This window comes from Equus quagga, chromosome 9, assembly GCF_021613505.1.
Source record: "Equus quagga isolate Etosha38 chromosome 9, UCLA_HA_Equagga_1.0, whole genome shotgun sequence".
In the NCBI taxonomy this organism is placed as follows: domain Eukaryota; kingdom Metazoa; phylum Chordata; class Mammalia; order Perissodactyla; family Equidae; genus Equus; species Equus quagga.
The window spans coordinates 64,202,017-64,274,105 of NC_060275.1; the positions used below are offsets into that span (position 1 = coordinate 64,202,017).

General features: G+C 37.0%; 2 protein-coding genes across 2 annotated transcripts; one reads left to right on the top strand and one right to left on the bottom strand.

The window, feature by feature from the left end:
• Positions 1 to 17,189: 17,189 nt before the first annotated feature.
• Positions 17,190 to 18,149, top strand: LOC124244649 (olfactory receptor 6F1-like). The gene has a single exon (XM_046671273.1). The coding sequence runs from the start codon at positions 17,190 to 17,192 to the stop codon at positions 18,147 to 18,149; it is 960 nt and encodes a 319-aa protein (XP_046527229.1).
• A 29,693-nt stretch (positions 18,150 to 47,842) lies between these two features.
• Positions 47,843 to 48,749, bottom strand: LOC124244526 (olfactory receptor 14I1-like). The gene is given in 2 exon segments (XM_046671152.1): positions 47,843 to 48,053; positions 48,055 to 48,749. Coding segments are annotated over 2 exon segments (906 nt in total).
• Between the last annotated feature and the right edge of the window lie 23,340 nt (positions 48,750 to 72,089).

Consider the following 72,089-nt stretch of genomic DNA (forward strand, 5'->3'; position numbering starts at 1 on the left):
ATGCTGTTTTGATTACTGTAGCTTTGTAGTATGCTTTGAAGTCAGGGATTGTGATGCCTCCAGCTTTGTTCTTCTTTCTCAGGATTGCCTTAGCAATTCTGGGTCTTTTGTTGCCCCATATGAATTTTAGGATTCTTTGTTTAATTTCTGTAAGTTAAAGCATTTTTGTAAAGAAGAATAAAGTGAGAAGAATCACTATATCCAAATTCAAGACCTGTACTATAACTACAGTAATCAAGACTGGGTGGTGTTTGTGGAGGGATAAACCCATAAATCAATGGAACAGGATAATAAAAAGAAAGACCCACAGAAATTGCAAAAACACTTCAATTCGGAAAGAATAGTCTTTTCAGCAAACTGATATTGGAGGAGCTGGACATCTAACAGTGGGAAACAAAAGAACCTCCATATAAATCTCATTCCTTAAATACAAAATGTAAAACTATAAATTTTTATAAAATAAAAGATAAGAGAAAATAGTAATACTCAAGGACTAGAAAAAAGTTCTCAAGCTTGACATTAAAAGTACAACCCATAAAATAAACTGTTGGTAAAGTGAACTTTATAAAAATTTTTGCTCTATGAAAGACAACTAACATCATGAAAAGAACAGCTACACAATGTAAAAAATAGGAAACGTGTCAGACAACATACTAATCTAGAACATATAAATAATTCTCAAAACTTAACAATAAAATAACAACGCAATTGGAACATGGGCAAAAGATATAGAGGGATATTTCACTGAAGAGGATACAAACAAGAAAAACAGACAAATGAAAATAAGTTCACTATCATTATCTATTAGATAAATGTAGATTAAAATCCCAATGCATTAACACTAAACACCTGTCAGAAAGGCTAAAATAAAATTTAACAAAACAAAACAGTAGCAAGCAAAAATTTCGGCAAGAGTGCAAAGTGACTGGATCACACACACACTGCTGACATGACGCTAAAATGGTACAGTCACCCTGGGAGGGTTTAGCAGGTGTTTTTTGTTTTGTTTTGTTTTGTGTAATTATTTTTTTAAAAAACAGGACAAAACAGCTAAACGTGCAACCACCAAAATCACAGCAATTCCACTCCTGGGCGTCTATGCCAGATACACAAGGACTTTTCTACACACACACACACACACACACAAACTATACAAAAATGTTTATGTCTGCTTTATTCATAATAACCTCAAACTGGGAATATCCCTCATGTCCTTCTACAAGTCAATGTTAAACAAACTGTCATACATCCGTATGAGGGAATATTTCTTAGCAACTACTGGTATACACAAGAACTTGGATTATGCAGCATGAAAGAAAGCCAATCTCAAAACGTTATATACTCTGTGGTCTCACTTATGTTTTAAAATGACAAAATTATTGAAAAAGAGAAAAGATTAATAGTTGCAGGATTAGGAAGCGTTGGTGTAAGAGTGAAGTGGATGGACCTCTTAAAAGGCAACATGAAGAGTCCTTGTGGTCTAGGAAATGTTCTTCTTGACTCTACCAGTGTCAATATCTGTTGGTAATATTGGGCTAGAATTTTGTAAAATGTTATCGATGGGAAAACTTAGTGTATGGTATATGGGAGATCCCTGTATTCTTTCTTACAATTGCATGTAACTCTATTATTATCACAGAATAAAAAGCTTAATTAAAGACAAAAATTAAACAGGTGAGTTGCATATACCTAGAAATATTATCCTGAAGACATTACATAACTACTCTTTAAAAATTTTGCATCAGTTCAAAGTTCAGTCACTTATTGGCATGGTATCCTAAACACTTGTTAAAATGATTATTATTAATCTGTATAAATTGTTAATCTGAGTGAAAACAACCTACCCAATTCTTTTCCTTTGCAATTACTTGATTAATTGTAAATTAGAGAAAAATTTCCTATATTTATTGCATATGTAAACTTTCTTTTAAAAGACTAAAAACCCCTTGATTAGGTTTCAAGGCTGTGAATAACCCTCCACGTTTAGTGCTCTGAGCTCTCAGCGCTGTCTTCTGAGCTCCTGGTTTCACTCTCTGTGCTCTTAGTTATTCCATCCAGGCTCCTGGTTCCAGCTTCTGAGTCGTCTTATCTTCTCGAAGGCTAGTACACATAGAGGAGTAGCTGTATCATCAGCTTCATGCCAACAAAAGCATTCCTTTATTTTCTGTTCTGTCTGTGTATTTCAGTCCCAACTGGCAGTGTTCTCTTGACCTAACATTCTCAAGAAGCTGGTGGACCTTGCATGGATTCTGTGTGGGAATAACTTCATTAGACAAGAGTCAAATAGTTTTGAGGTGGTCTCTTCTGGAGTTTTGCTTTTGTTGTGATGGCTGAGATACAGGTTCTTCACCTTCCTCCAGGTCTAGTTTGATTGAAAATATCTGTAAAGAAAACCCTTCTTTTGTGACTTAATATGGTGACCTTTTGATCTTGACAATGTTTGGGCAAGAGGTAGCATAGCCACACATTCAGCTGTTTCCCAATGTCATCTTTTCACCAGACATTTAGGCTTTCTCTAAGGTAATTTAGGTCTCCTCTATAATTCTCTTAATTTCCTTGTGAACTCTCTCACCAGCAGCATCTTTACTATCCATATTTCAACTAACAATCTATTCAAGGAAATCTAGGCTCTTCATATCGTACTTCTCAAAATTATTCAGTTTATACCAAGTCATTAAAAATGTGTTATATTTAAACACATGAAATGGACATTTTTGTTGGTGAAAATAATAAAATATTACCAATTGTATGGTTTAACTTATATTAATTTAGTTATGTAATATGACATCTTGTAAGCCCTGATTATAATAAGCCATTTTATTATACTTTGTTTTTTCCTTAAAATATCCTGGTCATCTCATGGATTTTATTCCTTCCACCATTCATAGGAGCTTCACAATATTTTTTTCTGTTTCCAAAACAAAGTGTCCTTTATATTGATTGTGAATGAATTGATTTATTTGGGATGAATTCACATTATTATATTATTTAATCAACCGAAATAAAAATATATGTCTCACCTCTAAGTCAAACATTTTTTCACTTAGGTTTTATCTATCTTTTCTCCTATAATTTTTCCCATATCTTCTGTGAAGCAAGTGTTGGTAATTTGACTACTTTATCATTAGGAGAATAAAGTTAAATGCTGTCAACTTTATGATGTCCTCATTGAGGTTGACAGTCATTGCTTTCTACAGGGCAAGTGAGGCCCCTTAAATGCACAAGACATAAGTGTATTTATACTGGCTAAACCACATCATGGAGAGGTGGAAGACTTTGCCATGATCAAAAACTCCTTAGAATGTAGAAAAGTGCCCTGTTCATCATTTTTATCATTATCCAAGCACATTCAATTTGTCCACCACAGAAAAAAAAATATAAAGTGTTGCCAGAACCCCCTTTTGAGATAAACAAGCTATAACAGGAGTATTTTTTAATAGTTTAAAAATTTAGTGTAACTCTTTTTGTTATCAGGTCATTAGTGTTTGGATAGGCTATGATGAATATGCAAAAATTCTGGCCAGGAGTGATGTCAGCACCATGGTGGAGTGAGATGTCTCAGAAATCTTTCCCTCCCCTCTAGTATACAATGAAAAAAATCCATACTCCAACAGAGGACATCCAAACACAAAACAAAAGATGTCTGAGAGACCCACACAGCCATACAATGGAGGGGGGAAAGCCTGAAGCCCCCCTCAGAGCTAGACCAGAGTAAGAGAAACCTTTGCTCCCTCCCCTAAAGACTGCAATTTGGACCACAGGAGGATCTCAAAGGGAAGGCATGTGGGATGGGACGTTCATTCATGGGAACATAAAGGACTCCCTAGGGCCCTTGCATCCTAGAGGGAAGCCCTCTCCTTGGGCAAAAGCTTTCACGGGGGGGAGGGGGTGACCTGATCAAGCCAACATCCCAGGAGAACAGATAGGGAGAGCAAAAAGCCCAGAGGAGTGCACACAGGAGAAAGCACCTCTCTGCCCACCCTCTCAACACTGGCTCCACTGCTTGGGATCTCCAGTGAAGGCAGAGGGCTCTTGACTCCCACCCAGTGGTTATAGGTGGTAACTGCAACCAAATGAAGCCAGAATGTGAAAAAACAGACTCTAGCAAATATCAAACACTATATTAGATCTCCAGACCAGAGAGAAAATGACCAGTGCCCAGAACACAGTCCTGAGGACACAGAAATATGTAAGCTAAACAACAGTGAATTCAAAATAGCTATCATCAAAAAACTCAATTAGGTAAAAGAGAATGTAGAGAAACAATTCAATGACTTCAGGAGCTACTTCACAAAAGAGATTAAAACTATAAAGAAGGATCAATCAGAAATATTAGAGATGAAAGATGCTGTGTAATAAATAAAACAAAATATGGATTCCCTGAATGATTGTGCTGACCTCGTAGAGGAGTGTATCAGCATAATCAAAAATAGACATGTTGAAATGCTCCAGATAGAGGAGGAGAGAGAGAACTAAGACTAAAAAGAAATGAAGAAAGTCTCTGAGAAATATCCCTCAATGAGGAAATGCAACATAAGAATTATAGGTATTCGAGAAAGAGAATGGAGAGGAAAGCTTGTTCAAAGAAATAATAGCAGAGAACTTCCCAAGTCTAGGGAGGGAAATCCATATGGAAGAGACTGCCAGATCTCCTAAATATGTCAGTGTAAAAAGACCTACTGCAAGGCATCTAGTAGTGAAACTGGCAAAAGTGAATGACAAAGAAAGAACAGTAAGGGCAGCAAGGCAGAAGAAAATAACCTACAAATGTACCCCATACAGGCTTTCAACGGATTTCTCTGCAGAAGCCTTACAGGCTAAAAGAGCCCAGAATGACATATTCAAATCATTGAAGGACAAAAATTTCAGCCAAGAATACTCTATCCAGTGAAAATATCTTTCAGATATGATGGAGAAATAAAAATTTTCCCAGACAAACATAAGCTAAGGGAGTTCATAGCCATGAGACACCCCCTACAAGAAATCCTCAAGAAGGCCCTCATACATGAAAAAAAGGGAGAAAGGGGTTACAAAGCATGGAGTAAGGAGTTAAATAGGTAGATAGAATCAGAGCAGCATAGCAAATACTCAAGTATAACATTAAAGACAAAGGGAAGGAAAACACCAAGAACAAAGATAATCTAGTCATTTTGACTACAAACTCACAACACAATATGGAGTAAGATGTGAGAAAAACAACTTAGGAGGGAAAAAGGAAAGGGATTGAATTGGTTTAGTATAAGGAAAGTAGAGGCCATCAGAAAAGGGACTATCTTATCCATGAGATCTTGATACAAATCTCAGGGTAACCACTAAACAACAAAAGCAGAACAGAGAAACAAATAACAAATAAGGAGAAAACAAAGAAACACAACATAAAAAACTACATAACTGGATTGGTAGACCAAAATACACAGGACTAGAAACAAACAAAATGCAGGAGAACTGGAAAACAAGTGGAAAAATGGCAATATTAAGCCTTCATATATTGATAATCACCCTAAAAGTAAACGGATTGAATTCTCCAATAAAAAGACACAGAGTGGTGAGATGGATTAAAGAACAAGAGCCAAAAATATGCTGCCTCCAGGGAACACATCTTAGCTCCAACAGCAAGCACAGGCTCAGAATGAAGGGATGGAAGATGATGCTCCAAGCTAATGACAAACATAAGAAAGTAGGTGTTGCAATACTTATATCAGACAAAGTACACTTCGAGATAAGTCAGACAAAGAGAGACAATGAGGGGCAGTATATAATGATCAAAGGGACACTCCATCAAGAAGGAATAACACAGGGAAACAATAGAAAGAAAAATGGGACTTCATCAGATTAAACAAATGGGACTTCATCAGATTAAAGAGCTTCTTCAAGGCAAATGAAAGCAGGACTGAAACAAAAAAACAACCCACTAATTGGGAAAAAATATTTGCAAGTCATTATCTGACAAAGGCTTAATATCCATAATATATAAAGAACTTTCGCAACTCAACAACAAAACATCAAACAACCCAATCAAAAAATGGGCTGGAGACATGAACAGACATTTCTCCAAAGAAGATATACTGATGGCCAATAGGCACATGAAAAGATGCTCATCATCGCTGATCATCAGGGAAATGCAAATCAAAACTACACTAAGATATCACCTTACACCCGTTAGCATGAGAAAAATATCTAAAACTAATAGCAACAAATGTTGGAGAGGTTGCGGAGAAAAAGGAACCATCATACACTGCTGGTGGGAATGCAAACTGGTGCAGCCACTATAGAAAACAGTATGGAGATTCCTCAAAAAATTAAAAATAGAACTACCATACGATCCAGCCATCCCACTACTGGGTATTTATCCAAAGAGCTTAAAGTCAGCAATCCCAAAAGTCCTATGCACCCCAATGTTTATTGCAGCACTGTTTACAATAGCCAAGACGTGGAAGCAACCTAAGTGTCCAGCAACAGACGAATGGATAAAGAAGATGTGGTACATATATACAATGGAATACTACTCAGCTGCAAAACAGAACAAAATCATTCCATTTGCAATAACATGGATGGACCTTGAAAGAATTATGTTAAGTGAAATAAGCCAGCGAGAGAAAGATAATCTGTGTATGACTCCACTTATATGAGGAATTTAAAATTATGGACTAAGAACACTTTAGTGGATACCAGGGGAAAGGTGGGGTGGGGGGTGGGCACAAAGGGTGAAGTGGTGCACCTACAAAATGACTGACAAACATTAATGTACAATTGAAATTTCACAAGATTGTAACCTATCAATAACTCAATAAAAAAAAGTGAAAGAAGGAATAACACTTGCAAATATTTATGCACCCAACACAGGAGCACCCAAGTTCATAAAGCAACTATCAACAAACCTAAAAGAAGACATTAATAATAAGACAATAATAGTAGGGGACCTCAACACTCCACTCACATCAATGGATAGATCATCCAGACAGAAAGTCAACAAGGAAACAGTGAAATTAATGAAAATCTAGGCGAGACAGACTTAATAGACATACATAGAACACTCCATCCAAAAACAGCAGAATACACATTCTTCTCAAGTGTGCACAGAACATTTTCAGAATAGACCATATGTTGGGAAACAAGGCAAGCCTCAATAAATTTAAGAAGATTGAAATAATAACAAGCCTCTCTTCCAATCACAATGCTATACAGATAGAAATTAATTACAAGAAAAACGCTGAGGAAAGGACCAAGATGTGGAGACTAAACAACATGCTATTGAATAAACAATGGATCATTGAAGAAATTAAAGGAGAAATAAAAAAATCTGGAGACAAATGAAAATGAAAACATACCATACCACCTCATGTGGGATGCAGCAAAAGCCATATTATGAGGGAAAGTCTTCACAATACAGGCTCACTTTAACAAACAAGAAAAAACCCAAATAAGCAATCTCAAACTACACAAAATTGAATTAGAAAAAGAAAAACAAACAAAGCTCAATGTCAGTGGGAGAGAAATAATAAAAATCAAAGCAGAAATGAATGCTAATGAAACAAAAGAGGAAGTAGAAAAGATCAATGAAACAAAGAGTTGGTTCTTTGAGAAGATAAATAAAATTGACAACCCCCTAGCCAGATTTACAAAGAAAAAAGAGAGAAAGCTCAGATAAATAAAATTAGAAATGAAAGAGAAGAAATAACAAAGGATACCACAGAAGTGCGGATTATAAGAGAATATTGCAAAAAGCTATATGCTGACAAAATGGCCAATCTAGAGGAAATGGGTAAATTCTTAGAATCTTACAACCTCTCAAAGCTGAATCAGAAGAAATAGAGGATCTGAATAGACAAATCACAAGTAAAGATATTGAAACTAATCAAAAGCATCCCAAAGAATAAAAGCCCAGGACCAGATGTCTTCCCTGGGGAATTCTACCAAACATTCAGAAAGGATTTACTACCTATCCTTCTCAAGCTATTCCAAAAAATTAGGGAAGATGGGATGCTTCCTAACACATTGTACAAAGCCAAAATCACTGTGATACCAAAGCCTGACAAAGACAATACAAAAAAAGGAAAACTACCACCCAATATCACTAATGAATATAGATGCAAAAATCCTCAACAAAATATTGGCAACCTGAATATAGCAATACATCAAAAAGATCATACATCATGATCAAGTGGGATTTATTCCAGGGACACAGAGATGGTTCAACATCCACAGATCAAACAATGTTATACATCACATCAACAAAATGAGGAATAAAAACCATACGATCATCTCAATAGATGCAGAGAAAGCATTTGACGACATCCAACAGCCATATTTATGACAAAAACTTTGAACAAAATGGGGATAGAAGGAAATTGCCTCAACATAATGACCGTATATGACAAACCCACAGCCAACATCATACTCAATGGGGAAAAAAATGAATGCCATCCCTCTGAGAACAAGAACAAAACAAGGAGGCCCACTATCACCACTCTTATTCAACATAGTACAGGAGGTTTTGGCCAGAGCAATTAGGCAAGAAAAAGGAATAAAAGGAATCCAAATAGGGAGTGAAGAAGTGAAACTCTCACTGTTTGCAGACTACATGACCTTATATATAGAAAACCCTAAAGAATCCATTGGAATACTATTAGAAATAATTAACAACTACAGTAAAGTTGTGGGATACAAAATAAACTTACAAAAATAAGTTGCCTTTCTGTACTCTAATAACGAACTTACAGAAAGACAACTCAAAAATACAATTCCATTTACAATCTCAAAAAAAAAGAATGAAGTACCTAGGAATAAATTTATCTAAGGCGGCAAAGGACTTATACAATTAAAACTATAAGACATTATTGAAAGAAATAAATAATGACATAAAGAGATGGAAAGAAATTCCATGAACATGGATTGGAAGAATAAACATAGTTAAAATGTCCATACTACCCAAAGCAATCTACAGATTCAATGCAATCCCAATCAGAATCCCAATGACATTCTTCACAGAAATAGAGCAAAGAATCCTAAAATTCACCTGGGACAATCAAAGACCCCGAATTGCTGTAGCAATACTGAGAAAAAAAGAACAAAGTTGGAGACATCACAATCTCTGACTTCAAAACATACTACAAAGCCATAGTGATCAAAACAGCATACTACTGGTACAAAAACAGGCACATAGATCAATGGGACAGAACTGAAAGACCAGAAATGAAACCACACGTCTACGGACAGCTAATCTTTGACAAAGGTACCAAGAACATACAATGGAGAAAAGATAGTCTCTTCAATAAATGCTGTTGCGAAAACTGGACAGCCGCATGCAAAAGAATGAAAGTAGACCATTATTTACACTATGCACAAAAGTAATCTTAAAATGGATCAAAGACTTGAAGATAAGTCCTGAACTCATGAAACTCCTGGAAGGTAATATAAGTAGTACACTCTTTGACATCAGTCTCAGAAGCATCTCTTATAATATCATGTCTACTCAGGGAAGAGAAAGAAAAGAAAAAATAAACAAATGTGAGTATATCAGACTAAAAAGTTCCTGCACATCAAAGGAAACCTTCAACAAAATGAAAAGACAAACCACCAACTGAAAGAAAATATTTGAAAATCATGTGTCCAACACAGGGAAAATTTCCAAAATATATAAAGAACTCACACAACTCAACAACAAAAAAAGGAACAACCAAATCAAAAGATGGGCTGAGGATATGAACAGATATTTTTCGACAGAAGATATCCAGATGGCCAATCGGCACATGAAGAGATGCTCAACATCAATAATTATTAGGCAAACGCAAATCAAAACTACAAGGAACTATCACCTTACACCTGTCAGAATGGTTATAATTACCAAGACAAAAAATACCAAGTGTTGGAGAGGAGGTAGAGAAAGGGAACACTCACACACTGCTGGTGGGAACGCAAACTGGGGCAGCCACTATGCGAAACAGTATGGGCATTTATCAAAAAATTAAAAATACAACTACCATGCAATCAAACTATCCCACTACTGGGTACCTACCCAAACAATTTGAAATGAACAACCCAAAGTAACATATGCACCCCTATGTTCATTGTAACACTATCCACAACAGCCAAGACATGGAAGCAACCCAAGTGCCCATTGACTGTTGATTGGATAAAGAAGATGTGGTGTATATATACATATATACAATGGAATACTACTCAGCCAGAAAAAAAATACAAATTCATCCCATTTGCAATAACATGGAAGGACCTAGAGGGAATCACACTAAGCGAAATAAGCCAGTCTGAGAAAGACAAACACCAGATGATTTCACTCATATGTGGAATATAAACAAATACATGGAGAAAGAAAACAGTTCAGTGGTTACCAGGCAAAGGGGGATGGAGGTGGGCACAGGGGGTGATGGGGAGCATTTATGTTGTGCCTGTCAATAAATAATGTACAACTGAAACCTCACATTGATGTAAACTATTATGAATGCAATAAAAAAATAACTACAATGAAATATCACTTTACACCTGTCAGAATAGATATAATTACCAAGACAGAAACCAAAAGATGTTGGAGAGGATGTAGAGAAAAGGGAACGTTCATACACTCTTCTTGGGAATGAAAACTGGTGCAGCCACTATGGAAAAGACTATGCAGATTTCTCAAAAAGCTAAAAATAGGAATACCATACAATCCAGCTATCCCACTTCTGGGTATTTATCCAAGATCTTGAAATCAATTATCCAAAGAGATTATGCACCCCTATGTTCATTGCAGCATTATTCACAATAGCCAAGGTGTGGAAGCAACCAAATACCCTTCTACAGAAGAATGGATAAAAAAGATGTGGTATATATATATATACTATTCAGCCATAAAAAAGAAAAAATCATCCCATTTGCAACAACATAGATATAACTTGAGGGTATGATGTTAAGTGAAGTAAGCCAGACAGAGAAAGATAAACACTGCATGATTTCACTCATATGTGGAAGGTAACAAACACATGGGTAAAGAAAACATATTAGTGGTTACCAGAGGAGAAGCAGGTTTAGGGGGTGGGAGAAAGGGATAAAGGGACACATACATATGATGATGGAGAAAAATTAGACTACTTGGGGTGACCATGATGAAGTATATTCAGGAATTGATAAGCAATAATGTACACCTGAAATTACACAAGTTATAAACCTTTATGATCGAAATAAAATTATATGGGGGAAAAAAAACCTGTTCCTAAGATCATAATTAATGGTAAAAAACTGAATCTCTTCTTTTATGATTAGGTACAAGTCAAAGATATCCAATCTCATTGTTTCATTCAAGGTCCTAGGAAGTGTAAGACGACAAACAAAGGAAATAAAGACACACTTGAAAGAAGGTATATCGATTAGAAAGACAGAATAAATCTTTATTTGTAAATAATATTATTTTGTAAATAGGAAACCACAAAAATATGCAAAGAAAACTACTTTAAGTAGACATTGAATTTAGTTAGATCACAGATGACAAGGTCATTATACAAAAATCAATTTTTATTTTACATCCTAACAAGAACGAACTTTTAGAAAATGCAATTAGTTAAAACACTCTAATAACATCAAAATATAAAATATACAGGAAAATTAACAAAGTATGTGGAAGACATTTGCATGTAAAATTACAAAATACTGCAAGAGAAATTAAAGAAAGCTGAATAAATGGCCAGATATAGCATGTTCATGCATCAGGAGACTCAAATTCCCAGAAGGCTCGTGTGTATGTAAATTGGTTTGCTGCTCCTGAAATGTGTATGGAAATCCAAAGATTTAGATCAGACTAAATAATTTTGAAAAAGAAAACCAAATTGGAGCACTTTAACTACCTTATTTCCCGACTGGTTATTGAGGAATGTTAGCCAAGACTGTATTTGCATAAATAGAAACAAATAGATCATGTAAAGAGTTCAAGAATAGACCCACAAATTTATAGTCAACCTATTTTTTTTAAATGGGCCTAGTAAATTCAATTGGGAAAGATTTTTATTTGTTAAAATAGTATAGAAAATCTGTAAAGGAAGAAAAACTAGAATATCTAATGTTACTTCATACCTTGCAAAAAATTCACTAGACAAGGATCATTGATCTAAATATAAAAGGCAAAACCATATAATTTCCAGAGGAAAATAGAGAAGAACATCTACATGAAACCGGAATAGTCTAAGTCTTATATAAGACCCACATCAAAAAGCATTAATCATGAAAAATAAAAATTATATTGATTTCATCAAATTTAATCTTTTGCTGTTTAGAAATCAGTGGTAAGAGAATAGAAAACAAGCCAAAAATTGGAAAAGAATAAACACAAATACACTTATATATAACTAATAGAGCATACTAATTTGCAAATAAACAATCTATTTTTAAATTCACATAATTTAAACACTTAATGAAAGTTTCATAAGATTGGTCAGTGAACACATGAAAAGATTCTCACTAACATAAGCTGTAAGAAAAATGCAAAGTGACACATGAAAACACTACACACTCACTAGAACAACTAAAATTAAAGAGGGACAATATCAAGCATTGGTGAGGATGTGGACAGTGGAACACTCGTCACTGCTGATGGGAATGTAAAATGTTGCAACAACTTTAGAAAAGTTTTAGCAATTTCTCATTAATTTAAGTAGATACTTACCCTATGACCCAGAAATTACAATTCTAGCTTTTATTCAAGGCAAAGGAAACATATCTGTATACAAAAATTTGTACATGAAAGTTCATAGCAATTTTATTCTTAATAACTCCAAATTTGAAGTGATCTTAATATTTACCAATAAGTAAATGGATGAAGTTTGGTATATGTCTTCTATAGGTTACACCTCAGCAATAAAGAAGGACAGACTTAAACCACACAACAAGGGGCCGGCCTGGTGGCATAGTGGGTAGGTTTGTGTGCTCCACTTCTCCAGCCCAGGGTTCATGGGTTTGGATCCTGGGCAGGAACTTATACACTGCTCATCAAGCCATGCTGTGGTAGCATCCCACATACGAAACAGAGGAAGACTGGCACAGATGTTAGCTCAGCGACAATCTTACTCAAACAAAAAGAGTAAAATTGGCAACAGATGTAAAACACACACACACAACGGTGTGATTCAATCTCTAATGCATGACTGTAAATGAAAAAAGGCTGACATAAAAGAATATATGTTCTATGATTCTGTTTCTATGACAATCTAAACAAAACAAAGCTAAGCTATAGTGACAAAACAAGAGCAATAATTGCTTGGGTCTAAGGGAAGAAATGACTTGAGTGCTTGGGGCATGAGGAAACTTTCTGCAGTAGATCAGAGTGCTATATTTCATGATTGTGGTTGTGGTTACATGTGTGTATACATTTATCAAAACTCATTGAACTCTATACTCATAATAAGTGTAATTTATAGGATGTCAATTATAGCTCAAAAATTCTATTTTAAGTTGCTTCCATGTCTTGGCTATTGTGAATAATGCTGCAATGAACATAGGGTTGCATATATATTTTTGAATTAGTGTTTTCATGTTCCTTGGGTAAATATTGATGTACACCTGAAATTTACATAAATTAATGTGACCTCAATGAAGCAAAATTTTCTTTTAAAAATTTATCCTCTTCTATTGCCTTTAAATCAGTGATTCTCAGTGGGATCACTATTAATAACTTCTGTAGGGTATTTGGCATCTCTAGATAATTTACAATCTTCATGCTCATGTCAATACATGACACGAACATCCCATGTTGTTTCAAACAAGCTGCCTCCACACATTTTCAAATATCTCCTGATACCTTCCACTTTCTCAATGACAATCACTGGTTTGCAATTTCTTCCCTTTTTGCCTGAAGGTTTGATCCACTTGGTATTTATGCACAAGGATTGAGTTTTGTGGGGGTTTTTTTACACATAGGATAACCCACTTTCTCAAACAGTACGTTGACCAAAACATTATTTCCCTTCACTAACATGAACAAGCTCAAACTTGTGTTCTAAGTTCCATCTTCACCACACATCCGTGGGCGTCCTCTAGATTTACTTTATTCAGTCATCTAGATTGTCATTCTCATCTTTTTGTGCCCCAAGGATTGTCAGTCTTGCATACCCTCTTCACACATTCACTATGCTCCTGTAACTTAAACTTTCTGTGAAATGACTCAACCTCAATATCCACTACACTGAGCAGCATTGTTTTCCACACACACCTGGTAAATGTTTTTAGCTGATTTATTTGCTACAAAGAGATGCTATGCCAGTGCTGTTCTTTGGGTTTTTTGTTTGTTTGTTTTATAACTCTTTTATTGCAAAGGAAGTCTTATAAATGCTGATCTCGTGCCTACTTTGTGTGCTAGAGAATACAGTCATCTGGCCATGCCTGTGGGGGCTGAAATATGGAGGGATACAATTCTGCAATCATTTTTTGAAGGGTGAACACCATGTGCAGTGGCAACTAATGAAGCCACTTAGAAATCAATTCCTTCAGTTCCTGTGAAGACATTTCTAGTACTTCCCACATTTGCTTTGTTCTTCCTTTGGTCCCAATGGGAGACTACTCTGACCCTCTCCATAGGAAAGTTCTGAGGGAATCTTTGTGGATGTCCCAAGGCAGAGGGCATATTTCCAAGGCTCAAGGCTCAAGGCTGATGAAATTGTAACACACCTCTCAACGGGAATCTCAGATCATGTGTTTAGCTGCATCCTGCCTACAGGGGAAAAAACACAAGGAATTTGGTGTTTATCTATGGCACAGATGGTGTGAAACAGCCAGTACAGAAGGGAGGAGATTTTTAACTTCTTTCCCTCATGAACAAATTGAATACAGTGTGCTCTAACACACAGCTGAAAAGGAGAGTCAAAGAAAATATAGTTAGTAACATTCCATTCCTGAAAATAACCATACAGAATAAAGGCTGTGAGTATACCTGGGGGGATGTAATTGCTGTTATTTCTCACTTACCTAGAAAGCAATGGAGTTACATAGCAGTGCTTTTATAATTTTGGAAACTTCTGTAATCTGAGGCAATATTCTTCCTCAGACCTTCATTTAGCACATAGTATAAGCAATTATAGCTTATAAATTAAAACCACTAAATAAATTTTAACATATATAAGTTCTTCATATTTAAAAGTTATTTTATTTTTATGGAAGTAATAGATAATTTAAAATTAATTTTCTCAATCATCTAGTGCTCTTCTAATGTTATATACAGCTTGGGATTTTTACAAAAGATAGAAGTAGATAACTGTGAGATTTTTTAGGAAAAGAAGAGAGATTTTCTCTTTGGAATGATGTTGGCTTGCTTCCATTGTCAAAGAACTACTTATATCCTTTCCAAATAATTTTTGTTTTCTTTTGGTTAATGCTAGGAGAAAAATGGTCATGAAATACCCATTTAATAATCACAATGAGAGACTTTGGACTTTTGTCTTACACAGATAATAAAAATGTTAATAATTTTCTTGTAGAACCAGAGAATCAAACTCAGAAAAAAATGTTTTAAGAAATTAGCCCGAGTTCTTTCCTTTAAATGCTTTTCTTCAATGATAAATTCTAGGTTGATTTCTAGTCGTAATATTTTTTTAAATCTTTTTGAATAGTGCTATAGTCTGTGAAAAGCGCACTTTATTTTTGTTACTCAGAGTAATATGGCAAAAATGTTAGGATTTGTAGGAGATAAATATCTCCAGGTTGCTTTAGTGGGACAAATAAAATATCCCTTAACCATGTTAACATAACTTGACTCTTTAACCAAGTCTAACTAGTAATTTCTATTTTATATATATATTTTTCATGTATATAAAACATATATATAAAATATATATTATGTATATATAAAATAGAAATTACTAGACTTGATTAAAGAGTCAAGTTTATAAGTATGATCTATATATACACCATTCAATCACCAACACATCACAGGAAGCATTAATGCTGTGGCATAAAGCCTATATACATTTTTAAAATAGAGTTTTATGATTCAAAACTTCCATAAATGTTTAACACAGGAATTTTTAGACATGAACCGAATTGCCTTCATGTTTCTTTCGTCTACTTTTTTCGTTGTGATATAGGAGATATCAAGTCTGTATCTTTACCACAGGGACTTCTTAAAATATAATGAAAAATATATTTTACATATATGATAAAATTTTTATTATGGGTACTAAGAATCTTTTTCTGCTGAATACTTACCGTCTAGATAGTTTGGCACTAAAACACATTTGTACGTGAATACACCCATTGGAAAACTTTGTTCCTCTAAAAAAAGGATTTATGTATTTTTATTTTGGCAAAAACACTTCATATAACCATAATTATAAATACTATTCGGTACACTAAAAATTGGTAAGTGAGTATATCTCATATTAAGGGTTCTTTCAAAATAGCCAAGATTTGGAAAAAAAACTCTATGTCCAATGAAGAATGAATGGGTTTCTGAATTTAAATTATTTGCTTGACTGTTCCTAACCAATGTAGGAAAACTGCTGGATGCACTATTTCTGAAAACAAACCAAGATTAGGAAAGTTAAAAGAATATTTATGGGAAAAAAGTTTCCACGTATATATTGTATCCTACTCTCTGTTTTGTTTTCTGGAGATAAAATTCATCCCTGTACTAATCTCCCACCAAACCCTAAATGAGGCATATAACCAAGCTCATAGATGTAAAATTGTAGGCAACAGTGTGTCTTCATAATGCAACTAGTGTGACCTAGGAACTCCATTCTGAGAGCCCCACCCCATCCACTGGCCTCTGATCTGCATGCTGTCGCTTTCTTTACCACCTTCTAATTTCTATGATGTGAAATCACTAGTGATGGGACAATGTCATGTTTTTCCAATAGCCATATTTTATGTATTCGCTTGAACTGTGATCTTTTAAAAAATCTACTTGGGTACCATCTGCCCCACCATTTAAAGTGATGTAACTCTGGAAAAAATATTCACTTCCTTAGTTTCTTCATTTGTAAGGTAGATTACTAGACTGTTTACCTTGGAGATTTATGTCGTAAGTCAACTGAGTCAAGCAATGTAAAATGTTTATAAAGATGCCAATATGTTTTGGTCAGTCATTCATCTTTATTATTATTAGAGATCCATTATCATCACAAAATAAAGGAACATGAAAATATTCCATTCTTGCTCATCTGCCACACTCTGGGCATTGTTGGTTCATTCCAGATCAGAGAAGATGAGCCATGGATGTAACAAACAAAACAGCAGTGACCGAGTTCATTTTTCTTGGGTTTTCTGGTGTTCTGTCTCTGCGGCTCACATTGTTTGTGATGTTTCTCACTGTATATCTGTTCTCCTTCATGGGAAACACCCTCATCATTTTTATTGTTCTGATGGATTCCACACTTCAAACACCCATGTACATTTTCTTGGGAAATTTGTCCTTCCTAGAGATCTGGTACACCACAGCCACAGTGCCTAAATTGCTGGCCACCTGCCTCTCACAGGTTGTCACCATCTCTGTTTCTGGTTGTATAACTCAGTACTACTTCTTTTTCTCCATGGGAGCTACAGAGTGCATCCTGCTGGCAGTCATGGCCTATGACCGGTACCTGGCTGTCTGCAGCCCTCTACATTACTCACTCCTCATGAGTATTCCAGTGTGCCTGCAATTTTCAGCTGGATCTTGGGTTGGAGGCTTCATTGCCCCTCTGCTACCTACCATACTCATCTCTCATCTAAACTTTTGTGGCCCCCGGAAGATCAACCATTTCTTTTGTGACTCAGATCCCATTTTTAAACTGTCTTGCTCAGACACATTCTTGGTGGAGGCCTTGGGCTACACATGTAGCTCTATCGTGATTCTAAGTTCTTTCCTTCTCACCATGTCCTCCTACAGCCATATTGTGGTCACAATAACTAGACTGTCTTCCAGGGATGCTAAGAAGAAAACTTTCTGCACCTGTGCCTCCCACCTCACTGTGGTCACCATCTATTATGGCACCATTATCTTCACCTATGTCCCCCCCCCAGCCAAATACAACTTCACCATTGGTAAGGTGGTCTCAGTGTTCTACTGTGTGGTCACCCCAGTGGCAAATCCTCTCATATACACCCTGAGAAACAAAGATGTGAAGAAAGCTTTCAGGAAAGTTCTAGCACAAAGGAGATTGCTCTTGGTCAGAAACATGAGAGGGATTTGAGAGATCAACAAGAATGAGCAGTTTAGAATGGATTCTCAAGCCATATTTGCAAATGGTAAGTCTTGAAAATTATGTTGTAAAATTGATACCACCTAATACAGACATCTCTCGGCACTTTTGAATTCTACTGTAATAGATATTCTATAATTACTGTGTTTAAGTATGTTTTAGTGGAATGACATAGTGATAGAGAGAGAACACAAGCTCCCTGAACATAAAGCATTAACAATCAGAAAATATGACGATTTAGTCCCATATAATATTTCATTTGAATGTTTTCATAATTTACACCTTAATAGTAACCATGGGCCAAAAGTTGTTTCTGTTAAATGGAGCAGTGTTACTCCATCTGGTAGATGGGCTATTACAAACATCACTTTGAAGCTTGAATAATTATCTCGATAAACACTTATCAAACACATGTGATGAACCAGGCACTATCCTTAAGCACAGATGTTGATTTAATCATGAATGTAAACACAACTGGAGAATTTTGTTGAGAAATATTGGATAAGGGATTTTCTGGATAATATAAATGGATTTCAAAATATTAACAGAGGTAATAAGGTTAATAAGTGGAGGGAAAAAAGGAAAATCTTAGGACTGGACAGTACAAGAATGGGCTAACACAGTAAAACAAGTGTCAGCACTGTGAGATTCTCATAAAATATTCAAGAAAAGAATCATTTCAGCATGAACTAATTCAATTCAGAGAGAGAGGAAAAAATTGGAAAAAGAAGGTTTTCCAGTACTATGTTCCCCGTCCTGTGTTAATGAAGTAGCTTTATGCTCTTCAGTTATTTCACTTCAGTTTAGTAACAAGAGGATCAGAGTGCTAGGAGAAATAAATCTTATCAAAACTTTTTAGCATAAGTGTTCTCCACTTGATTGCCTCCTAAAGTCTTGCTCCTAAAAGTGTGACCAATGGACTTGAAGCATCAGGGTCATCTGGGAGCTGGTTAGAAATGCAGAATCTCACCCTAGACATATTGAATGAGACTATGCATTACAACAAGTTCCCCGGGGTGCCTGGTATGCAGATTAAATCACCAGAAGTACTATTTTAGGCAACCAAGGTTTTAAACCATCTATTTTTATGGCAAGAGAATATAATGAAATCAGGAGTTTCTTGCAAATGCCAATGCTTGGAACTTTTCTTAGTTTAAACTCTGAGATGTTGTTTTCTAGTATATATTAAACCAAAAATATTTTTCCTGAATGTCTAATTATTTTTATTTTTAAAGCAGTACACATTTAAGGAAATTATTGTCAAAATTACCTACCATGGATATTAAAAACTTAATGCATACATCAACATTTTTCCTAAACCTTCATTTTCCATCAGAATATCTAAAGCTATATCCAAAGTCTCACAACAAATAGTGAAATGTTCTGTTTTAGCACACAGCTAAATCTGTATGCCATCCTACTGTAGCAGAGGAAAAATTCTTCCTACCCTCTTAGGTTTTGTGGCTAAGCCTCAGCATTAAAGTAACTTAAGACAGGTTAACATGAGAAAAGCATACATATTTTATTTTAATGTTTATGTGCACTTAGGTATCTTCAAAAGGAAAATGAACCCAAAGAAGCAGTTAATCTCAAAAGTTTATATACTTTTTAAATAAAGAACAGTGAATTGTAGGTATGTGACAAGACAAAAGGGCAAGGAGCAGCCAATTATGGGAGACTGCTTAGAAAATGTATAGGGAAATGAAGGGAAGGGAAGAGTTATTTTAGTAGGTTTATTTTGCAGGTCTGTTTTGGCATCAAAACCCAGTCTGTAGTAATGAGAATGTTCTCTTCCTGAGACAAGGAGAGCACATTCCAATAGGAAATGATCTGACCTGCTTTTGGGTAGAAAAGGGGAGGTCAAGTAGTCCTTCTTGCATCTACTGTTTCTCTAGTGCTCTCAGTTCCAAAAAGTCAGTATGCCAAAGCAGCATGTTTGGGGGATGACATGTTCGTAATCCCTCACAGCTGAAGAGGAATTTTCTTATCCCATTAGCGATCGTAATTTTTGCAACTCCAGTTCCCTGGCAGAATGTCTATCTAAGTCTTCCTCCCTTTGTCATTCCATTTATCACAAACCTCTAATTGGATTTTTCTTGTCTTTTCTTTTTTTTTTTTTTTTTTTGTTTTGCTAGGGCAAGCCAGGAGCTGTGGGTGGTTTTGAGTTAAAAGAGGAAAGAGTAAGGTGCCTACTCCAATTACAATTTAAAGACATACAAAAGAACTTTGTCCTACTCATTTATTTTCATCTCATTGTCATGTGTTTGTAAACTCTTTGGTCTTACTTTCAAAAACTGCAATAAGTGTGGTTTCACTGGAAAGGGGCAAACTTGATAACAGTAATAAGTATTCCGCTTCCTTTGGGCAGATTGCATTAAAGCAGGTTATCACGGAGTCTCAGAATCTTGCTGCCGGTGATCTTCATAGCAGCGTAACAGCATGAAACAAAACGCAAACAGGAGTCAATGCAAAATCCCCAATGCAAAAATGTCAAAATGAAAGTTAAATAATATTGAATTTTATTTTGATTATAAAACTGCAAGAGTATTTGATGAAATTTTGCAGAACATAAAGGAGATCAAAGATATTTTATAGAGAGAGCATTTACTTACAAGTTGTTTTCTAACTCTTGACAATACACTTATACACATAGTTTTAAAAACTGAGATAGTGATGCATATAAAGGTAACTTTTATGAGTATTTAAGCAGCTTTTTGACTTAGGAAATTGTAAACATCGTATTTGGCTGTACTATTTTCTGTGATGTAAATTTGCTAAAATAAATGTTACCATTTATATTTTAAATACTAATGTTGTACTCAAATATTCTGTTGAAATATTACTGTACTCAATTTCCAGGTAAAGTATCTGCCTTCCTCACTGATTATTTCCTTGTGAAAACAGGCTTGAATTGTGGAAACTTACAGGTAGAAAACTGAAGTCAGCTTTTTTCCACCATCTTTAAGGGAAAAAAAATGGCTATATTGTGTAGCAGTCCTTCATTATTTAAGTGGAAAAGTCTATTAAAATTTTCCCTGTCATCCCCTAATCCATCACTGTTCATAGCTAGCAAATTACTTTCAAATGCATCAACTCATTTTTATCTCCTTGGACAATATCAGAATCGGAGCTACACATGTCCATATTTGGATATCACAGTATCTCCCCCAAGGGTCCAACCCCTTCCTCTCAGGACCTGGTCCCATGAGGCCTGCGTACAACAACCAGAGTGGACATTTTACAGTGTCAATCAGAACGTGATTTCTTCCTGCTTAAAACAGATGGATGTCTTGGTCCTGCTTTAAGCATGTAAATTAAATCATTCATCCTAGCCTAGAAAGCCCTGTGTGGTCTGGCCTCTCCCATTTCCTTGCTCCTTCTCTTGTCAAAGTTAAAGTCTCAGTAGGTCATCTTATTGCCATCTACTCACCAGGTACTTTCCCCACATTCCTTGGCACATGCTGCTCCCTCTGATGGACCCTCCCTCTTGCAGCCCTCAGCACATGCTGCTGGTACTTCAAGATCTCCCCTCAGGTATCACTTTCCTAAAGCAGAACCCTGATCTCACTGAAAAAACTCAAGGTTCTCTAAATTATCTCTTCCAATCACCAAGTACCTTTCACTCAAATTTTGCTCATTTACAGTTTCACATGATCCATATGATTATATGGAATTTAATTCCTTTGTTTTATCTCACTTCTCAGAATAAATTATGTCATGTGTTTCAAAAATCAGAACTATATAAGAAGATAAAAATTAGAAATTACAATACTTCACTTTTCCTGTCTATACTCTTTTCCTTTGCCTACATAGGTAAACCACTTAGTCGTTTCTTGTATATTGATCCAGTGTTTATTGATTTCTTCTAACTTTTCTTTGTGGGAGGGTGGTCACAGAAGGCATATAAAACAACTAGGAACTTACAACACTTCCTACACAGAAATGTATTATAGTCTGTGCACTGTACTGTGGCTTGTTTTCCTTTTATAATTAAATGTCATGAACTATGTTTGATGCCTGGGTAAAGAGGGCTTTTTATTTGTTATTCTGTTTATAAGATGTTCTGTATTTTAAAAATTCCCCTAGGATTGGACGCTCTTTCCAGCCTTCATACTTTTTGGCACGTTTTTCTAATATGCAATTAGACAGATATCCTCTTAAAAGTCAAGTGATGTGTTTAGGATATTTTAGAGATCTTAGAATCATTTCTGGTTTGGAAAAATTTTATTCATTTTTTGTGGAATTAAAAGTGCTCAGTCCAGTCATATACCCTCCACCATGCTCTCAAGAGTGAAGTTTGCAAGTGGACAAGCTTCCAACCATAATTGGATTTCATAGTCAGTTTTTTCACTTAGAAAGAACTAATAAGACAAAAGTTAACAATTATGAATAAAAAAGATATATTTTGAATGTACAAAAAAAATAAAACAAATGCCACCAGTGCTCATAAATACTACCCACACTAAAGAGAAAACATATACAATACAGGTAAAGAAAATAAGTTTAACTGAATTAAAACAAATTCTCCATAAGGAATATGATATACCTGAGAAAACACATACTTTTCAGAGGACTCATTTATAAAAAACTTTCAAGGAAAATCTGAAACATTAATAGAAGCCTCTCCAATATGAAGATCAGCATAAAATTAATCACTGTGTTATTCACTTATTGAACACTTTTGATTGCCTATAGCACCTCAAACACATTATTGCCAGAGAAACAAAATATACACACACAAAAAAAGCATATTACATAACATCAGGCATCAGTTGTACTTTCAAAACTGACTCTCCAAACATCATCAATACACGTGTTGTTAAGACAAAACTAAGTCTGTTGCCAAGAGCCGTGAGTCAAAGAAGAAATCAAAAGGGGACTAAACGTTTTTGAAACAAAAGGAAATGGAAATACAGCATTCTAAAACTTATGGGATGCAGCAAAACAGTTCTAAGACAGAAGTTTATGGTAATAGTACCTATATTAAGGAACAAAATCTCAAAAAACCTGACTTTACAGTAACCACACGGAACTAGGAAAAGGAGGAACAAACTAAGCCCAAATTTAGCATAAGGAATAAAATAGCAAAGATCAGAGCAGAAATAAATGAGAGACCAGAAAATAAGAGCTGTTTTTTTGAGAAGAAAAACAAAATTGACAAAACTTTAGCTAGACTTAGAAAAAAGAGACCACTCCTTCTTTAATTAAAATATCTCTTGATCCCTTTTTCCTAGAGGACAAAATGAAAAGCTGAAATAGACACAGGATAATGTCAGAAACAATCCTGAAGGCAGTCATTATTTTACCAAAGGTAATCAGTTCCTGTCCAATTTGAGGATAACAGCCAGCAGGCTTTACCAAATACCAGTCATTGGTGGCAATTCAGGGATCAGTTTTTGGTCACAATAATGCTATGGGATTTTCACATGATTCAAAGAGGAGTGAGTACTTTGTAAGTCATTGGGTAAGGCCATTATTATTGACACCACCATAAGACAAAGAGTTAGAAGGAAAGAAAACTACAGGCTGTATATGTCATGAACACGGAAGCAAAAATACTTCAATTCAGGTTAATAAAATGTAGTCATATAGAAAAGGATGAAATATAGAGAAGGACATCACGAGCAATTGGGGGTTAACATAAGAATGTAAGGTTGGCTCAACATTCAAAATCATTCCAGGAAATTCACCATATTAAGAAACTAAAAGTAACGTTCGTATGTTTATCACCATGGAGGAAGAAAAATACATTTGAGAAAATCCAAAATTCATTCCTGATAAGGATAGTCAGTAAACTAAGGATAGAGAAGACAAGCTGATGAAGGACTTCTACAAAAAAACTGCAGCTAATACCATTTAAGAGTAAATAAAAGAATATTTTTCTTCTATTATTAGGAACAAACCACTACGATAAACAAGAAAAATAAATGTAGATCAAAAAGATAGCAATAACTGTATCATTATTCAGAAACATGATAATTTATGTAAAAATTCCTGTGGAATATACAAATAAGCTACTAGAACTACTTAGTAAGTTTAACAACTTTACAGGTCAGGAGCTCGATGTACAAAAACCAGTTGCATTCCTCAAAAAGGCCACAGAAAACTGAGATTTAAAAACAATACCATTTAGAGTCACATCAAAACTGATGAAATGCTTATGGGTAAAGGTCACAAAATATGTGTAAGTGCTGCACATTGAGAACTCTAAAACCTTGCTAAGATAGATTAGAGTACATCCAGACGATGGCAGATGTATTATGTCATAAACCTCAGACACAATATTATTGAGATGTCAATCCTCCCAATGATCTGTAGACTCGTGAAAATAACACATGAACTTCCAGTATTTTTCCTTTTTGGAGGAAGATTGGCCCTGAGCTAACCTCTGCTGCCAATCCTCCTCTTTTTGCTGAAGAAGACTGGCTCTGAGCTCACATTCGTGCCCATCTTTCTCTACTTTATATGTGGGATGCCTGCCACAACATGGCTTAACAAGTAGTGTGTAGGTCCACACCCGGGATCCAAACCAGTGAACCCTGGGCTGCTGAAGTGGAACGTGTGAAATTACCCTCTGTGCCACTGGGCCTGCACCTCTAGCAGTATTTTTTTTTGTGAAAGAAATTACCTTGGTTCTGAAATTCATATGGAAATGCAAAGAACTTAGAATAACCATATGCATATGAAAAATGAAGATAAAAGAGGATTTTAACTATCTGACTTCCAGAATTTTTATACAGACAGCAAACGAGACAATATGGTATTGGCCTAATAAATCAATGGAATCAGAAAAAGATTCCAGAAAGAGAATCACACATATCTGCTCAATTGATTTCCAACAAAGATGAAAGGAAAAGATGGTGGAGAAAGAATAGCCTTTTACTAAATGTTGCGGGAACAATTGGACATCTATATGCAAAATAAGAACTTTGATTCTTATCTCATATCATATACAAATGGCTCAAATTGGATAACAAACTGTAATGTAAAATCCAAAATGTACAAGTTTCTGAAAAAATATAAGCGAGAATTTTTGTCACCCTGAGTTACACTAGAAGTTGGAACACTATAGCTTGTGGCCCGAATCTGGCCTACTGCCTGATTTTTGTAAAAAAGTATTTTAGAACGTAGGCATATATTTTGTATGATTTTTTTCTTTGATACAGAGTTAAGTAGTTATAACATAAATGGTCTAATTAGCAAAGCCAAAAATATTTACAAGTGGCCTTTTACAGAAGAAAATTGCCAACTAGTGGATTTGGTGAATACTACTTCATATTTGATGTCAAAGGTGCATTCTAAAGAAGAAAAAAATAATATATTGGATTAAAAAACAACACTTCTGCTCTTAACGATGCTAGGTAAGAGAGTTAAAAGACAAGCCATACTAGAAGAAAATATTTTAAAGTTATATATTTCATAAAGGATGTATACCCAAGACATACAAAAGACTCTGAATTCAATAATTAGAAAAAAAATCTATTCAATTGAAAAGTAAGCAAAACATTTGGGGGAATATTTCACTAAAGTTCATCTATAGTTGGCAAAGGAACACATAAAAGATATTAAGCATCTTTAATCGTTCAAGAAATTTAAATTAAATATGAATACCACAACGGTACCATGATGAAATACCACTTCATGACTGCTAAAATATCTAAAATAAAAAGACTTACCTTACCCAGTATTTTGTGGAAATGAAACAATGGAAAGTATCATAAACTGCTGACAGGAGTTAAAAATGGCACAACTACTTTGTAAAATATTTTGGCAATTTATTAAATTAGACACTACGCAATTCAAACATCCTATTCCTAGGTTTACTCAAGATAAAGTAAAGCATTTGACTATGCGAAGACTTGCACACGAATGTTCGTAGCACCTTTATTTATAAATGTCTAAAGCTGGAAAAAGCCCATCAATAATTGAGAGAATAGCCAAATAATGAATAGAATGGAATCATATAATAGAATATAATATTAATTATATATTATAATAGCATTTAGTATATATCGTATATAATACAGTATTTTTATATAACATAAATATAATGGAATTTTGCTCAGCAATAAAAAGGAAATGAAATAATGATTCAATATCTTTAATGAATCAAAGTATTTATACTGATTGTAAGCATCCAATTGAAATAAGAGTAAATGTATTATGATTAAATTTATGTAGAATTTTAATAAATGCAATCCAATATTTGGTAAAATTATACCATTGATTTTCTGGGGATGTGCTATGCTGGAACTTGCAGGAGGGAATAATGGGATTTATTTTGTCATGTGCTCATATAAAAGTATAACCAACCTAGAATTCTATAACCTGGAAAAACATCCTTCAAATATGAAAGTAAATAAAGTTATTTTCAATAAAACAAAAACTATTAAAAATTTTACAAGCATATATAAACCAAAAGAAAGTTGCATTAGTTTCCACTTGCTGCTAAAATTAATCTCCCTAGTTTAGTAGTTGAAAACAAAACAGATTCTATAGATTATAGCTCTCTAGATCAGAAATCTGATCCAGGTCTATCAGAGTTCAAATTAAATTTCCGTCAGGTCTGTGTTTATTTCTCAGGGCTCTATGGACTATTCTACTTCCTAGCCTTAGGAAGGCTTTTCTAGAGGCTTTTCTAGAGGCTTTTCTCTTTCCTTGTCTCATAGCCCCCTCCATCTTCAAAGCCAGCAATGGCTAAGCAAGCCTTTCTCACACTGTATCACCACAACATTATCTTTTCTCCCAACTTCCACTTCTACCTTTAGGACCCTTTTGGATACAATGGGCCCACTCAGATAATTCAAGAGAATCTCCCAATTTTAAGATCAGCTTATTTTCTGTCTTAATTCGATCTGAAAGTTTAATTTCCATTTCCCATGTAATAAACCATATTCAAAGTTCAAAAATTTGGAAAATTGAGATAGAGCTGGGGGAGAGTATTTTGCCTATAAAATAAATCTAAAGTTTTATATCTGTTTTTCAAACAGACATAAAATTACCCCCCTTGGAATGCAGAAATTTAGAAAGGAATGAAAGCAATGAGAACAACAAAAATAACAACAATAAAGAGGTAAATACTGTTTGTAACTATAGGTGATTAATGACTGAAAATTGAGTATACAAAACAAAATTGTAGTTTTAAAGTTAAAATATATTCAGAATAAAAATGCATGGTAACAATTATGCAAATGTTGGAAGGGGCAAAATGATTTTAAATATTGCTAAACCCAAGAATTTTTGAAGAAATATAAAAAGGAAATAATTTAAATAATACTTTAATAAGTCAAGAATATCTGTTTTTATCTCAAGATATCCACAATGATTATTATAAAAATGAAGTTAACAAAGTAATTATTTAAAATGAAGAAAAGATCGTTAATTCTACAGAAGGCAAGAAAATGTGAAACAAAATAAATATGTCAGTTAGAATACAAAATGCAAAATGGTATATATAAATTTAAATACATTAAGGATTACATTAAATACATGTGAACTAAATCATTAATTTAAAAGTCAAGTTAGTCCTCGACTTCAAGTGTAAAGGAGTAGACATGAAGTTGCCTGATCTTCCCAGCAAGTCCAACTAAAAATTCTGTGATGCAATCCCCATAATGTAAAGTAAATATTAGAAACCTCTGAATTGTAGAGGCAAAAAGGCACTGCAAAGTCAAGAATGTGAGTGATGGGCCATCCCAGCGGCATAGTGATTAAGTTCTCACACTTCTTCAGCCACCAGGGGTTCACAGGTTCAGATCCTGGGCATAGATCTAGGACTGCTGGTCAAGCCAAACTGTAGCGGCATCCCACATAAAACAGAGGATGATTGGCACAGATGACAGCTCAGCAAGAATCTTCCCCTCCCCCCCAAAAAAATCAAACCTGAGTGAATCCCGAAAAGGATAAATAGAAAAAAAATTCATACCACTATACGTCAAATGCAGAATTTAAAAATAAAAATCTTGAAAATAGAAGAAGAGAAACAATACCAAAAAGAGAAAGGGAAAAGTAATTCCAATGACAGTGGAGTTCTCATAAGAAACCACAGCAAACAGAAATGGCACAAGGTTCTCAAATACTGAAAGAACAGAACTGTAATCTTAGAATCATATTTTCAAGAAAAAAATCCTATGGAAATGAGGACAATCTGGATATTCACAAAAAAACAGAAAACTAAGAGGCATTTTTTCCAGCAAGACTACATTAACTTTACAGCTGAAGAAATTTCTTTAAACATAGAGGAAAGAAAAAAAGAACTTTTACAAAATCAAAAAAAGAGAAAAGAACACAGTATGCAAAAATGTGGGAAAATATTAGACATTTTTCTTCTTTTCCTGAGTTTTCTAAATTATGTTTGATGGGGAAGCAGAAAGTATAACTCTGTCTTATTTGGTCATGAATATATGTTGAGAAAGTACTTAAAACAACTGTATCATAAACAAGAATAGTAAACATAAAAATGGTGATTATGTTTTTACACTTCACTCAAATAAAATTAACACAAATATACTTGACAAGGTATGTATATATAATGTAATAACTAGAGCAATCATAAAATTATATGCAGAGACAGGCAAAGAGAGACTATAGATATATAAAAATGAGTTCTAAAATATTTTTATATAACCTATAGGAAGACAGAGAAAATAAATCAGAAATTTTAAAAAAGAAAAAGAACAGAAAAAAATAAAATAGCTGAAAAGCCTTAAGCTATTAATAATTACAATAAACACAAATAGTCTCAATTCACCAATTAAAATACCTACATTGGCAGAAAGGATTAAAAACATAACTCATCTATAAACTTTCTACGTGGAAATCATTTCAAATATAAAAATAAAGACCTGTTAAAAGTAAATGATTGAAAAGTGATATCATGCAAATATTAATGAAAAGAAAAAAGGAATGGTTATATTAATATAAGATAAAATAGAATGCAGAACATTGAAAATCACCAAGGACAGAAAGGGACATAATATAATGATTAAAGGGTCAATCCACAAATAAGACATAAAACTACAAATTTGTATGCACCAAACCATAGCACCTCAAATAATGTGAAGTGGAAACTGATATAATTAAATAAAGAAATTTACAAATCCATAATTATAGTTGTATACTTGGAAATTGTACTTACAATAATTTATTGGACAACTAGATGGAAAAATCAAAAGGATGTAGAAGAATTCAACACATTATAACCCAAGAAGATGGAAACAACACTTACAGAAAAATCCCCCCAAACAACAGCAGAATGCCTTTTCCTTTCAAGTGTTGGAACATATATCAAGATTAAATTGATTTCATAATTTATAATCTCACCAAAGAGAAATCTCCTCCCTCATGTAAATTAATTGGAGATTTGTACCAATATTTAAAGAATAATGAACACCAATTCTATACAACGTCCTTCAGAAAATAGAAGAGCGACTAGGGTGCAACTAATTGCATAAAGCTGGTATTACTCCGATATACAGACCTAGACACCTCATAACTATAAAGGCAAAAAATCTCAATAAAAATTTTTGTAAATAGAGCCAGCCCTGATGGCCTCGCAGTTAAAGTTCAGTGCGCTCCGCTTTGGCAGCCCAGGTTTGGTTCCAGGTGCAGAACCACATGACTCATCTGTCAGTTGTTATGCCATGGCATTGGCTCACATAGAAGAACTAGGACTTACAACTAGAATACTGGAATACACAACTATGTACTGGGGCTTTGGGGAGGGAAAAAAAAGAGAGATGAAGACTGGCAACAGATGTTAGGTCAGGGCAAATTTTTCTCAGCAAAAAAAAAGAGAGAGAGACCCAGGGTTTAGCTAAACCTGTTAAAAACACACAAATAAACAAACAAAATTTTGCAAATAGGTGTTAGCAATTTATCCGAAGAATAAATTTTGATTCAGTCGAGTTTATTCCATGGGTGCAAGGCTGATTTAATAATTGATAACCAAACAGTGTAATCCAGTGAAATTCATAAACTAAGGAAGAGAAATAAAATGATTATACCAATCAGTGCAGAAAAATAACTTGGCAAAATTCAACGTAGTTTCGTTGTAAAAAGTCTCAGTAGAATATGAATAATGGAGAATATTTTAAAGTCAACTGAGTGCACATATAAAAAATCTATTAGCAACATTTATATTTAATGGTAAAAGACTAAATTTCCCTTTAATATTAGGAACCAGATAAGAAAGAATGCTTTTACCACTTCTATCCAATCAAGCTGTCAGCTCCATTCTTACCTAAAGCCTCTAACGGAGAAGCACGAGGGTATTGCATCTGAGCTCGCTCACATGGTTGCTGTCAGGTGCCAGGACCTTGCTACCTGGCACTGTACACAGGGCTGCTTCACTTCATGGCAGCAGGTTTTGTCAGGACCAGCATATGAGAGATGAGAGAAGTGCACGACAAGACACACAAGGAAGGAACCATATTCTTTTTAAGGCTTAATCTTACAAGTGACATTTCATCATTGATCATGTATTCTATTTGTTGTGAGTAGATCGCTAAGTCCAGGGCCCACTTGAGGGGAAAGGATAACACAAGGGCATAAACAGCAACAGATGAGGTTCACTAGTAGGCATATTAGCTCTCATCTAGCATACTCTCCTTCCTGAAACAAGCAGGAAACTTCAGTCAAAATATATTTTAAAAAAATGTCAAGACACTGAATAATGTGCAATGAAGGACAGAGATCCCTGCGAGACATAATCAGGTGACATAAGCCCCACAGCCCACTGAGCTCACTGTCTCGAGCAGCTCTGCAGCCTGTGGCACAGGGAAGTGGAACCGTGGGGGAGTCCACTGAAAGCATGAGCTGGGGAGATGGAAATGGCATTCTGGAGAGACCAAGTTGGCTATAATTTTCAGGATAAAATCCAAAATAGTAGTAGTCTACAGAGAAAGAAACCTGAAAGTCTGTAAAAGATCACCCTGAAGTTTTCAGCAGAGCACTGTTCTGCACATGCATGGGAGGAAGCTGCCATGGGCTCAAAAAAGTGCCATCCAGGATTAGAGGGAACAGGGTCAGGTGCTCCCAGAGGGCTGGGAACCGTGCCTGTACCTAACAATTAGAACCAAATACCTCATAATTCAGAAAACTATGGGTAGAGTGTTCAGAAGAGATCTGCCTCAGGAGAAACACTGTTCCAGTCTTGCCCATGAGTCTTAAAGAAAGATCTTAAAGCAATAAAGTGATCCCAAGTAACTAAACTGTGGATTGAAACAGTGCTTGGATACATTTATAAGAATGCAACAGAACAAAACTAAAAAGTAAAATTAACAGTGTCTGGCATCCAATTAAGGATGACCAAGCAGGAAAATTCAACAGACAACAAGCAGAGAAATCAATCAATAATAAACAACCTAAAATAGAAGTTAGAAGGTAAGAAATCAGCTACAGTTAGAAGGGAAGAAATCAAAAACAGTTGTATTAATTATTTCTCATATGTTCAAAACATTAAGTAGAGATATGAAGGGTATAAAGAACCCAAATGAAACTTCTGAAAATAAAACATTACATGAGATTGTGTTAACGACAGACTAGACATTGCAGTTGAGAAAGATGACTGAACTTGAAGATGCAGCAATAGAAAATATCCAAAATGAGACTCAGAAAGAAAACAGAATTTAAAATGGACAGAGCACTAGTGAGTTGGGGGGCCTGTGAAAACAGTGATCAATACATGTAATTAAGGTATCCAAGAAAGAAAATTTAGTGTAGCCTTCCATAAATATTTGAGGTTATATGGTCAATTATTTTCAAAGTTTAAAAAAGCACTATAAAGCCACAAATCCAAGAAGCTCAATAATCCTCAATAACAAGGAACATCAAGAAAGCTACATCAAAGTTTACCAAATAAAATTCCTCAAAATCTATGTTAAGGAGGAAATCATGAAAGCAATCTTAGGGAAAATAACATTATGTACAGAGAAACAAAGGTAAAGATACAACAGAGTTCTCATTGGAAACAATGCAATAGAGAGGACAAAAGTGGAACAACATCATTATATTACTAAAATTAAAAAAAATAGTCTGTATAGGGGCTGGCCGGGTGGCGCAGCAGTTAAGTTCACACATTCAGCTTATCAGCGGCCCGGGGTTCACTGGTTCCGATCCTGGGTGCGGATATGGCACCGCTTGGCAAAAGCCATGCTGTGGTAGGCATCCCACGTATAAAGCAGAGGAAGACGGGCATGGATGTTAGCTCAGGGCCAGTCTTCCTTGGCAAAAAGAGGAGGATTGGCAGTAGTTAGCTCAGGGCTGATCTTCCTCAAAAATAAAAAAAGAAAAAAAAGTCAGTATAGAAGAGTGCTAGCTGTGCACATGATTCAGAGCAACGCTATTTCAGTGACGTGAATGTGTCCACCCTACTGTTCGACACGTAGTCCAGTTTAAAACATTCAGGTGTAAAAGATGCTCCTAAGAGTGCTGGTTTCCTGGGTGACTCCAAAGAGGGTTAATTCATTGAAGTCCAGCTTCAGGTCTTTCATAGATGCCCTCTGTCAGGCTGAGGAAGGTCCCTCAATTCCTAGTTTGCTGAGACATTGAATCAGGAATAGATAATGAATTATGTCAAAAGTTTTTTGTGCATCAGTTGAAATAATCATGCTGTTTTTCTCTTTTAGTGTTCTAATATTTGGTCTCGTCTTCTGAAAATTAAAAACTAAACTTCTTAAGTTTCCACTTTAGTTTTCTGTATCAGCAGTGCAGTGTATGGTACTGCTGGCCCCAATAAGACAGCCTGCTGGGCTGGGGCAGTCCCTGTGACACAGGTCTGGAAGTCCTAGATGCCTGAGACAAGTGCTGCTGTGGCTGATGTCACATGCATGTGCCACACTGATTAGGCTCCCAGTCTTCCTGGTATCAAACTATTGGTTTGGACAGTATAGGGACAGTCTGGGCCAAAGGTGGTGGATTCTGGGCCTACTCTGGGCTGCCATCGTCTATCTGGTTCCAAAATGGCCACTAATTCCCCTGAAGCAGCTCTCCCAGCATCTCAGAATCCATTCTGGGCCTGAGCAGGGCTCCAAGGAACAGGAATCCGCTGGGAATCGTGATTGCCAGGCAGGACCCAGCGAGAAAGGACACCGGGGCCTTACTTCCGCTGAGGGTAAACACAATTCAAACCTTCTCATAAAAAGCTTTGGGGAACCCCTGGCCCCAGGATAATTCCTGGTGGGGTCGGGCAGGCCACATCCAACAGGCCTAGAGGGATGACAGAGAGAACTATTCATTGTGAACTGCACATGCTTGGGCCAGCGAGACTCAGCACCCAGGATCCATGGATGTTTCAAGGATCCTGGCCATGAAGGGACAGGCCAAGAAGGAAAAAGGGACTCAAAAGGGACACCAAACACTTCCAAGGTCCAGCTCTTTCCAGAAAATAGAAGTCTGTTCCCCTGAAGCAAGATTTACAGGAATTCCTGTACTTGCCATCCTGGGCAGTTCCCAGGAACAGCTCATGAGAAACACCTGGGAGACCTCCCTCCCACAGAGGGCTGTGTATCTTCTTGGTGTGGGGCCATAAAGGGTCTGGCTGAAACTACCTTCTGGGGTCCCCATCAGGACTGCAGTGGGGGAACCACCGGCCACAAGAAGATGGCCTGCTGGGCTGGCACAGCCCTGGTTTCAAAGGACTAGAAGACCTCGATGCCTGAAGGCAAGGGCTTTGGAAACCAGGTGCACATGAGAGTACTACGCTGACCATGTATCCTGCTTCCCTGGAATTGGTCCCCAGGGCCAGGGCCCTGAAGGGATAGTCCGGGACACAGATGGGGCATTCTGAAGGACACTGCCAGCTCCAGGGCCACCCTGGCCCCAAAGCAGAGTCACTGATTCCCCTGAAGCCAGATCCTGCAGGATCATAGAAGCATTCCAGACCTGAACAAGGCACCAAGGGATGGCAGACAGCTGGGAATCATGATTGCCAAACAGGCTCCAGAAACAAAAGGACAGCATGGCCTTATGGGATCTCAGGGTAATCACAATTCAAAACTCTTAATCAATGGCACAATGCAGGCAACTTCTCACCACAGTATAATGCCTAGCAGGCTAGCACAGGCCCTAACCAAGAGGCCTGGCAGGCCTGATGACTGAGGACAGGTGCTTGGGTGCAAACTTCCCATGAGTATTGTCGACGAAAATAATCCATAACCAATCTATAAATGAAAATTTGGGTGAGTTTATTCTGAGCTTAAATCTGAGGATTATAACCCGGGGCCTTTCTTCCTGAAGGAAGAAAGGGCATCAAAGAAGTGGGGTGCACAAAGTGGTTATATACCCCCAGAGAGGATGTTTCACATAGGATTGAAATGTCCCTTTTACAATAGTCATAAGACTGCTCTGTGGGCACAGCGATTGATGGAAACAGCAGGTAGGTCTTCTGTCTCAGTGAACGCAGCAGGGTGGCATTCTGTTGTCTCCTGCTGGGTGGTCACAGGTGAGCTGGGTGGTCAAAGGTGAGTGCAGCAATCAGTTCCTAGCCTAAGGAAAGATGCTTATCCCTAGGGAAATGCCAATGTGAGGGGAAGTTGCACCTTTATCTCAAGGGCCTTTGTTCTGGCCATAGGAAATGTCTAAGCAGATATACAATGTGTGCTCAACAGCCACAGTCAGGCCCTTTTGGAAAAAACAAAGGCCGAATTAGGTTTATACCAAATGGCTTCCTAGTATACTCCAATATATCCTATTGCTTGCCATTTTTATTTGTCAGTATCCTGGCCTATCTCAGCATCCATGTTCCATGGGATATTTCTCTGGGTCCTGTCCATGTAGGGACAGATGGGGAGAAAGGTGGGGACTTACAGGGGACTCTCCACCCTGCCAAGGCTAAGCCCATTTGAAGAAAGAAATACCTGTTCCATGTAAACCTGATATGATGGGAACGCAGACTGGAAACTCCAGGCAGTGCTGGAGAGCAGCTCGTGTGAAAGACCCGGTGGACCTCACTCCCACAGAGGCCTGTGTATCTTCCTGACACAAAGCCATAAAAGGTCTGGCAGAAACACCAGTTCCTGCTCTGCATCAAAAGTACATTTGGGGAGAAACGCTGGCCCCAGGAAGATGGCCTGCTGTGCTGAGGTGTCCTCCATTATACAAGATTAGTAGTCCTGAATACACAAAGGCAGATGCTGTGGGAGGCAACTGCATGTACATGTGGGCCACTGACTGTGCACCAAGGTTCCCAGGTATTGGTCCCCTAGTCTGGGCCATGTCGGGGTAGACTGGTCCTTGGGGGGTCCTTTCCAGGGAACATCCTGAACAACCAGGATCCATCTGGCTCCAAAGCAGAAATACTAATTACCCTGAAGCCAGATCTCATGTGATCTCAAAGCCAAATGTCTGAGATTTTGGAAGATAGTCTGGGCCTGATCAGAGCTCCAAAAGTTGGAAAATACCTGACAATAATGATTGCCAGACAGGCCTTAGGGGGGAAAAAACCAGCCGGAGTTCTGGGATCTAAAGTCATCCGCAATTCAAACTTCCTCGTCGATGTTGCATCAATGGTGCAGATGCATGAAACCACTGGCCTCAGGATAATGCCTGGAGGACCTGATGAGAGGGGTGGAGCTCGGCGCTAATTGTGCATGCCCATCCTGGTGTGACTCAGCATCCAGGATCCCTGGGGTCTTTCTCCATGTAGGGACAAACCAGGCAAAGGTAGGGATTTCTGGGGGACACCATGTGCTGCTGAGGTCCAGGCATTTCAGAAACAAAATGGATGTTTCTGAGTCAAATCTCAGGGGAATTCCTTAGCCTGGCCATCCTGGGCAGTTCCCAGGAACAGCTCCTGAGAAACACCTGGGAGACCTCACTCTCACAGAGGCCTTGTGTACCTCCCCATAACAAGGCCATAAAGGGTCAGGCTGAAACTGACTTCCCCATTCTGCATCAGGATTGCAGTGCAGAGAACCACGCCCTCAGAAAGATGGCCTGTGGGCTGAAGATACCCCTTTTTCACAGGTCTACATGTCCTGTATGCCTGAAGGTAGGGACTTTGGGAGCCAACTGTGCAGCACATGCTGCAAAGACTGTGCATACTGGTTCCCTGGTCTCAGTCCCTGGGCCTGCACTGTGTAGGGATAGTCTGGGCCATGGGCAGGGGCTTCTGAGGGACACCAGGGCTGCCAGGCACAAAAGCAGGGCTACTAATTCCCCTGAGGCCACATCTCATGGTGATGAGGATTATTTTAGGCTGGTTATGATGAGGATTTTAGGCTGGTTAATTTTAAAGCTGCACATGAGAAGCAGGCTCCAAGGAGTGGAGTTTGCTTGCCCTTTATTGGGAAACATTTACATTTGTAAGGGAAACCTCTATCTGTAAAGATGCCTCCTCTCTGTGCCAGGAAGAAGGGGGATTGCCTTATTTCTAGAAACTCTTAATCAATGCCAAAGGCAAGAACTTAAGTTGTTTGCTGTCTGGCAACCTCATGTAATTGATCCCCCCACACCCCCCCCCCCGCCCCACCAATCCTCCTTTGTCTTTGGCTGAGGATAATATTTGATAATATTTAAGCGGTGGCTTCTGCCATTTACTCAATCTGGTTTGATTCTTATCTAAAAGTTGTGGGACCACCCAATGGCCGCACCCTACCCTGCACTCATACCATTTTAACTTTTTTACATATTCTTTCCTTTGTCTTGTAAAGAGATGGCTCACATACCTATGCCTTAAATTTAGGTTTACTCTCCACCCATGTTTGCAGCAGCAGCAACATGCTGGCATCAGCTCTGCCTGCCCATGGGTCCTGTCCCCATGCAATTCCATACTATTCTCTAAATAAAAGAGCACTACTGCCAGATCTTAAGTGTCCAAGAAATCTTTCTTTCAACTCCTCGGCTCACCGACCTCGCATCAGTTACTTTTGAAAACTGCAGACAGGGAAGGAGGCTCTGAGGAGTGGAACTTGCTTGCCCTTGGATGAGAAACATTTGCATTTGTGAAGGAAGTCTCCATCTGTGGGGGGGTAGCCCTCTCTGCACCAGGAGGAAGCAGAGTTGACCTTATCTCTAGAAACTCTTAATGGGGAAGGCAAGGACTTCAGTTGTTTACTGTGTGGTAACCTCATGTAACTGACCACCCCCCAACATCCTCCTTTGTCTTTAGCTGAAGGTAATATTTAAAGTGGTGGCTTCTGCCATTTACTTAATCAGGTTTGATTCTTATCTAAAAATTATAGGACCACCCAATAACCAGACCCCACCTGCACTGATACCATTTTAACAACTTTTTATATATTCTTTCCTTTGTCTTGTAAAGAGATAACTCACATACTTACGCCTTAAATTTAGCCCTACTCTCAACCCATTTTGCAGCAGCAGTGATGACAGCAGCTCCTCCTGCCAGTGGGTCTTGTCCCCATGCAGCAGCTCTGACTGCCCATGGGTCCTGTCCCCATGCTATTCCACACTCTTCTCTAAATAAAAGAGCACTACTGCCAGACCTTGAGATCCCAAGAAATGTTTCTTTTGACTCTTTGGCTCGCCGATCCCACATCAATGGGATCTTGTGGCCAGATCCCAGGGGTTCTCAGAAGCCATTCCAGGCCTGAATAGGGCTGTGTGGGTTGAGAGACAGCTGCGAATCATAACTGCCAGGCAGGATCCAGGGGAAAAGGGCAACAGGGGCTTATGTGGTCAGAGTGCAACCACCATGTGAACATTCTCATCAAATGTGTGATTTGTGGAAACACTGGCCCCAGGATAATGTCTGCTTGGCTATGTCAGTCTCTAGCCAACGGGTCTGGAAGACCTGACAACAGGGGCCAGGTGCTTGGGTGCAAACTGTGCATGTGTGGTCAGTGTGACACAGCATTCAGGCTCCCTGGGATCTTTCTCCAAGTCTTGGCCATCTAGAGACAGACCAAGCAAGAGGTAGGGACTTTTGGGGCATACTCTGCAATGAAGAGGTCCAGCCCATTCCAAAATAGAAATGCATATTTCCTAAAGCCAGAACTCATGGGAGCTCCTTCGCCATGCCATCCCTAGCTGTGCCCAGAACAGCTCATTAGTAACTCCCAGGGAACCTCACTCCAACAAAGGCCTGTGTATCTTTCTGGCACAGGACCATAAAGCGTCTCAGGGAAATGAGGTTTTTGGGAGGCTGCTGGCCCCAGGATAATGCCTGGTGGTTAGGGCAGGCCCTATGCAACAGGCATAGAGGGGCTGATGACTGAGGGCAGGAGCTCGGTTGTGAACTGTGCATGTGCTGGCTGGCATGACACAGCATCCAGGCTCCCTGAGATCTATTCCGACCATGTAGGGACAGATTGGAATACAGTTAGGGACTTTTAGGGGACACCATACTGCTGATGTCCAGCCCACTTTGAAAGAGAAATTCCTGCTTTTCTGAAGCCAGAATTCACAAGATTCCTTAGCCCTGTTAACTCGGGCAGTGCTGGGGAACAGCTCATGAGAAACACCTGGGAGACCTTACTCCCACAGAGGCCTGTGTGTACTTTCCTGGCACACAGCCGCTAAAGGGACTGGCTGACATGGCCTTCTCCATTCCACATCAGGCCTGCAGTGTGGGGAACCACTGGCCCCAGAGAGATGGCAATCTGGGCTGGGTTGGCACCCAATTCACAGGCCTAGAAGGTCTGGATGCCTGAAGGCAGGTGCTTTGGGAGCCAACTGCGTGTGCATGTACAACACTCACTATGCCTCCTGGATCCCTGGTGTCAGTTTCTGCATCTGGGCCATCTAGGGATAGTCTGGGCCACAGGAAGGGAGTTCTGGATGGCAACCCAAGCTGCCAGGAACCATTTGGTTCCAAGCAGCGGTACTAATTCCTCCAAAGCCAAAACTCACAGGATCTTGGAGCCATTCTGAGCCTGATCAGGGCTCCAAGGGATAGGAGACAGCTGGAAATCATGATTGCTAGACATGCTCCAGGGAAAAAGGACAGCAGGGCTTTATAGGGTCTGAGGGTAACCACAGTTCAACCTCCTCGTCAGTGGCTCACTGCATGGAAAAAATGCCTGGTGAGCTAGGCAAGGCACTATCCAACAGGCCTAGAGGAGCTGATGACAGGACAGGTGCTCTGGGGCTAACTGCATATGCACATGTCAGCATGACTCAGCATCCAGGCTCCCAGAGATCTTTCTCTGGTCCCGGCAGATCCAGGTAGATCACGTAAGCACAGATCAGGTCAGAGGTAGGGATTTCCGGAGGACATGCCTCACTGTGAAGGTCCAGCCCATTCTTTAAAAAAATGCCTATTTTCCTGGAGTGAGTCTTGTTATCCAGGGCAGTGTTGAGAAAACCTCATGAAAACACCTGATAGACCTCACACCCAGAGAAGCCACGTGTATCTTCCCAACACGGGGCCATAAAGGGCCTGGCTAAAACGATCTTCCCAGCTGTGTATCAGGACTACTGTGTGGGGAAATCAGTGTCCCAGGAAGTTGGCCTGCAGAGCTGGGGCAGCCTCTGTTTTCCAGGCCTGGAAGTCCTTGATGCATGAAGGTAGGTGCTTTGGGATCCACAGGTGCATGTGCACACCACACTGACTATTCGTCCCCGTCACCTAGTGTTGGGCTACAGACCTGGGCCATGTAGGGATACTCTAAGATGCAGGTGGGTGCTTCTGGGGGACACCTGAGCTGCCAGGGGATGTCTCTAAAGCAGAGTTACTAATTCCTCTGAAGGCAGAATTCACAGGAACTTGGAGCCAGATCTTTCCAGATCTCAGAAGCCATTCCAGCCCTGAGCAGGGCTCCAAGGGATGGGAGACAGCTGGGAATCATGATTGCCAGAATGGTCCCGGAGAAAATGGACAGCAGGACATTATCGTGTCTTAGGGTAACCACAATTCAAACATCCTCATCAATAGTGCAATGTAGGCAACAACTCACCGCAGGATAATGTAAATTGTTCCAACAACATTTTTAAATGTACACCTTTCTTTGTTGAATTGGTTTGACATTTGTCAAAATAAATTTTCCATATTTATGCGGCCCTGTTTCTGCATTCTAATCTCAAATTTTATGTGTGTATTCATATATCAATACTATGCTATCTTGATTACTGAACTTTACAGTCTTAAAATTGCTTTTTCCAATTTTATACTTCTTTCAAAATTATTTTAGCCAGTTCACTTGCCTTTCTATTTTTATACATTTTAATTTATTTTTACAACTTTATTGAGATCTAGTTGACATATAACATTTTGTACATGTAAGGTATACAATGTGTTGATTTGATACACTCATATATTGCAAAATGTTTACCACCATAGAATTAGCTAACATGTTTATCATGTCACATAATTACCATTTCTTTTTTGTGGTGATAACATTTAAGGTCTATTATTATAGTACCTTTCAAGTATGTAATACAGTATGATTAACTATAATAAACATGCTGGACATTAGATACCCAGAAGTTATTTATCTTATAACTGGAAATGAGTATTCATTGACGAAACACTTGCCATTTCTCTTACTCCCAGCTCCTGGTAACTAACACTCTACTCTTTCTATGAATTCAACTTTTTTAGATTACACATATAATGATATACAGTATTTACTTTACTCTGTCTGACATATTTCACTGAGCATAATGCCCACAATATTCATCCATGTTGTCATAAATGGAAGAATTTCCTTTCTTCTCATGGCTAAATAAAATTTCACATTTTCTTTATCCATTCATTTGTTGACAGACACCTTGCCTCCCTATCTTGGCTATTGGGAATAATGTTGCAATGGATGTGAGATTGGAGATATGTCTTTGAGATCCTGTTTTCATTTCCTTTGGATATATACTCAGAAGTGAGATTGCAGGATCATGTGGTAATTCTATTTTTATGTTTTTGATAAATCTTCATAGTATTTTCCATAGTGTCTGTACCAATTTACATTCTCACCATTCTCTGTATCCTCACCAACACTTGTTATCTCTTGTCTATTTGATGGTAGGCATTCTAACAGGTGTGAATTGATATCTTACTGTGCTTTTGATTTTTATTTCCCTAGTGATTAGTGATGTCAAGCTCCTTTTCATGTGCCTGTGGGCCATATGGGTGTCCTCTTTAGGAAAATGTCTGTTCATCTTCACACTTAGTCAATTTTTTTTACTATTGAGTTGTATAAATTTTTATTTATTTTGAATATTAACACATTATCAGTTATTTGACTTGCAAATATCTTCTCCCATTCTGTAAATTGCCCTAGAAACAGCTTGTTTATATTTACCCAACATGCTGAGGTTTCAATTGGAATCATTTTCAATATATAGATCAATTTTTGAAATTGGAATATTTACTAGGTTGGTCCCTCCAATCCATGAACACAATTGTCTCCATATTTATTTGGATTTCATTAACATCTTTCATTAATGTGTTCAATTTTCAACACACAGGTCCTGCACATATTTTGTTAGGTTTATGCTGAAGAATTTTATCCTTTGAAGCTCCCATAAATTGCATGAATTTATAAATATGCATAAATATTCATACATGTATACAATTGCTTTCAAATGTTACACTACTAATATTTAGAAATATGATTGATTTTCACATGTTTGCCTTTTTACCCCAAGCTTTACTGAGGTATAATTGGCACACAAAAATTCTACATATTTAGGTGGTACACTATTATGGTTCTGTTGTTTTGCTGGGAAAGATTGCCCTGAGCTAACATCTGTTGGCAAACTTCCTCCTTTTTTCCCTCCCCAAAGTCCCAGTGCATAGTGGTGGGTCCGTCTAGTTCTGTGAGAGCCACCGCCACAGCATGGCTACTGATAGATGAGTGGTGTGGTTCCACAACTGGAAATGAAGTGGGGCTGCCAAAGCAGAGCATGTCACACTTTGGCCACTAGGTTATCAGGGCTGACTCTACAATGTTATGTTTTGATATATGTATGCAGTGTGAAATTATCACCAAAATCTAGCTAATTAACATATCCATCACCTCACAGTTACTCTTTTCTTTGTGCTGGGAACACTTGAGACCTTCTCCTAGCAAATTTCAAGTTTAAAATACATTATTATGAACCACTGTCAACATGCTTTGCTTTAGTAATGTCCACTTTTTACTTCCTGGTATTGGTAACTTGTGTTTTCTCTCTTTTTTTCTTCATCAACTTTGCTATGGGCTATTAACATTGTTAAATATTTAAAGAACCAATCTTTAGATCTGCTTCTGCTATGCATCTGCTTTGTTTTATTAATTTTTCCTTTTATTTATCTATGTACTCTCTTCTATGTTTTGGAGTTACTTTGCTCTTCTTATATCTTCTTGGGATGTCACTTGGATCATTCCTTTTCAAACATTTTTCTCCTTCAACATATACTTTTAAAGCTGTAAATCTTTCTCTGCACTATTTTAGCAGCATCCCATAAATTTGGGTACAGTTATATTTAATTATAATTTAGTTTAAAATACTTTATCAATTTTATTTCTTATTCCTTTGGCCCAATTCTTATTCTTAAAGTGTGCTACATAATTTCTATATTTTTGGGAAAGTTTTAGTTATACCTCATTTTGGACTTTTGGTTTGTTACCATGTATTTAGGATAACATAGCTTGCATGATTCAGATGCTTTGGAATTTGTTGAGTATTTGCATATTGTTCTGGCTAAATATTGAGTTTATAATTGTTCTATGTGTAGTTGATAAAAAACGCGCTATGTGCTGTGCTAGAAATATCAATTATTTTAACTTTTTAACAGAGCAGTTTAATCACAATCTTTATGAAGTTTATATTTGCTTGTTCAATCTGTTACTGAGAGAAGAGTGTAAATATCTCCACCTATGTTTATGGATTTGACATTTTTCTTTTAATTTTGCCAATTTCATTCATTTTACATTTTGAATTATGCAATTAAAGGAGTAGGAATTGACAATTACTATATCCTCATATTAAATTACATCCTCTTTTCAACCTAAAGTGGCCCTTTTCATCTCTAGTAATACTTTATCTGATAATAGAGTCACATGAGTTTTCTCTCTGATATTATTTTTAATTCTCTTACCTTCGCATCAACCTTGGTTTTATATATAAATCGGGTTTCTTGTAAAAAGTACATGCTTGATCTTGTGTTTCTGGACACTCCAATAATCTTTGATTTTAACTGAAGAGTTTATTTCATTTATAAGTAGTCTAATTACTGACAGAGTTGCATCAGTATTTTCTACCATTCTGTGATTTGTTTTCTATTTGTGCTATTTTTGTTCTTGCGTGGTTTACTGACTTCTCTTGAAGTAATATATTTGCTTTTTTATTATTTCCTTTTCCTGCTTTTAGTTTGCTGTTGTTGTTATACCATTGAGTATCTTTTTTGTAGTTAGCCTAGAAATTTCAACAGTCAATTTTAAATTAGCACTTTTATTATATACCAATTGATGTAAAATATCACTATAACTAAGCTTCATTTTCAATTTCCTTATTTTTTATATGGTAGCATATATTTTACTTTTACATGTGTCTTAATCAGAATTCATCCAGGGCATTTCAATGTGCCGCAGCTTCCTGGGTGGGAATTTCTGACTTGACCTCAATTTCCATCTGTGCTGTTCCAACTTACTGTAACTGTCATCAAAAACTAGTTCCCCAAATATCACCAGAGCAACTTGTTGATAAGACAAAACTTTGTTGTTCATTGCTTACCACAGCAACAGAGTACTCCACCTTGCCAAGCTTTGGCAGAATCTTCTTGGTTAACGTGAGGTTTCTAATTTTGACTTTAGGTGAATCTTTCAAAGCTGGGCTGGGGGCCTTGATCAGGATTGAGTAAAGATCACCATGCAACTGTCCCAGAGTGGCAGAAATAGCAAGGTGAAGATTTTGAAGAAACAGAGTGAAAGAATATTAGGGATAAACAGTGTGAATGTTTCCAATTGAAGAATTGATAGATCTTTTGGGAAATTTCCATAATGTAATATAACCAGTGGTCTGGACAGGAGACTCCTGGAAGAATAAAGTCATAGTACTGAAATCAGAAGAATAACAAAACCGTGCTAATGAAGACAGTCAGAGGTGCTTTCAGTTTTTCATGTCCACACTGAGTGTGGGGATTGACAGTTTAGATTCTCATTCCTAAGCCACTTGATTTTATTTTGCCAATAATTTCTAACAAATTTACTTCAGAACAGTACACTTTTATGTTCAAAAACAAGAAATTGTGCATTATGATTATGTATAATAAACATTAGTTGGCATAAATTAACATCTTGTTTTCACTGCACTTCTTTTGTCTCTGTTTTTGATGCATTTCTGTGTTTTCTTCACTTTATATACTTATTTTAAAACTATTAATTGAAGTTGAAATTGTTACATATTTTAAAACAAATTTGGTTACTCAAAATTGTAGTTCTAAATAAAGAGTATTTATATTTTATATTTTCCTCATATGCATATAATAGCATTTCAGCGACTATTACATTATACTAGAAGAACAGATCATTGCCTCTTTTGACTCCATGGACCTAATATGCAATTCAACATAGATGAATCTCAAATCCATTTTGCTAAAAAGAGTGCCAGACTCAAAAGTCTATGTACCATATAATTCCATTTCGATAACATTTTGTAAAAGGCAAACTATACGGAGAAATATTTATTGGGTAAATTATTTGATGTTTTCTTTGTGGGAGGTTTTAAAAGAAACAAAGGAAAAGAAAGCAGAAAATAATGAATAGAAGAACAGCTGTAGACTTGATTCTAAAATTTGATCCTATTCAAAATGATTTTAAAATTTATGCAATAAGACAAAATTCTAAGTTTGTAAAAGTAGAATCAAGACTGAGAGTTCACACTACCTAATTTCAATATTTATTGTAAAAGGACAGAAATAAAGTGTGGGATTAGGCAATTGATGAGCAGATAGATAAATGAAACAGAATAGAGAGTCAAGAAATAGACTCACACAAATAAGTTTAATAGATATTTTTACAAAGTTACACAGAGGTAATTCATTGGAAAGAGTTGCTAAAAATTGGACATCCATATGCAAACAAACAACAAAAGGAACCCAGAGACATACCTCATATTCTATTGAAAAATGAATGCAGATTAGATCATAAACCTAAATGTAAAGCATAACATAATTCTGCTTAAAAAATAGGATCTTTGTGACTTTGGGTTTGTAGAGTCTTAAAAATGTCATTAGGGCTGGCCCAGTGGCGCAGTGGTTAAGTTTGAAAGTTCTGCTTCTTGGTAGCCCGGGGTTTGCTGGTTCAGATCCCAGGTGCAGACATGGCATCACTTGGCAAAAAACATGCTGTGGTAGGCATCCCACGTATAAAGTGGAGGAAGACGGGCATGGATGTTAGCTCAGGGCCAGTCTTCCACAGCAAAAAGAAAAGTCATTAAATCATAATCCATATCAGAAAATTTTGCTAAATTGAACTTCATTAAAGTTAGCAATGTTTGCTCTGCAAAACAGTATGTGAAAATCAAGCTATGGATTAAGGAGATATATTTGAAAATCATAGATCTTACAAATGACTTTTAATCATAATATTTGAAGATCTCTCAAAACTCAGTAATAACATTTTAATTAAAAATGAGCAAAATATTTGAACAGACATTTCACAAAGCATACAGAAATATAACAAATAAACACAGGAAAAGATGAACTATATCATTAGGCATTAGGAAAATAAGTTAAAACTAAATGAGATATTAATACACGCATAGTCAATTAATAAAACAGAAAAATAAAAAACTTATACCAAATGCTGAGAAGAATGTGGAGACACTCAACTGACATACTTTGCTGGTCAGAAACAAAGTGTTACTCTTTGGAAAGCAGTTAGTCCATTTCTTAGAAAGTTGAGTATGCACTTCAAAGTTTCAACAATTTTACTCCTACATTTTTTCCCAAAAGAAATGAAAATTTACATTTACTTAAAAACCTGTGCATGAATGGTTATATCAGCTATGTTTATAAATACTAAAAACTGGAAACAACTGGTGAATGAATAAATAAACATAGCAGTAACACGTTCAACGAAAAATTTTCAGCAATAATAAGGAACAAAGTGTTGATATATGATTCAGTCTGAGTATATCTCCAATCCATTTTGCTAAGGGAAAGTGCCAGACTCAAAAGCTACATACCCTTTAATTCAGTTTGGATAACATTGTGTGAAAGGTCAACTCTAAGGAGAGATAGCAAGTCAGAATTGGCCACGGGCTGCAGTTAGAGGAGATACTGTGTATAATCGGTATCAGGAGGGAATTTGCAGTGGGGGTATACAACCATTTTATGTCTGGATGGTGAAGATGGCTACACGGCTCCACACATTTGTCAAAACTCACAGGACTGTACACCGAACAAAATTAATTGCACTATAGATTAATTAGAAAATAAATACATAAGAACTGTAAAAATATTATTACTATGAAGGTAAAATAAAACAACATAAAACACTAAACATTTAGAAAGTGTAATCAATGAATTATTCAGGAACATGTAATTTTAAAGAATTAGTGAAATCATGGATGTAAATTCACATACTAATACATTTATAAATTCAGAAAAAATGGATCATTTTCTATGAAAATAACAATTTTCAAAATTTAAAATTTTATGCGAAAAATGAATAAATCAACTATTCTAAAGGAAATGGAAAATTTCATTAAAATTTCAAACATAGCCTCCATGCCCAGGCATCACCTATCAAATATTTGGGGAATACAGTTATTTATTGTTAAAGAGTAAGAAATGTATAGAACTTGGAAAATTATCCTAGGAATCTGAAATAGCTTTTTTAAAAAAGAAGGTAAGAATGGCAGCAAAAATGACACCATTTGATACCCTTTCATACATAGTAAGTACAATTATTCTAAATATGATGCTAGCAACAATAATCTAGAATCTAACAACACACATAAAAAGTACATGGACTCCAGAAATATAAATTAATATAAGAACACTATTTTTTTATTACAGATATTAAGATAGTATAAAATTGTGGAAAACATTCTATATTCTCTAATCAAACTGCCTGGAACCAATAATTGGTTCAGACACTTTCAGCTGTGTGAACTTGGGCAAGTTCTTGAGTTCTAACTCAGTTTTCTTGTCTGTGAAACCCAAAGGAAATAAACAGAACCAACATCATAGTGTTACTGTGAGTATTGAGTTACCACAAATATAGATGTATAAAGTATTTAGACCACAGTCTGATGTAAAGCAGATATTACACACTTATTTGTTTTTATTCTTGCTATTACAGCATTTCAAAAGTGAAACATGGTGATTTAAATAGATGCCAAAAAGAGGTGTTGATGAAAATTGGCTCAATTTCCTGAATGATTTATAGAGTAACAACATTAACTCCTGTCCTCTGTAACTGATTTGCTTGTTTTATCTTCTCATTCCTGAGTACGTAAATTAGATACTGAAAACAGATGTGGGTCCCCTTCCAACAAATGCACAGTAATGTTAGTGTAGGGCTACAGGTTCAGTATAAGGTATTTAAGTGAGTTGGAAGATAAATGTGATGAGAATGAATGGATCACCATGGAAGGTTGTAGTTACACAATTTGGAATATGTCCTATGAATAGATTTTTATTTTTTCCAGGAACATTTGCATTTCTTTCTAAATCCAGAGCAGAAAAGATTTCATTCTGTCATTCAACAGTTTTTTTCAATGTTATTTGTCTGTCATAAAGTGTTTGGATCTCCTGGCCTTTGGTTAGCAGAGACCATTCGCAGAGACCAGGTGTTCTACTTTTGCAGAGGATTTATCTTCCCAAACAGTCTCCAAACAGCAGCTTTGATCTCCTTGTTTCTAAGACTGTATATGATGGGATTCAGGAAGGGAGGCAAAACTGTGTATGCCATACCAATCATCACATCTTGAATGTAAGAAGTCTTGGCAATTGGCCCTAAGGCAGCAAAGAGCCCTGTGGTGAGGAAGAGGATGATGACAGTCAGCTCGTCTCTCTGCTGAAGGGATTCTGAGCACTGTTGAGAAGATCTGGATATAGGAGGTGGTTATAAGAACAAAGCATATCAGCACCAAGCTGGAGCTCAGAGCTAGGATCACAAACTCAACAAAGAAAACATCACAGGAAACCAGGGCCAACATGTGAGGGATATCACAGAAGAACTGGTGGATCATGTTGGATCTTGAAATGGGCTCCCAAAACATGTTCCCAGTGTGGACTGCTGCATAAGAAAAACAACTTAGCCAGGCAATGACTGCCGTCTGGTGGCATTTTCCTGATGTCATAGTGGCTCCATATTGGAGGGGGTGGCAAATGGCAACATAGCGGTCATAGGACATGACAGTGAGAAAGGCCAGTTCAGCAGATGCAAAAGCAAAGAAAAAGTAGACTTGAGCCACACAGCCAAGATAAGAGATGGAGCTGCTGTGGGTCAGAAAGCTGTGGACTGACTTAGGCATGGTGACTGAGATGTAGCACAAATCCAAAAAGGAGAGGTTCCTTAGGAAGAAGTACATGGGCGTGTGAAGATACTGATCAAGAGTAATGAGCATGATGATGAGAATGTTCCCCACCAGAGCTGCCAGATAAATCAGCAGAAACAGTCCAGCAAGTAGCATCTGTAGCTCCCAGACATCAGAAAACCCCATGAGCAGGAATTCTGTCATTTCTGTGAGATTGTCCATTGGGTAGGTAAATCTATGTCCTGATTGTTAGGGAAAAAATACACAAAGATTAAAAATGAGGCAAATAAAAATGAACACAATGTTGTATTAATACAATGTTATAAAAATAGTATTCCTCTAACTGAAGTAGTCAATATCTTCTACATTGCTTAAGCAAATGGAGTGATGGTAGATGAGTTTTTCACATAAGAATATTCTGAGTGAGGTATGCCTAAGACTTTAATAGTTAAGTAAGTAAATTCCCAGAGCTTTTGATTAGAATTTCATATTTACTGTGAAGTACTCCTCAAAACATGAGATCAAGACTTTTTCATCAAATAGGGTACTTGTTATAGATATAGATTTTCAGGTCCCAAGGAAAAGCTACTAAACAAGAATTTGTGAGATAAAAGCAACAATTTTCCTTCTATACAAGTTTCTGGGTATATATATATATATACATTTATATATATATATTTATTTATATTAATGTTATGATAGATTACAACCTTGTGAGATTTCAGTTGTACATTTTTGTTAGTCATGTTGTGGGTACACCACTTCCCCCTTTGTGCCCTCCCCCCACCCCCCCTTTTCCCTGGTAACCACCGATCAGATCTCCTTATCAATATACTAATTTCCACCTATGAGTGGAGTCATATAGAGTTCGTCTTTCTCTGACTGGCTTATTTCGCTTAACATAATACCCTCGAGGTCCATCCATGTTGCTGTGAATGGGCCAATTTTGTCTTTTTTATAGCTGAGTAGTATTCCATTGTGTATATATACCACATCTTCTTTATCCAATCATCAGTTTCTGGGCAAGTAGGTTGGTTCCACATCTTGGCTATTGTAAATAATGCTGCGATGAACATAGGGGTGCAACGGACTCTTGAGATTTCTGATTTCAGGTTCTTAGGATAGATACCCAGTAATGGGATGGCTGGGTCATAGGGTATTTCTATTTTTAACTTTTTGAGAAATCTCCATACTGTTTTCCATAGTGGCTGTACCAGTTTGCATTTCCACCAACAGTGTATGAGGGTTCCTTTTTCTCCCCAACCTCTCCAACATTTGTCGCTCTTGGTTTTGGATGTTTTCGCCAATCTAACGGGTGTAAGGTGATATCTTACTGTAGTTTTGATTTGCATTTCCCTGATGATTAGCGATGATGAACATCTTTTCATGTGTCTATTGGCCATATTCATATCTTCTTTTGAGAAATGTCTGTTCATGTCCTCTGCCCATTTTTTGATCGGGTTGTTTGTTTTTTTGTTGTTAAGCAGTGTGAGTTCTTTGTATATTATGGAGATTAACCCTTTGTCGGATAACTGGCTTGTAAATATTTTTTCCCAATTAGTGAGCTGATTTTTTGTTTCAATCCTGTTTTCCTTGCCTTGAAGAAGCTCTTTAGTCTGATGAAGTCCCATTTGTTTATTCTTTCTATTGTTTCCCTCAACTGAGGAGTTATAGTGTCCAAAAAGATTCTTTTGAAACTGATGTCAAAGAGTGTACTGCCTATAGTCTCTTCCAAAAGACTTATTGTCTCAGGCCTAATCTTTAGGTCTTTGATCTATTTTGAGTTTATTTTGGTGTGTGGTGAAAAAGAATGGTCAATTTTCAATCTTTTGCATGTGGCTGTCCAGTTTTCCCAGCACCATTTGTTGAAGAGACTTTCGTTTCTCCATTGTAGGCCCTCTGCTCCTTTGTCGAAGATTAGCTGTCCATAGATGTGTGGTTTTATCTCTGGGCTTTCAATTCTGTTCCTTTGATCTGTGGACCTGCTTTTGTACCAGTACCGTGCTGTTTTGATCACTGTAGCTTTGTAGTATGTTTTGAAATCGGGGATTGTGATTCCGCCAGCTTTGTTTTTCTTGCTCAGGGTTGCGTTAGCAATTCACGGTCTTTTGTTGCCCCATATGAATTTTAGGATTCTTTGTTCAATTTCTGTGAAGAATGTTCTTGGAATTCTGATTGGGATAGCATTGAATCTGTAGATTGCTTTAGGTAGTATGGACATTTTAACTATGTTTATTCGTCCAATCCATGTACATGGAATGTCTTTGCATCTCTTTATGTCGTCATCAATTTCTTTCAAGAAAGTCTTGTAGTTTTCATTGTATAGATCCTTCACTTCCTTGGTTAAGTTTATCCCAAGGTATTTTATTCTTTTTGTTGCGATTGTGAATGGGATTGAGTTCTTGAGTTCTTTTTCTGTTAGTTCATTGTTAGTGTATAGAAATGCTACTGATTTATGCACGTTAATTTTATACCCTGCTATTTTGCTGTAGTTGATTATTTCTAATAGTTTTTCTATGGATTCTTTGGGGTTTTCTATATATAAGATCATGTCGTCTGCAAACAGCGAGAGTTTTACTTCTTTGTTACCTATTTGGATTCCTTTTGTTTCTTTTTCCTGCCGAATTGCTCTGGCCAGCACCTCCAGTACTATGTTGAATAGGAGTGGTGAAAGTGGACACCCTTGTCTTGTTCCTGTTCTGAGAGGGATGGCTTTCAGTTTTTGTCCATTGAGTATGATGTTGGCTGTGGGTCTGTCATATATGGCCTTTACTATGTTGAGGTACTTTCCTTCTATACCCATTTTATTGAGGGTTTTTATCATAAATGGGTGTTGGATCTTGTCGAATGCTTTCTCTGCATCTATTGAGATGATCATGTGGTTTTTGTATTTCATTTTGTTGATGTAGTGTATCACGTTGATTGACTTGTGGATGTTGAACCATCCCTGTGTCCCACTTGATCATGGTGTATAATCTTTTTGATGTATTGCTGTATTCGGTTTGCCAAAATTTTGTTGAGGATTTTTGCATCTATGTTCATCAGTGATATCGGCCTGTAGTTCTCCTTCTTTGTGTTGTCCTTGTCAGGTTTGGGGATCAGAGTGATGTTGGCTTCATAGAATGTGTTAGGGAGTACTCCATCTTTCTCAATTTTCTGGAACAGTTTGAGAAGAATAGCTATTAAGTCTTCTTTGAAGTTTGGTAGAATTCTCCAGAGAAGCCGTCCGGTCCTGGGCTCTTATTTTTGGGGAGGTTTTTGATTACCGTTTCTATTTCCTTACTTGTGATTGGCCTATTCAGATTCTCCATTTCTTCCTGATTCAGTTTGGGGAGATTGTAGGAGTCTAGGAATTTGTCCATTTCTTCCAGGTTGTTCAATTTGTTGGCATATAGTTTTTCATAGTATTCTCTTATGATCTCTTGTATTTCATTGGTATCTGTTGTGATTTCTCCTCTCTCATTCCTAATTTTATTTATTTGCGATTTCTCTCTTCTTTTCTTGGTGAGTCTGGCTAAAGGTTTGTCAATTTTGTTAATTCTTTCGAAGAAGCAACTCTTTGTTTCATTCATCCTTTCTATTGTCTTTTTTGTTTCAATATCATTTATTTCTGCTCTTATTTTTATTATTTCCCTCCTTCTACTGACTCTGGGCTTTGTTTGTTCTGCTTTTTCTAGTTCTGTTAGGTGTCGTTTGAGGTTGCTTATGTGAGCTTTTTCTTGTTTAGTGAGGTGAACCTGTATTGCAATGAATTTCCCTCTTAGGACTGCTTTTGCTGCATCCCAAATGATTTGGTATGTCGTGTTCTCATTTTCATTTGTCTCCAGATAATATTTGATTTCTTCTTTAATTTCTTCAATGATCCATTGTTTGTTCAGAAGCGTGTTGTTTAGTCTCCACATTTTTGCACCTTTCTCTGCTTTTTTCTTGTAGTTGATTTCTAGTTTCATAGCATTATGATCAGAAAAGATGCTTGATGTTATTTCAACTCTCTTGTATTTATTGATGTTTGCTTTGTTTCCCAAAATATGGTCAATCGTTGAGAATGTTCCATGTGCACTTGAGAAGAATGTGTAACCTGCTGTTTTTGGATGAAGTGTTCTATATATATCTATTAAGTCCATCTGGTCTAATTTTTCATTTAATTCTATTATTTCCTTGTTGATGTTCTGTCTGGATGTTCTGTCCATTGGTGTTAATGGTGTGTTGAGGTCCCCTACTATTATTGTATTGTTGTTGATGTCTTCTTTTAGTTCTATTAAGAGTTGCTTTACAAATTTTGGTGCTCCTGTGTTGGGTGCATATATATTTATAAGTGTTATGTCTTCTTGGTGGAGAGTCCCTTTTATCATTATATACTGTCCCTCTTTGTCTTTCTTTATCTGTTTTGCTTTGAAATTTACCTTGTCTGATATTAGTATAGCGACACCTGCTTTCTTTTGTTCATTATTAGCTTGGAGTATTGTTCTCCATCCCTTCACTCTGAGTCTGTGTTTGTCTTTGGGGCTGAGGTTTGTTTCCTGGAGGCAGCATATTGTTGGGTCTTGTTCTTTGATCCATCCTGCCACTCTGTGTCTTTTGATTGGGGAGTTCAATTCATTTACATTTAGAGTGATTATTGAGATGTGGGGGCCCACCACTACCATTTTGTGTCTTGTTTTCCGGTTTTCTTCCATTTACTTTATTTCTCGTCCCATGGTTTAATCTGTTCTGATGAAGAGCTGCTACTCTCTGTTGTTGTCCTTCTACTTATCTCCTCTGCTCTTGGTTTTGTAGCCCCTTTCCTTTTTTGGATTTTTCAGGAATGAGGGTTTTCCTGAGGATTTCCTGAAGAGGAGGTTTTGTGGCAATGAACTCCCTTAATTTTTGTTTATCTGGGAAAGTTTTTATTTCTCCATCGTATTTGAAGGATATTTTCACTGGGTAGAGAATTCTCAGCTGTAGATTTTTGTCCTTCAGATTTTTGAATATATCATTCCACTCTCTTCTAGCCTGTAAAGTTTCTGCTGAGAAATCTGCTGATAGCCTGATGGGGGTTCCTTTGTAGGTTAGTTTCTTTTGCCTGGCTGTCCTTAGTATTTTCTCCTTGTTGTTGACTTTTGCTAGCTTCACTACTATATGCCGTGGAGTTGGTCTTCTTGCATTGATAAAGTTTGGAGATCTATTGGCTTCTGTCACTTGAAGATCCATCTCTCTCACCAGATTTGGGAAGTTCTCAGCCATTATTTCTTTGAATAGCCTTTCTGCCCCTTTCTCCTTCTCTTCTCCCTCTGGTATACCTATAATCCTTATGTTGTATCTCCTAATTGTGTCTGATAATTCTCGGAGAGTTTCTTCATTTCTTTTTAGTCTTACTTCTCTCTCCTCCTCTGCCTGCAGCATTTCTATATTGCCATCTTCCAAATTGCTAATTCTTTCCTCCATATTATCTGCCCTACTGTTTAGTGCATCTAGATTTTTCTTAATCTCCTCTATTGTGTTCTTCACTTCCAGTATTTCTGATTGGTTCTTCTTTATAGTATCAAACTCTTTTGTGACATAGCTCCTGAACTCGTTGAGTTGTCGGTCAGAATTCTCTCTTAACTCATTGAGTATTTTAATGATGGCTGTTTTGAAGTCATCGTCATTTAGGTTATATATCTCATTTTCTTTGGGATTGTTTTCTGTGTATTTGTTATTTTCCTTCTGTTCTGGAGATTTAATGTATTTTTTCATATTGCTTGATGTTGTTGATTTGTGCCCCCGCATAGAGATAGAGTTTAGTTGCTCCTTTCACTTGTTTCTGTTGCTGTGGTGGGGGAGCAGCTGTTTATACTGCACCAACCAGGAACCCTATCCGCAGTTGCTAACTGGGCCTGGGCCCCTCCTCGTAGACACAGTGGTCCTTTGGATTCCCTCCTCTGCTGTGGGGGCCGTCACAGGGGGGCTTCAGGCTGCTGGTGCCTACTGTTGCAGCCCACCTAGACGTGCTCCCTCCTGGGGGTCTGCAATGGTGTTATGGGCTTTTCCAGCGGCCAGGGCTAGGATCACTTATATTTTTCACTGTTGGCACCCACAAAATCTCGCTTGTCCAGTATGGGTTGCAGCAGAGCTATTGGCATCTTCTACAGTCTGTGTTTAGTTCACCTAGCTATGCTACTTTTGTCCCGGGGTCTTCCAGCCTTGTGGCTGCCGGATGGGTGCTTTCTACTAGTGCTGTGCAGAGGCTTTCCCTGAGGCTGCTGTGAGCCTGTAGGGTTTCCCCCTAGGCTACGGAGCTGGGTCGCTGGAACTCCACCCAGCCCCAGTCCTGTTCCCCAGGAACTCGGGGAGCCCTTTGCCCTGTCTTGGGGGATAGCCGGAGATCCTGATTTCAGTGGTAGCTTGTCAGCTGCTGCCCTGCCTGATATTCTCCTCTCCGGGACCCTCCCGGTGTTGTGGATGCTGGGAGTGGCCCCTCCACTAATAGCAGACAGAGAGTTTTGTCTGCTGCCCGGGCAGAACTCTGGACCTTCCCCTCCAGGCCACAGAGCCGGCCTCTGGAGCTTCACCCAGCCCCACTCCTCTCCGAGATCTCCGAGATCTCCCGCAATCCCTAGCCCCACGGGGCGGGCAATGGCAGCTGGAGGTCACCTCACCCTCTGGGATTCTCTCCGGGACTTTCCCGGAGTTGTGAATGCTGGGCGTAGTCCCTCCGCTAATGGCAGACAGAGAGTTTTGTCTGCTGCCAGGGCGGAACTCTGGAGCTTCCCCTCCGGGGCACAGAGTCGGCCTCTGGAGCTTCACCCAGCCCCAGTCCGCTCTGAGATCTCTGGCAATCCCTAGCCCCACCGTGCAGGCAGTGGCAGCTGGGGGACCTCCATACCCTTAGCGATTCTCTCTGGGACCCTCTGGGTGCCATGAACACTAGGCGGGATCTCCTTGCCAATGGTGGGGAGAGACTCTCCCCACGGGCTCAGGTGTGTAACTCTAGAGTTTCCCTCTGCATTTAGGAGTGATTGCGGGGGGTTTAGGTAGGGTTCTGGTCACCTGTTTCCACTGTCACTCCTCTGTTGTGTGCTCGCTCCTGCCCTAGATGTGTGTTGATCTTCTTTGGCCGTCTGTTGGAAGAAAGCCGCTTGTGGGTACTAGGCTGTTCAGTCGGGGTCGGAGAGTTTTCACCTATTTCCACATCCTCCCGGAGGAAAGTCCGTCCACCTTCCGATGTATAGTTGCGTGGGTCTCTCAGACGTCCTGAGATGCTGTCTGGATATCCTTTGTTAAGCGATAAGGGTCCAAATAATTGTAGACTCGAAGGGGGAGAGACAAAGAGGACTACTCACAGTGCCATCTTGGATCGGCAACCTCCTTTCCATCTTTAATTTTGTCTGGGTATATTTTTAATACAAAGCTTGGAATTATAATGGTTGCAAGTCTTGGGAGGAGTCAGCTCTCTTTAGCTTTTTCTTGAATAACTTTGGTGGTATGCCACTTTAAAGTGGGGATTTATTGTTTACATTATAGAATGAATATGGAATACAATTTTAAAACCCATTATGAATAGTTCTCATATGGAAAAGAGGGAACTTTGCTTTGTTAATGCATAAGAAATGACATTAGTACAATAAAAACACCACAATCTTTGTGTAGCTTCCTTTCTGTGCCATATCTGTTATCTGCAGATTAAATACATTAACTCAATTAATATTCACAATGGCACAACGGAGTAAAATGTGTTACTATTATTTCCATTCTACAGAAAGTGAAACTAAGACAAAGCAAGGTCAAGTAGTTTGCCCAAGACCACTCAAAAGCCAGATCCTGCGCCAGCACTCAAATCAAGGTAGTCCATCTCCGGGATCAGTGTCGTTAACCTCTGCATTTTACTAATCTACTTTAATGGGTAAAAATTTTGACCAACAAAACTTCATGGACTTTTTCTATATATTAATTGATGATCATCATATCTTTGCTTTTTCTCAGTGGTACTGTCTGCATGTTTAAAACATATATGCTTGTCTGCGTCACAGTCATTTGCATATTAGATTCACTCTACATGACTGTAAAGTATTGTTACCCACAATTTAATAAGTTGTTTCCTATAATAGCCAACTTTAAAGTCAATTTAAAATAAGTTTAGTGATTATCCCTTTTAATCAGCATTGTTTCATTATCTCATTCCATTAGTGATAAATAAAGCACATAAATGAATGCTATCCTTTGTGATTAGGCAAACGTGAATGAATGTTATCATTATTTACAGGAAAGGTAGAAACCCTTTTTTATGACACATTTTGAAGATAATCCTTCCATAGGTTATAAATAATATAGTCAGTATGAAACACTTCATTGCATCATTAAAACAAATTTTTAAAAAGAATAGTACCCTCACACAAAGTCAAATAATGAGCAATAAATATTTGCAATGTAAATGAGAAAGCAGCGGTATCCGTTCCCCAACAACAACAAAAAAACGTAATTATGAGAACAAATTAACATAAAAGAAAAATATGGGCAAAGTGTCTGAACAGGCAGTTCGTAAACAGAAAAATTAATGCCTAATTACTACTTCAAAAATATGTCCGAAAGTTCTCATTATGAAACTGTACATTAAAACCTGAATAAGCTGCTCTTTTTCTGCTCATTGCCTTAGAAAATCTAATGCACATAAATCTTACCATAAAGGCTTAATAAAGACGTGAAGGGATGAAACGCTCCTTTGCTGCTGTTCTCTGTGTAAGCAGTCTATGCACTGCAGAGTGTCGTTGGGCAATATTTACCACAATTAAGATGTGCAAGTTTCGAGCAGCAATCCTACTTGTAACAAATACATACTCACTTTTTAAATGACATGTTTAAGAATGTCTGTTCTATCATGGTCGAACTCTAAATTCCTGTTTCTGGCATACTGGATAATACACCCTGTTTAATGCCAGAATGGAACACTATGTAGTGATAAAATCAAACGTGACAGCTCTGCATACATAAATAAGAGAAATCTTAATATATATTTTGCACAAAAAAAGCAAGCGGCAAGCTATTACACAGAAAGTGTTCCCAATCATGTCAGTTTAAACATTCAGAAGACTGTAGTATATTATTTATGGATACATACATAAATAAGAGTTGCATAAATCTGTTAAAGAATTAATACAGCGTACCCATTAATTGACATGGTGTAGAAGAAGCGAGAAAAGAGAATAAAGGGGAATAAAAATTGAGCATCAACTATATCTGAAATATTTTAATGTTTAAACCTTAGGGCAAACACAAAAATATTAACATGATAAAATTAAATACTGGTTATTAATCATTTGGTATATTCCTTCTTTCCAGATCTGAAAGATTACTATTGATATTGTGTATATTCAGGTAAAGAAGCAATTGGAATCCTTTTGTGTATTATGAATTAGATTCCGCTTTTTAAATTACTTATAGAATTCAGAGATAAGAGGCAAAACTGTTTTCTTTGGCATCATGGATCCAATAAGATATCCCACATATTAAAACCTAAGAATCTAAGAAAATATAAATATTTAATAAAAGAAGTTATTTGGGACTCAGTTGTGTGTTGAATTATTTAGTATTAATTTCTGCATATTTTGTTATGTATAATAATAATGTTTTAACAATGCATAGTAATTTAAAACTGAATTTTTGGGTTATCCTTTTACTGTTGACAAAATTTAGAGAAACAAGTAATAAAATGCTGATTTATTGCTTTTTATTAAAAAAGTGCCAACTACACAGTCAAGACTTGTAGCTTCTCCTTAAATCAAAACAAATACACACACACATACACTCAGACTCACACACTCACACTCACACACACTCACAAAACCCTTTCAAGCTGAATCAGCAATAGAATACACATCCTCCGGGTTAACTTTCTTGCAGTAGATGTAAAATTCTACACAACTGCCACGTGGCAGATTCCTCATAATCTATTGTCTAGAGGATGAGAAAATAAATATCCTGATTTCTTCTCTCTTATGGTCACATTTTCATCCTTCAAAAAGGAAAAGATATATAATTTATATATAATCACTGTTTATTTTTTACTAAAAACTTATTAAATCAATATTTTTAATTGCAGGTAATTTAGAATTAAGAGCATAGAAGATTAATTTATAGGTATATACACATAAATGCATTATCATTATGAAATATTAATACACATATATACAATATATCTTGTTCAAAATACGCAAATTGGTTGACCCATTTAACAAATGGCTGGTGGATAACACATACAAAAGACAGAATTCCCTTCCACACATATACATACATCATCAATTGTTAGATATAATTTGAGAATTTTAAAAGCATTGTTTTTAACAGCATAGCATTTATTAAATATTTATAAAAGTTTTTTGCTTCTGAGCCTGTGTATTTTAAATCAGTACATCATCCAAGGAACAAATGGACAGGCTTGTGGAATTCTCTCCATGTTAGGAACAAAAATGAATTTACAACCCTGTTCCTGCACCTTGGATAAATACACCCGGATGCTCCCTCTCGCTGGTGACAGGACAGTGTTGAGGTTGAGGAGGGACTTCCCAATAGACATGAGGACACATGGAGTGAGAGAGTCAAAGGGTTCTCACTTCAGCTCAATGTGTTCACCAAGACTGCATAAGGTCAAAATAGCATGGATGCACTGATTTCGTGGAGTACCTCTATGCTATAGAGTAATTTCAGGATATTAGACTCCTCTCCAATTTATTCAGAATTACAATGACCTCTGGAAAGACAAAAACTTAGCCAGGTTGTTCCTGGTATATGGCATGGGCATATCATTGAAAAAAATAATAAAGCACAAAACTAATGGGATGATCAAATCACTTTAATCAAACATCTCTCCATGTTTTTTTTATCATGAAGAAGTTGAAATAATTCATTACATAAACCTCATGACAGCTGAGGGAACTTATACAGTTTCCTTAGTGAGTAAAATTCTAAGAAGTACAATAAGAGTAACACCTTGATGAAAGGACATGTAGTTTCTCAATGTGTACTCACTTTCTGCAAAAACAATGAAAAAGCACCATTTCCAATGTCTTCCTTGATTACCAGAAAAAAGCAACTGACGTAATATGCAAACCCAGTGATGGAGAAAAGCTATTGTACAATATATCAAGGAGAGACTGTTTTCATCAGGTGTCCACAGGTGTCGGAGATGGATTGGTTTCCAGAGAGGAGCCTGGGGGATATGGGTCTCAGGTGGAATCAGACTTTCTCCAGGTCAAATGGAATAATATCTGATGAAACAGAAGCTAGAGTACTGAGTGGAGGGTGATAGAACTCAAAGTCCATAGGGGAATAATAAGCATGAGAGATACATAGGTATTAATTAAGAGAGTGAATAAAGTCAACAATGATAAGAAAAAAATCAGAGCATTTTTATTTTCACATTTTATAAAACAATATTTGATAAAGTTCAAAACCCATATATTTAAATGAACTCAGAAAATAATAAACCATTGCTTGAATTCATTACCGTGCCTAGTCAATGTGCTGTCTGAAAGTATAAGGACATATCCAATTTATTTCACAGTTAATAGCACCCTATTTCTGTATTGAACTTTAATTGTCAGGAAATTATTGATTAAATATAGACAATCTTCATGCTTCTCATCTCCTCCAAAATCTATTGGTCCCACAACTAGTAATAGATTAAAAGGATGAATGAATACTGGATTTCACAAAATACGACAATCAAAAAAATGTTTTATTTTAAGATAAAATTATTCAAGGAGAAATATATAAATAATTAATTTGAGGAGGAATCTATCAATTTTATGAGATACATATTTTGTTGTCATTTATTTCAGATGAGGAAACTGAGGCATTTCATATATTTTATGAAAAGGCCCATGCCACACAGTAAGCCAGTGAGAGCAGCAGGCCCCCAGGCTTTCTGGCCCCAGGACTAGTGAACTGTGGTCTCCCTGTGGTAGTTATCACTGCTGTCATTGAGCATCCTATGAGTCAGTTAGACATGAGAAAGATATAGGTGGTATAAACTTTGTCAAGAGAGGGCAAAATGACCTTTTGTGTGTGAAATTGTAGTTTATGTGGAAAGCACAAGGTAATCAACTGGAAAACTAGAACAAAAAAGAATGACTCAGAAAAGTGTCTGGGTACAAAATAATTTGCGTAAACAAAAGGAATTTCATAGAATTTTTTTTAAATCCCAATTTTGTGAAAAATAAAATATCTGAGATTTAAATTAAAAATAACTATGCGAGATCTGAAGATGAAGACATCATTAAATTCTCCCAGAGGGGACCAAAGACAACTTTAAAAAATTTGAAAAATAGTATGAACTTGATAGAATGGTCATATGAGCAATACGTCAACATTGTGCTGGCTTGGACAAATAAATTTGAAGTTTCTGTTCTTCATTCTCAGACATAGTTAAAATACATCAGAATATTTGTTTTTTAAATGTTTACAAAACTCTTTAAAACTGCTGTCTTTTGGTAGTGGTGGATGAACATTTGAAGAGTTTTATTTGTTCAGAAAAATTTGGATCATGGCAAGTCACACTCCAAATGTCCTTTTCTTCAATGACGGGGAGTCTGAGCAAAGGACCTCCTAGAGAGGAGGAGGGAGAGGAGGGCGGCGGCAGACAAGAAGTCAGCGTTTAATCAAGAGCCAATAAAAGGAAATGCTTCCAGCTGGGGATACAAACTGACGCTATCTTGCTTTCGAGGAGTTTATATCCTAAGGAGATGATAATTTTATCTTTAGCTGGAATAGTGTTAATAATTTATAGAATCATACTCCTTACTATGGTAAGTTTTCTATGAATATGTGGAAAAATATTGGTAAAGTGAATGATACATCATAAGTCTATAACTAGAATGCGATATGAATTTCATATTAGAAATTAATTAGTATAATTGCAGGCCCAAATGTTGCATTTATTATGCCACATGAAACATTTTTCTTTGACATAAATGACATTCAAAGAATGTGTATAATGTAGTTGAATTCTAACCAGTAGCAAATATGGTGAGCATGGAACAAACAGGCCAGAGGAGGGTTACAGTTAAAAGGAAAAGCAAATTTATAACTCTTTTAATCAATTAATAATATTATAAAAATGATACAATTTCCTACTTTAGAAGAAAAAATGGAATAATACATTTAAAATTCATACAAAGTATGATCATGTAGTTTTATGATAAATTTGTATATTTTTGTAGATACTACGTTTTCATCACGTAACTCAAATTTATATAGAGCATTATAGTAAGAGAAATTTTATTTCTATATTTCTCCACATATGAGGATGATATACAAGTTGTGAATTAAACCTGAAGCTACTAGAAGTGAGACTAAGAGGATACCTCCTATACCTCTTCAGGCTTGATTTTTGGAAAATCAGGGGCACGTTAGTGTGACTCCCACTGCACCTTAGAGATGACACGTCTTCTGTTTCTGCAGCAAAGTATTCAGGAATGTGCATGCACCAGACTATGCTAGTCTTGGGTACCTAGTCATCTTGATGTGCCAGACTGTACTCCAGCTTATGCTGGCATCACATTGTAGATTTTATAACTTGGGTAAAATAAACTGCTCTATGAGACTAGATCACCTTCTCATTTGTACCTGCTTTCACCTTGAGCGTGGGACATCCAATCTCCAGACAGGTCATCTTGCCTAGGAAGTTCCAGCAACCCCCTCACATGCTCCATATCATCTATGACAAATCTGTGATAACTTTTGATAACAGTGTGGGGTACAGAGTTCATTGACCTTCCTGCCTTCCAAGGACTCTGGGCCTGGGCCCTACGTGAAGGAATGTGTCTGGGCTCAGGGCCAAAGATGGCCACTTCGGCCCCGCCTCTAAGGCACAAGTTACAAAGAATATGTCCTGCATAATGTTCCTTGTCTGGGCTGGCCACCCCACTAGGCACCTGGCTGAACTTTAGAAACATCTCGTCTGTGGGAACAAAAGAGACAGAAGCCCCCTATCTGTGGGAACAAGAAGAAATAACTCAAAGTATCCAAATGTCTAAACCCTGAGTCAGAACCCAGAGAAACCTTAGGATAAAACGGAGTCACAGGCATGGAACAATTGGGAGTCTCACTGAGGAAAGGTTGCTTTGCCTCAGACCTGGACAATCGGCACTCCCACCCGCATACAAACTGTTGGGACTTCCCCGGCTGACTGTGGTGTGGATGTGGTAAGTTCCGATTTGTTGTTCCCTTTTATCCATGCTCCTCATTCTATTTCCCTTTATCAATAAACTTTGATTGCTTAAACAACCAAGTAGCCTTGGCGGTACCTGTCAGTCCTTGCCCTTTGTGGCTGCAGACAACATGTGGTTCAGAAGACTGCAGCTGACTCTGACCTGGATCATATTGCTGATATCCCTGTTCTGTGCACTAGATTGTGTTGACTCCTTTGGTGCAGAGTAAATAAACCAGCCATGATGTACTCCAGGATGCCTCTGTAGGTTTCACCAGCAATCAGAACTTTTGTCAATAAATGGCTTATGCAAGACTTTGTACCATGTGAAGGTGTAGAGCATGACGTAGGCAGATAGACAGATGGATAGATAAACCATCAGATGTAAACAAGCATATATAGAGACATAGGTGAGGTGAAGAACCCAGACTACATAGTGTGTAGCTATCAGGTACTATATCATACTCTGATGACAGTCTTTTCCCATCCTTTTATTTTCAACTTTCTGAATCATTCTGATCTAGGTATATCTCTTCTAAACAGAAGATACCAGAGTTTTCACTTACCACCTAATTTTAAAAAAATATTCTCTCATTGACAGTATTTTCAGGTTTACAAAATAATTGAACAGAAAGTGTAAAGAGTTCTTACATACCCCTTCTCCCTCACCAACAGTTTCCCCTAATGGTAACATCTTAAATTGGTGTGGTAAATTTAATACCATAGTTTATGTTAGGGTTTACTTTTTGTGTTGTACAGTTATGTGAATTTGAGAAATGCATAATGTCATGTATCCACCTTACAGTATCATACAAAATAATTCCAAGGCCCTAAAATTTCCTTTCTTCCACCTATGCGTTCCTTTCCACTTCACCATGAGCCCTTGGTAAGCACTGATTACTTTACTGTATCAATAGCTTTTCCTTTTACAAAATGTCATCTGTAAGTGTCAACAAAGATCTCTGAAATACCAGAATTCAGTGAGGAAGGCTTTAGTCTCTTGAACACCAGAATTCAGTGAGAAAGGCTTTAGTCTCTGGAATACCAGAATTCAGTGAGGAAGGCTTTATTCTCAGGAATACCAGAATCCAGTGAGGACGGCTTTAGTCTCCAGAATACCAGATTTCAGTGAGGAAGGCTTTAGTCTCTGGAATACCAGAATTCAGTGAGGAAGGCTTTATTGCTCGCAAAGTTTGAAAACTTGGGACGCTGTAGCCGTCAGCAGCAAACTGAAAGTCTGCTCTTCGAGAACAAAGACTGGGGGCTGCCTTTATAGAAAAAGTCTCCAGGGGGGCCAGTGCTGAGTGGTTAAGTTCAGCGCTCCGCTCTGGCAGCCCAGGGTTTGGCAGCCAGTTTGGATCCTCTGTGTGGGCATAGCACGACTCATAGTGCCATGCTGAGGCAGCGTCCCACATAGAGGAACTAGAAGGACCTACAACTAGAATAGACAACTATGTCCTGGGGCTTTGGGGAGAAGAAGGAAAAAAATAAAGATTGGCAACAGGTGTTAGCTCAGGGTCAAAAAAAAGAAAAAGAAAAAGTTCCACCGAGGTTCCCAGTTCCTGCCCAGGTTCTCACCCAGGTCTGCTTATGCAAATGAGAAATGCAAGCCAGCTTAGTCCTGATTGGTGGGCGAAAGTCACAGTTTCATTGGCTAGGTCCAGGCTGCTAGGGACTTTTGTAAAATCAAGAACTTTAGCAGAGTCAAAAGCTTAATAGTGAGTTCCGCGGTCTTTCCGTGAAGGGTGTATGTGACTGCATCTGGCCGCTTGCCTCTGTTTTGTTTGTAGGTCCCTGTTATGCGCACAGAGTTCATCTTGTTCGCAGAGCTCTTTTTTATTTCGTTGTATTCCACAGTAGGAATTATACATTATATGGTCTTTTTAGATTGGCTTCTTTAACTTAGCAATATGCGTTTGAGTTCCCTCCATATATTTTCACAGCTCGATCTCTCTCACTTTTTTTAATCACAATCATTATTAATATTTAATAATATTCTGTTGTAAGAATGTACAGCCAAGTGCTTACCTATCCACTTACTGAATGATACCTTGGTGGCTCCAAGTTTTGACAACTGTGCATACGATGCTATAAACATTTGTGTGGGTTTTTGTGTGGATGTTTCAACTCTTGAATAATTACCTAGGAGTACAGTTGCTGGATTGTATGGGATGATTATGTTTAGATTTGTGGAAATTGCTGATTATTTTTGAAGGTAGATGTATGATTCTGCATTCCCACCAGCAATGAATGAAGGTCCTGTTGCTCCACATCCATATCTCAGGCCTTTGGATCTTAGAGTTACAGTAAGTCTGTATTATTATCTCATTGTTACTTAAGTTAGCAGTTCCCTTAAGGACAAATTACCGTGAGCATCTTTTCATTGCATACCTGTCATCTGTAAATGTTCTTTGCTGAGGTTTCTTGTCAGATCTTTTGCACACTTTTTAACTGGATTGTTTTCTTATGGTTGAGTTTTAAGACTGCTTGGTACTTGTTGAGTTCAAGCCCGTTATCAGAAGCACGTTAGCAAGTACATTCTGCCAGTCTGTAGCTTATTTTTTCACTCTTAGTAGTGCTTTTTACAGAGTAGACATTTTCTTAATTTTAATGAAGTCCAACTTATTATTTTTTCTTTCATGGATTCTGCTTTTGGTATTATATTTTAAAAATTCACTGTCAAACCCAAGGCCACCTAGATTTTCTCTTATGTAATTTCTGGAAGTATTATATTTTTATGTTTAGTATTTACATAAATGCATCAATTTGAGTTAATTTTTTGTGAAAGGTATCAAAGTCTATATTCCTTTAATTTCCCCTATGGATGTCCTGTTGTTCCAGCACCATTTCTTGAAAGGACTATTCATCATTAATTGAACTGTCTTTGCTCCTTTGTCAAAAATTACTTGACTATATTTGAGTAGATGTATTTCTGTGTTGTCCATTCTATTTCATATATCTGTCTATTTTTTGACATATACCACAGTGTTTTGATTATATAACCCTATAGTAAGTCTTAAAGACAGATAGTTTGATTATACTGACTTTGCTTTTCTTCAATATTGTGTTAGATATTCGGGGTCTTTTGTCTTTCCATGTAAACCTTAGATTTAATTTGTCAATTTTCATGAGGCAGCTTACTTGGATACTGATTGATTGATATTGCATTGAATCTATAGATAAAAGGTGAGAATATTTTAACAATATTGAGTCTTTATTTTCACAAACATACAATATCTCTCTGTTTAGGTCACCTTTGATTTATTTTATTAGACTTTTATATTTTTTTAGTTTATATATAGTTAGATTTATAGAGAAGCATTTAACTTTTATATATTAATATAAATTGTATTATACTTTCAATTTAAAATAGAAATTTTTCATTGCTGATATGTAGAAAATTATTGACTTTTTTATATTAAGCTTGTACCCTGCAACCTTGCTATGTCTGCTTCTAAGCTGATTTTGGTCCATTTTTAAAATTTTTCTATATAGGCAAAATGCCAACTGTAAAGACAGTTTTCATTCTTCCTTCCCAATTTGAACAGTTTGCATTTTCTTGTTTTGTCTTATTGCATCACCTAGGACTTCTGATTTGATGTTGGATAAGAAGGGGGAGTGGGAACTTTCCTGCCTTATATGTGATCTTTGGGAGAAAACATCTAGTTTCTCAACATTAAGTATGATGTTAGTTGTAGGTGTTTTATAGACGTTATTTATCAAAAGGAAAAAGTTACTACTATTTCTAGTTTTCTAACAGTTTTTTTTTTAAATCATGGATGGGTGTTGGATTTTTTTAAATCATTTTTTGCACCTATTGATTGATTATATCATTTTTCTTTTTTAGGATGTTGATGTGACAGATAAGTTACTTTTGCATGTTGAACTGGAGTGCATATCTGGGATATCCTACTTGGTTTAGGTATGTAATTTTTGTGTACACTTTTGAATACATTTATTAATATATTGTTGAGGATTTTGAATCCATGGTCAGGAGAAATACTGATATGTAGCTTTCAATCCTGTATTGTGTTTGTCTGCTTATTTTATGAGGGTAATACTGGCTTTATAGAAGAAACCAGGATGTGTTCCTTTTGCTTCTACTTTCTGGAGTAGATTGTAGAGAACTAATATTTTCTCTTAAATATTTGGTATAACTTGCCAGTGAGACTATCTGGATATGGTGCTTTCTGTTTTGGAAGACCACTAATTATTGATTCTGTTTCTTTAGTAGATACAGTCATATTTATATTATCACTTTTCCTTGGTATGAGTTTTGATAGGTTATGTCTTTCAATTAATTGTTCCATTTTATCCAAGCTATCAGATGTCTGTGCAATTGAGGTTTTTACAGTTCTTTTTTTATTATCCTTTAATGTCCATGGAGTCATTAGTGATGGCTCCTCTTTCATTTCTGCTATTAGGAATGTTTCTTCTTCTTTTTAAAATTTTTTTCCTTATTTTGCCTGGCTGGAGGTTTCAGTTTTATCTTTTCAAATTCCAACTTTCTGTTTCATTGACTTTCTAATATTGAATTATTTCCTATTTTCTTATTTCTTTTCTTCTGCTTACTTTGGATTTAATGTAATTTTCTTTCTTTGGTTTCCTAAGTTTGAAACTTATTGATTTTAGATCTTTCTCCTTTTTTACTATATGCATTTAATGCTATACATTTCTTTCTAACTACTGCCTTTGCTGAATCACACAAATTTTGATGTTATAGGTTGTTTCTTTAGTTCAAATTTTTTTTAATTTCTCTTGATAATTTTTTGACCCATGAGTTATTTAAGAGTGTATTGTTTAATTGTCAAAATATTGGGATTTTCTACCTTCTTTTTTTTATTTTTGGTTGATTTCTAGCTAATTTGATTGTGATCAGAGTTCACATTTTGTATGATTTCTATTATTTTAAATTTCTTAAGGATTCAGTTTATGTAATAGAATGTATTCTATCTTGGGAAATGCTCCAAGAGAACTTCCAGTGACTGTATATCGGTTGTTGTTGGATGAAGTATTCTATAAGGTCAATCAGACCCAGTTCATTGATGGTGCTGTTTGGTTCAACTATGTCCTTGCTGCTTTTTTGCTTCTTTAATCCATCAATAACTTACAGAGTTATGTTGAAATCTCCAAATATAATAGTGGATTCATCTATTTCTCCTTGCATGTCTATCAGATTTTGCCTCACATACTTTAATGCATTGTGAGGCGTTTACACATTAAAATCCTATTTCTTCTTGGAGAATTTATCCCATTTATCTTTATGTGATGCCCCATTTGTCTCTAATTTTCCTTCCTCTGAAGTCAGTTCTGTTGGAAATTGATTACTACCCAGCTCTCTTTTGGTTAGGATGCTACTGCTCCATGCACCACCTGCACTGCTGCTCCTGGCTTGTCGGAGTGCCAGCTGCCTTGTGTCTGGGGTCTGTGGGTTCAAGGGTGTCACTGTGGTTGCCAAGGGCCAGGGACCTGGGCACTTGTATGCAGCCCCCACTGCCCATAGAGCCAGTGTGTAGGGTGCTGCCACTGGGGGCTGGGTCGCTGGTTCTGCTCTGGTTCCTGAAGCCTCTGCTCACAGGTTCCGCTGGCCACCACTGGAGAGTGAGCACGGTACATTTTGTAATATAATGTTTTAATCTCTTTGTATTTATATTTAAAGTGGGCTTATTATTAAAATGTGTATATATGTGTGTGTGTGTGTGTGTGAGTGTGTGTGCTTTATCTACCCTGACCTTATCAGTCTTTTAATTTGGTGCATTTAGACCATTGGCATTTAAAGTGATTATTCCTATAGTTGGATTAATATCTATCATATTTCTGTTTTCTATTCTTTGACATTGTTGTTTGACTTGTCTTGTGTTCCACTCTTTTTATGCCTTTTTTTTTTTTTTTTTTGCTGAGGATGACTGGCCCTGAGATAACATCTGTTCCCATCTTCCTCTATTTTGTATGTGGAACACCACCACAGCATGGCTTGATAAGCAGTGCTAGGTCCACTCCCAGGGTCCGATCCTGTACACCCTAGGCCACTGAAGAGGAATGAGCAAACTTAACCACTATGCCTTTGGGCCGGCCCTTGCCTTTCTAGTTTTAATTGATCGTTTTGTATTATTTCACTTTCTCTCTTCTCTTACTGTATCAAGTATACTTTGTAAAAAAACATTTTTCCTTTTTATTAGTGATTGTCCTACACTTTGCAATAGATATTCACATTTAGTCTGTCACCATTCAGACGGCAGTTTATTGCTTCACAGGGATGCAGGCACTATATAACACAACACTCTCAACTCCGCCCTCCCATCTCTTATCGTGTTGTTGTCTATTTCACTTGTCCATAAGCTATAATCATTTAATACATTTTTTTCTATTAGTTTGAACAAATTGGCGCTTATTAGATAAGTTGAGAATAAAAAAGAAACAATTTTTTTCTTAATTTATTATTTGATTAATATTCTTCCTTCCTTTATGTAAATCTACATCTCTGACCTATGGCATTGTCCTTCTCTCTAAATAACATTTTCTAACATTTCTTACAAGGCAAGTCTACAGTTAATAAGTTCCCTCAATTTTTGTTAGTAAAAGAAAATCTTTATTTCCCTTCACTTTTGAAGATAATTTTGCTGGATACAGAATTCTAAGTGGGTGTTTTTTCCCCAACACTTTAAATATTTAATTCTATGTTTATTTGCACATTTTCTGAAGAGAAACCCGATGTAATTTTTTTACTCACTCCTCTGTCTTTAAGGTATTTTTTCTCTCTTTGCTTTCCAGATTTACTCTTTATCTTTGATGTTTCAGAAATTTGAGGGTAATGTACCTAAAGTACATTTTATTTTTGTATTTTTACTGCTGGATGTCGTCTGAGCTTCCTATATATATATATATATATATATATATATATATATATATATATATAGTTTGCTGTCAGGCATTAATGTTGGAAAATTCTGAGACATTATTAATTCAAATATTTCTTCCATTTCTTTCTTTTACTTTTATACTTCTGGTATTCTCATTATATGTATCTTATGATTTGTGTAATTATCCAGTAGTGTTTGGGTCCTCCCTTCTGTCTTTTTCTTTCTTTTTTCTCTTTGCATTCAAGTTTTGGAAGTTTCTGTTGACATATCCTCAAGCTCAGAGATTCCTTCCTGAGCTGTGTCCAGTCTACTCATAAGAACATCATAAGCATTCTTTATTTCTGCTACAGTGTTTTGATTTTTAGCTTTTTTTATTATTATTCTTTACTAGATTTTCCATATCTTGGCTTGTTACTCATCTTTTCTTGAATGTGGCCACTCTTTTTCCATTAGAGCCCTTAATATAATTTTATAGTCATTTTAAGGTCCATATCTGATATTTCCAAAATGTTGGCTTATCTATGTCTGGTTATGATACTTGCTTTTCCCTCCAGGCTGTTGTTAGACTTTTAGCATGCCTCACAATTTTCGTTGAAAGTTGGGTTGTTAGTTTCCTATGGCTGCTGTAACGAGTAGCTCAAACAACAAAAATTGTCTCAAAGTTCTGGAGGCTAGACATCTGAGATAAAGGTGTGGGTAGGGTTGGTTCCTTCTGAGGGCTGTGGGGGAGAAATACATTCCACATGTCTCTCCCAGTTTCTGGTGATTTACGGGAAATTCTTGGCATTCCTTGGCCTGTAGAAGCATAGCCTAGATGTGGGCCTTTTTCTTCCCATGATGTTTTCCCTGTGTTTTTGTGTGTATCCACATTTCTCCCTTTTATAATGACACCATTAATATTGGATTAAGGCCCCACTCAACTTCAGTATGACCTCATCACAATTTAAGTAATTACACATGCAACAAGCCTATTTTCAGATCAGGTCACATTTTGAGATAGTGTGGGGTTAGAAGTTCAACATACAACTTTTTACACAGCACAACTCAATCCATAACATATGGACATGATGTATCAGGAAAAGTGAACCGGGGTAAACAAGACTTTAGTGTGAGGCTTATGTTTATCTGGTATGAGGTAGGCTATGTTTATTGTTTGCTGTACATATGGTTTCAGAGAATATACTGTCCTCTAGTGTTCTTGTTTTGTGTCCTCTGTTGTCTTTGGTTTCTTAGAACTTTCTCCTTGATAGGGTCTATGACATGTGCTTCTTCCTGCTGTACTCTGCTGTTATTCTAAAGACCCATTTATGTGGTTGTATCATATGAAGGAAAGGAATGTCTTCTACAGTCCTATAATTATGGCTTCATCTTTTACCCAGCCTGTGTCCCTGGACTGTGACCTTCACAAGTAATTGCTAACTTTCTCCACCATTTAGATGAAACAAGAAGGCTAGAAGGGATTACTGTTGGGTGTTTCCATTTCCCAGATTTCTAAGGCTGTGGTAAAACCTAAGTAGGTTAGGCTGTGGTAAATAGTTTCCACAGAGGACAGGCCTTTGTTAAGGATGACAGTGGGCTCTGGGAATATTTCAAATTGTTATATTTCTCCTCCCCCTTCCAGAATCACATGGGAATTTGTCTTTGGTCCTCATAGTGATTCACGGTGGGACTTCTGGAATTAACAATCATAAATGTGTGAGGTTTCTCTAAGAGTGGGCCACACCATAGCTTTTCTTTCTTGTTAGTCCATGAGAGTTTCCAGAAATTCCTCAATTCTAGTTTTATTTTCTAACAGTAGTGGCTGCAGCTTCTGCCTGCTGATCCTGGGCATCTGCTCCCAGGAAGTGGGGAGTCTCTGTAGCCTCTGCCACTCCAGTTTTCAAGGCAGCAGTTTTTCCTGGGATCTCAATTCCCTGAGGGATCTAAGAAGAGTGTTTGATTTTCATTTGTTTAGCTTTTTCCTTTTTGTGAGGAAAAAGTGAAGACATCCAAGCTATTTGCAAGTTTGACTAGAAACTGAAGTTCCCATTAAATTATTTTTATGGATAAACAAATCACATTAATTATTATTGATATAATATATGTGTTGTCAGTTTTCACAGTCTTTTAGGATTTTCTCTACATTTATGTAATTTCTGTGCTTCTTTTCTCTTAGTGTATGACCTTGTATATTTCTCTTCTGTGATCATTTTTACCAAAATGAGACAAATGTGATGAAGTTAGTTATAATAACCACTAACACTGACAAGTTAACACTTTGACTATTTGAAGTTTCCTATGCTGGTAAGTGGAAAGAGTCCTGCCTGAAACTGACAAGCCTGGTTTCCTGAGGGACCAAGAGGAAAAATACTTCCAGGCTTCTAGCTACAGTCACCAAAGCCAAGATTAATCACAGTTCTGCTGTATATGACAATACTCATTTTCTCCTTACATGATCAACTAAGGATAATCAACATTGTGTTCCACTGAGCCTCACATTACAAGCAGTTTTAAAATTGTATAATTGAGCCAGAGATTTGGAAATGGAAGTGCCTAGACAAG

Excerpts from the sequence above, each read along its gene's own strand:
- LOC124244649 (XM_046671273.1), top strand. The coding sequence starts at position 17,190 with ATGGATGTAACAAACAAAACAGCAGTGACCGAGTTCATTTTTCTTGGG.